This window comes from Natator depressus, chromosome 10, assembly GCF_965152275.1.
Source record: "Natator depressus isolate rNatDep1 chromosome 10, rNatDep2.hap1, whole genome shotgun sequence".
Taxonomy (NCBI): Eukaryota; Metazoa; Chordata; order Testudines; family Cheloniidae; genus Natator; species Natator depressus.
This window is the reverse complement of record NC_134243.1, coordinates 70,147,904-70,219,992: the sequence shown is the minus strand read 5'-3', so window position 1 is coordinate 70,219,992 and position 72,089 is coordinate 70,147,904.

The window sequence follows — 72,089 nt, the reverse complement described above, 5'->3', positions numbered from 1 at the left end:
TCAGCAAATGCAAACAATACCATGTGACTTATGTGACCAATCACAGTTAAGCCACAGCAACTCAACGGTGAGCCAGAAAGTAAGTGGAATCCATTAACAATTTCACAAAATCATTTCTAACAACAAATATAGTCAAGAAAATTGTGATCTGTTCATGGGATTCCACAAAGGGAAAAGAGAAAAATATATTAAATAAATTATTTGTTATGAATTATCGGCTCAGCTCTGGACCCTGCTTACGTGTGTTCAAGGGGCTCTTTTGGTGCTTAAAGTTATGCACATGCTTAAATGCTTTGCTGGGTTGAGGCCTCAGGTCAGACAGGATCAATAAGTTTCATAGTTATGAACCACAATATTGAATTTCGATGTCTTGATTTAAGCAGCTTCCAGTCACCAGGGACACAGCAGTAGGTTGATTACATTACAATGGAACATCATGCTGTTACTCAACAATATCTACCCACTGCACTGCAGTGCACAACGCACAGTGTTGGGATGTTAAATTGGATGGTTGGTTTCTTGCCAGTACATCTGGCAATGCAGCTCCTGATGACTGTCATCAATGTATAGAGTAACAGGACATCATCAGCGTTGGCCAGCTTTGTAATACAATAAATCTAGGAGCAATACATTCTACCAGACACATAATAAATCTATGGAAAATTCATAGTGTATCTGTTGCCCAGAGACCCACTTCACTTCAATTGCTATCTTGGAAATCTGAACAGACTGGTGGGAGAGGGCAAATGCCTTGGGTGAGTGACATGTTACTCAGCCAGTCATGTTGGCCTGTTAGCAAAAAGCCAGACTCCCAATTAACTCCCTCTGTGTGATGTGATGAGCTCAGATAGCGCTCCTATTCGCAGTACTTCAAAAGGCCAGAGAAACAGTTAGCAACACTCAACCTCCTGAAGAACCTTGATGGCTGAACACACTCATCAAATAGTGGTTTGCAAGTTCAAACAACAACTGAGCTTAAATTGGATCTTGATTACAAGACTGTTAGAAGGTTAAAAAATTTCCAATCTTGGCAATAGATATTTTTAAAGATACATCTCTGTGCCTTTAAGACAAATACAAAGGGAAGGGAATTTCATACTGGTGAAAAGGTACCAAGTTTTCATCCTGGAGATGGGAGTTCTCTGTTTATCCATAGCACAGGGATCAGCAACCTTTGGCACACAGCCCATCAGGGAAAGCCGCTGGCAGGCCGGGCCGGATTGTTTACCCGCAGCTTCTGTAGGTTTGGCCGATTGCAGCTCCCACTGGCTGCGGTTCCCTGCTCCAGGCCAATAGAGGCTGCGGGAAGTGGTGTGGGCCGAGGGATGTGCTGGCCGCTGCTTCCCGCAGCTCCCATTGGCCTGGGACAGTGAACCGTGGCCAGTGGGAGCTGCCATTGGCAGAACCTGCGGATGCTGCAGGCAAACAAACCAGCCTGGCCCGCCAGTGGCTTTCCCTGATGGGCCACATGCCAAAGGTTGCCAATCCCTGTTCTAGAGAGAGAGAGCATTGCAGGGTACAGGAGGACAACAAGCTGTACTCCCAGTACCATGGGACAGCTTGAGTGACTGCCAATCCATCTATAACAATCTGACACACCTGTAACTCACCCATGTCCATTCAGCAATCATTCAAACAAAACCCAAAACTGAGATGGATCCTCCAGTCCCTGCTCTTCCGGAGTATATTGCATCAGCATTATAGTGACCATCCAATCTAGGGTCAGATGCTGCCCCCCTTATTTACACTGAGCAGTATCTTACTTACTAGGAGTCTCTTTGCAAGCAAAGGAATAGCTTGTGGATTCAAATACTACTCAACAGGCCATAATTTCATGCCCTTACCCATGTACTTCCTTCGGTGGGACCGGTTGTGGAGTTAGGTAGCCTTCAACATAAGAGAGAATCTGGCGGAATGTGGATAAGCGTGGAAATATCTGTCCCACAGATTGTGAGCTGTGGAGCAGGGACCATGTCCTCCCTTTTATTGTACGTATTTGTACAACACTAAGTGATCACCAAATAACAGCTGCCCACTTACAGGCCAGTTCTTATTTAGACCCCGACCTAAAGTGTGACCCCACTGCTCACAATTACTCCCACCCCACCACACGGATGTGCTCAAACGGGATAAAAACAAGTGTAAAAATGCAAAGGGACACATCTGGGGCCGGGAGGCACCATACCACTGCTTCCTGTCAGCTCAGTAGGCAGCAGGACTCACGAGACACCTTTGAGCCACGCCAGAGCTACATGGAGTTTTCTGCCGCTACAGAAAATCTTGTGAGAAACATGTTGCTATTACAGGGAAAACAGATACCAGATCAAAAAGGTATGCTTGAAGACAGGACATATGCCAGCTACAGGGGATTTCAAATATTTATAGTTTGCTACATTTTTAATCTTTAAGAGTTCCAGGGATTCTGTGCTTGGAATCTGATGCAAACTTGCCCTAAGTTGCACAAGATACAAGTCTTGTAAGACGTTATAGCAACAGCAACAGGAGGAAAATAAAGACTAGAGCAAAAGGTTCACCCTGCTGCCTGTCTGGTGGGGAGCAGTCTTGTCTCTGGAGGGACAGCTCAGTGGTTTGAGCACTGGCCTGCTAAACGCAGGGTTGTGAGTTCAATCCTTGAGGGGGCCATTTAGGGATCTGAGGCAAAAATTGGGGATTGGTCCTGCTTTGAGCAGGGGGTTGGACTAGATGAGCTCCTGAGGTCCCTTCCAACCCTGATATTCTATGATTCCATGACAAGAAGGATCTGAAATACACACCCCCACGCTGACTCAAGCACCTTCCGTTTCTATCCCTAGCTGCTCCCTCTTGGGTTTTCTGTGGGGACATGTGTAGTGCTTCCCAACATAGCCGGATGCAAGGGGGAGACAATATAAAGGGAGGTTCTCAGTTCCTGAGCAACTTCAGTAACAGCTGTATTAGCTCTGCATCACAAGATGAAGAAAGTCTCCACTCCATTGCATGGCCTATATAGGTTTCTGCCTTCCAGGTGATTAATAACCTGAAGCAGCTTAATATTTAAAATTGCACTGGAGAGTAATGCACAAGGCAGTATGAAATTTGGAGTGTTGACTCCAGCAGTACTGAACCCTGGACTGAGGTGCCTTAGCAGAAATTTGGTACATGCACAGAAAACCATACCCACACACCCAATGCTTATGACACAGATGTTTGAATTCACGATTACTTTAGTTTCTGTCAACCTCTATTAGATCAGATTTCAGCCGTCTTTGCTCCTATTTTCCTTCCCCTTCTCCTCAGGCCTCTTTAAAAGTACCACCACCAAAACCTGATACAGTATTTTAAGGCCTAAGCAGCCAATACTTAGTGGCTGACATTTCTCGACTAATTTGGTGCGGAGCTGCATAAATTGTTAGTTTTCTTATTTATCTGTCAAAGCAACTTAGTTCAAGGGGAGTCCTCTAAGCAGTTCTGCCAGCTAATGTGCAGAGGGGGATAGAGAGAGAGAGAGAGTGGAAACAGAGCACATTTTCCTGAACATGGGAATGTTAACACCCACCAAGGGAGTATAGCTCATAGGTAACAAGCAACCTGCCCTCCCGCTGAACTTGTTTTCCTAGAAGGGCAGTAATTACATTAGCACTGCTCAGGCTGTAAAGGCATATCACATCAGCTGTGTTATGAGGGCCCACAGCTCAGGAATGTTCACTGCAATGATCCCCCACAAGTCAAAGGCTCCTGATGAGAACACAAAGTAGCAGGCTCTCCTTGAAAAGCGAGCTGCTGCAATGCTATGCAGCCTCGTTCCCATTCATTCCATGCCAGCGTGCAGCAAAGATATGGCTTTGAGCTCTGTGCCATACCCATTCATTTGTTCTATTTGGGGACTACAGTTGCTGCAGCAGGAGGAAAAGGTATGAATAAGTTGCCATATCCCCTTTTCCAAACAGGCACATAAACACCCTTTTGAGAGACGTGAGCTGGAATCGCCTGTGGGCATTTAAGTAAGAATACATAGCATGCACCTTCCTACAGGATGTTGTGAGGGTTATAATTACCCTGGCCTCTTCCTGCCTGCCATAATATAGACTCATTAGTCAGCTCATTTGAATGGCAATTAAGGGATTGCAGTTGGATTGCATCTCGCTGTGTTTTCTTTCTTTGGACAATGACTGGATCACAGCTAGGGCAGTAATGATCTCGTTCAGAGAACCATTACGCTTTCCAATGCTAGCACTTGTGTTGCCGGGTCCCAAAGTTCACTGGTTTTTAGGGCTGGCTAAACTCTGACGTCCAGGTGGGATACCCACAGCATAGCTGCTGGACAGTTCTAAAGGGCCAGGCTTTACTACATGGTATGAAGGACCCTGGACAATGGTTTTCCATTAGCAGCCTGAAAATTTGGTCTGCTGGATAGTACCACAATCACCTCTGAGCAGCACCATCATAACGCAGAAAGATTTATTGAACATGTATTTGGGGAAAAATATAACGATAACGCTCTTTCCATTCCACTGGTATCTTGGGAAGATGGTGAACAGCAGATACTAAAGTCACATATTTTTATATCATCAGGCAGCAGAGCTGGAACAATTTTTATAGTGGGGGTGCTGAAGGTGGAAACCATGTATTTGGGTTGTTATTACTGCTTCAAGCCAGGGGGTCTGGCAACACCCCCAGCACTCTAGTTCCCGCTCCAATGTCAGCATCGGCTATTCCAGCACCGATATCTGCCGGTCCTGTAACTTGCATCTAACAGTTTTAAAAGAGCTGGCTGATGAGATCAATAATGTTGATTTTCAATAAGTCTTGGCACACTGGAGAAGTTCCAGAAGACTGGATGAAAGCTAATGTTGTACCAAAAATTAAAAAGGGATGACCTCGTTAATTATATGCCTGTCATCTGATATCAGTGGATAATCATCTGAACATGAGCTCCCAGTGTGACGCTTGGCCAAAAGGGCTATTGCCATCCTTGGATGCATAAACTCATATCTCATCCCAAACCCTAATGGGCATTTCTGACTGGACCATTTGTGATCTTTTGAAAACTCACAAGTCGCTCTAAGAAATACATCATGGCTGTCCGGGATGCCATTTACTAATCATGTCACTAGGACACTACTGCTGACACACCCAATTTGTGCAAAAAGAGCCATGGGCTCTTTCGCTGACCCCAAGATTGAGGGGAGAGGATCCCAATACCTCCCGCAGCACAGCACTGTACTGAGATGGGCATTGGATTCTGCACTGCCAGAGCAAGAGGAGTTCAGCCTACTGAATTAATCCCCCAAGGCCAGGCCCTGCAGCATAGTGTCCCTTGGTACCATATAGGGCCATTGGTATAGCGCTGACTCAAGAGACAGAAGGGCCACTGTAACTCAATGAGGGGCCACGCTTTGGTGAAATGGCCCTGTAACATGCAGTGGTTTAGAATGTGATGTCTATAAGGAATTGACTTGGGCATTTTGTTTTGCTTTTATCCAGAATTGCCATTGTTTTTCCAGCGATCCACTTGTTGTCATGTTACTGCTCCACATGTTCGCTTTGGAGCTTTAATTTGAAGCAGTCGCTTTCCTTGGCTCCCATTCCTCTTGGCATAACACCTGCTTTGATGTATTAAGTCATTGCTTTTTGCGTGTATGCTTTTTAATCCTTTTAATTCCTTTGATTGTTGCATGTCGAAAGACAAAGGGAATAGGTAACGGGAACAAAGACGGAAATGTATGCGCAGTGAGCTTTCCTCCTGCAAAAGCTGAGGCTGTTTTTTGTTTGGCTCACAAAACTATTCCAGCTCACTTAAATCGTCTTTCCAAATGGACAGTGTGCAATAGGTGGTGGTGTCTTAAATAAGGTTCAATAGCAAAGGTGTACAGGGAGTTGGTGAGATCCTCGCCTGGTTCTGAGCTTCAAAATGCATTCAGTAAAAAATACTCATAAAAAATAGGGATACATTGCAAATCAAAGGAAGTTCTTGCTTTTATAGCTGGAAAACTGTTGGGTTTTTTTCCATCCATGATTTTAAGCTGTCTGGGCATGTAACTCCCCACAGGTGTTGCTCTGAAACGTGACTAGGGACCCTGACTAATCCAAACGTCAGAGACATTCAAGACCCAATGTTCTTTTAATCAGTCCCCTCCATCCCCCTTTTCCCATTCACCCCTTGCTCCCTTCCCTTTAAGAAGTCTTCACCACCAGGCTCAGCAGTTCTCCATGTCTCAGCTGGGCTCTGGCTGGCTGATCAATTCATATCATATGCATTTGCCATTCCAGATATACAGTTCACTCTGGAGTGTGCTCGAAGGGGAGCCTGTCCCTGGGGTGATGGTTTATTCAACCATCTTAAAGTCAAGGAAGCCAAGCACAGAGGTGGGTGGGGCAGAGAAGTAACTGCTAAAATCCTGGGGTGGAGGAAACTGGGTCAAACTCCAAGCTCCATACTTTGTCTAGAATGCAATCCTTAAAATACAGCCCTAGATGACTGTTTATTAATAGACCTCAAATATTATAAAGTACAACCACATTATGTATGCTCTCCCTTATAGTTTCTGCCAACAGAAACCCTTTCCAACCATGCAGCCTTAAATTGGATAGTTGAATATACTTTAGTCTCTCTGCATTAACCAGCTTGCTTAGAAAATAAATCTAAGGCAATCTGAAGAGTAAATGACCCAACTGCACACAGTAAGGTGACTTCTTTGACCACCTTCTAGTGTATATAATAACAAAGCACTTTTCATCAGTAGCTGCCAAAGTGCTTTACAAAGGAGATTAGTATCGTTCCCATTTTACAGATGGTAAAACTGAGGCAGAGAGCAATGATGTGACTTGTCCAAGCTCACCTAACATACCAGTGACTGAGCAAAGAATAGAAGCCTGGTAATCTGAGTCCCAGTTGAGTGCACTAGCCACTAGGCAACACTGACTCCTATATTGTGAGATTCATGAATGGGATGTGGAGGCATAGTGTGTGCATCTTGGATGCTTTTCAGGCCTCATTTGTATGCTGCACGTTAGTCAGTTGTGCTTTCCTCCTACTCCATGTGTGATTACCTCATAGCTTGGTTCTCTGAGATAACATCTCTAATCTCACCAGTCTGAGTGTAAAAGCAAAATGAGCTGTCATTGTTAGTCACATGCGCCTGCCATGCCCAATGCTTCCACAGCGGAAGCTGTCACTGCTGCACCCTGCCTGTCCTTTTAAGTGGCTCCAGCTGAGAGGGGAGCTGTGTTTCGTGTGCTCATAAACATTAACAGGCTCCTTCTGACTCGCCCGGCACAGAATAACATGACGTAATTGAAAGTGGATTTGTAACATACTGTACGGCCTAAGGACTTGGGAAGGAGTAGGCTTCCCCAGTAGCCCAAATCTGAGTAAGATGCGGGGCAAAAAATTGCTTTCTCATCCAAGAGGCTCTGCTCAGATGCAAGATTTACTGTCTGCTGCTAAGAATCTGAAGTGGAAACTCATTCCAACAATAACAGATTGATAATGAAATATTGATTGCCATAGTGTGACTTGTGTTGATTTTGCCCCTTTCCTCTTGGAGAAGCCAGAGTGTCTGAGGGCTTGTCGATTGGCTGATGGAGCTGCTGCTGTTGCAGCCCGGTGTGTTTCTATGCTTCTGAAAAACAACACTGATTATTTTGGCGCACTTTTGAATGTGTGAATGTTTCTAATTTTCTCCCCTGTCCCTGGGGCCTTGCTTTGTTATTATTTTGAAAATGAGATGGTGCCTCATGAAAAGTCTTTCCACAAAGCGTTTTAATCAATAAATCAGCTCAGCAAGGCCACAGTTCTGTAATTTAGGAGCAACTCTGCCAGCTTGTTCATTTCTTACATTTATCACCATCTCCCCACCAGATACCCTTTCAACCATGGATAGCGGGTGAACCCCCTCTTCGGGGAGGCTAGCCCCCCGGCCCCACCCCTTCTGCCCAAGGCCCCACCCCTGCATGCCAGAGCCCCAATTGCCCCCCCACCCCCAGTGATTGGAGGATCCCCAAGACTCCCCCTCTCCATGGCCAGAGACACTCTGGCCTGCCCACCTCAGTCATGCCCCCTGGCTGAGCCACCGCCCCTGCCCAAACACCAGGCCCAAGTGCTGCCCCTGGCTGCTGGCAGGCCTGAGCTCCTGGCCACCAGCTGGAGCTGAGCCAAGGGGGAGGGAGGGCGAGGCCTCCCAAGGCAACATGGATGGGGCCATGGCCTGGGTCAGGTGAGGCTTAGCCTGCCCTGGACTTTAGTACTCACTGATCATGCTTACGCCAGGGTAGACAATCAAAAGGAAGCTCCAAAATTCCACTAGTGCAATTTATTCTTTGTTCTTTTTTGGAGGGAGCTAGTGAAAGGTGCCAGACTGTGGAATTATAAGCCCATGTTGTTTTGGAATTTAGAGTAGGGGATATATTTGTTACCCTGTTGCCTTGGGCAAATTACTTAATCTCTGTGTTGTTTATCTGCAAAATGGGTATTAATACCTCACAAAGATATGCATGAGGCTTAATTAATATACAGAGTAAGTATAGCCATGATGCTCAGCTAAGGGCAGCATATGGGGAATCTAATTCCTTTTATTATTTGGCTATCCATGCTAGATAGGACAGCTCTGACTATGCCAGGTAACACCCTCCAGCATAACAATGCCAGGTGAAAATGTGCCCAGTGCCTCAACCCATCAGCTTAAAGTTACTTAAAATCCTCTTGGCTATGCCCTGCACAAAAAGAAGCAGTCATGAAATATTGTAACATCTGGATCTTTCCAGGAAGACAACTTCAGATCTTCCATTAGAGAGGCATGCTCAACTCAGAGGGAAGGAATTTACTGACTGAGGAGAATAAGCAAAGAATAACCTGTCTGGAAGATTGTGTTAAGAACAGTAAATAAAAAGACACTGATGGTCTGAGAGGAAAATGTGTGTTCCCCCACAAAGGAACATTTATTTCTTGCCAGTCTAAGCCAGTGGTGCTGATCCCCCTCGTTGTGAATGGAATAGGTGGTCATATCCTTTGTGGTTTACAGTCAGCTCAGCATGCTTTCTGTTGGAAAAAACATTGATTTTATTTATGAGAGAATGGGCAATGGAAAACCTGGCATTACAACCTGGGCCTTTTTTTCCCATTGAGGGAGTGGATGCTCCGTACCTCTTGGGGCTGGAGCTTTAGTAGCCCTGTGTCTGACTGTCACACAGAGCCATGTTGATAACTGTATGAGAGTCACCTAGGCTGATGGGAAAGGCAGCCAAAATGGCTAAAAGGATCAACCAACACCATAGTGGATTAGGCCATGATTGTAGGTTGCACCTTCAATGTATTTCTCATCAACACAATATATACATCCTAACCACTCACTCTTGGATTTTATTCCAACATTGTCTTCTGGCTTCTCACACTGAACACTGGGAGTATCTCAGGCAATTTAGGATGGGTGCTAGCAATCTAATTCAGTTCCCTTTCAGGAGAAGCTCCAATCAATACCTCCCTGTAGCCGCCTGGCATCTCTGGCTCAACATGAAGAAATAGGAAAGCACCATCCAGACTAATACTATGCTTGCAAAGCGTGACTGCAAACTAGGTGCAAATAGACTGAATTGAAATTCATTGTCAAAATTCACCAAAATGTTCACAGGCTATTTTTGCCATTTTCAATCCTGGAAGATGACCTAGGATCTTTCTTACATCCACATGCATTGGAGTATAAAGTGGACCAAAGGGTCAGCACTTGGACTCTTTTTAGTATAATTTAGGAGAATGTTTTTAGCAGGTCGTAAACCAATCTCTGATTTTGTGCCTTCCCCATACCTCATTCTGTCTTCAAAGTGGATGGGTACCTTTCTCCATATGAAAACTCCACATTAATAGTGGAGGTTATCAAGATCTTGGTCCTTTTCTGCAAGGCACTGAATATCCTCAGCCCAGGATATCTAAAATTTTGCCTAAAGCTCATATATCCTTGTACAAAATGGGTGTATCCTGCATGTTTACAGGCCTAATTTGACTCAGAGGGTTATGTATTTTTTTTACTGGTAGTTTAATAAGCAAATAACAAAACCATATAAATAAAAACACCTTTAATATTAATAAGAATCATTAAAGGCATCATTATTAACAAGACATGTTGCCTAAAATGCATTACTTCCTGGAAATAAGAAATGAGGAAATTTTGCATCTAATTTGATGAACAACTTTGAAAATATTTTATTACCAAGCGGACAAATTCTACATTTCTCAGCATCTGTTCCCTTTGGAGAACTTCTGAAACAGAAGTTAGCAGTAGCTGCAGGAATAGTATTATCTCAAATGCACAATAAGAGGAAAGTGGTGAGGTGATGAAGAGGTACAGATTTGTCCAACTTTTGTGTCATTAATTCAGATCCAGCCCTGGTCAGTAGAGCTGGGTAAAATTTATCAAATGAAACTGTTTTTCTCTGAAAAATGCAGATCTGGGTCGAACTAAATATTTAGCAAATTTGTATTGAATTGACTGAATTGTTTAATTAAAAAAATGGAAATGTCATTGTGATATAAAAGCCACCTTTAAATCCCCCTGAGTAGCCAAAATTAACCAGCGAAAGGAAACTGCATTTTGCCTCTCAAAAAACCTCCTGAGTCTTTCCCTTTTCATTTTAACTTTGCTGAGGACTAAGAATAATGTTACATCAAATGTTCATGTGGAAATGGAGAAAATAGGTACTCGTAAAGTCCTGTAAAGCAACTGAGCAGCATCTTGAACGTACCCGGTCCCTCTTCCTTTTTCAGTCAGCAGTCTCCAGGAAATGAGAAACAGTCACTTTTGTGGTCTCCCAAGGGGGCAGCCTTGTCTGTACACAATTTATCATTTAGTGCAGTTAAATGAGAGATCATGTCCTTCTGTTACCCAAGCTATGATCCTGTAGCTGCAGCATGAGTTTCCCTCCCGCTTATCACCCCCGCTATATCTGTCGGGTTGTAAGTATCAGCTGAAATTCTGTTGCAGTTTATACCTGGGGATGGCCAGGGAGTCACCTCACCCCAGGAACAGCTCCACCATCAACTGAGTTGAACAAAGCCACAGGAGGGAGGTAGGCTGGCAGGAGGATGAAACTGGCAGCCCAGGCATTCCTGAGCTCTAACTCTGCTGTGACAAGTCACTTTACCTCTTTGTGCCTCCTGATCTGTAGAAGCAGGAGATGCGCACCACTTGCTCCCAGGGATGGTTGAGAGGATGTTTGTATGGCACTGCTCTGGGGCTTGAGAATGGTTGGGCCAGAGGTTTGAGAGAGCTGCAACCCATCTGAGCATAATTTGACCACAAATTCCCAGCAGCGAATTCCCCTGGCTGTAACTGGGCTGGATCCAAGTCTGCGTCCCTGCCCCATCCCCATGTCAGGTATTGGAGAGAGCATGTCAGAGGGGAGAGGGTATGCCCGAGTGGACCTCTACTAAGGCTTTCCTCCACTGATGTAGGGTGCATTAAAGACCCTGTATCAGTGATGCAATGTAGAGCAACCCAGTCGCAGCTCCCAATAGTGTAGGGTGAAGGCTGGTCCTCAGAACCAAGGAGCTATAACCAGCTTCCTGACATCCTCCCCCTCTGTTCTGTGCTGAGGGACCAGCTTCACTCTGGCTAGCAGCCTACGAGGAAAAACACCTTCACCTGGTGTGTGTGGCAGGTGCCGCTGAATTAGACAAGCCACAAACTACCCCAGTTGCAGGGTCATTCCTCTCTCTCCTGCCTGTGCCAAGAAATTCTGTCTGGAAATGCAAAATAAATGAATAAATTCAGAGGATGGCCCTAAGTCAAAGGGAGGCAGCCCGGAGTTTCTGAACCTCTCTCTCCAGAGTTACTAGTACCTGAAAAATTGAACTGGAGGTGCGGGTGGAGGAAACGTGGGGAAAGCCATGGAAGTGAATGAAGGGGAAAACTACAAAAAGCTGCTGCTTTTCAGTAGACTTTTACCTATCAGCTCTGACATAAGTACCATATTCCAGCGGTAAAATATAATTAGAGCAGTGAGTCAGAAAGGAGCTGTCCATCGAGCAGCAGAGTGTGTTCTCAGCCAAAGAAAGGGATGTGAAATTCATGCAAATAGGGCCCAGCTCCTGAGCTTCCTACTTAGGAAACTTGAGTGTGACACAATCAGCAGAAAGTGTTTGCACCAGGCTGACAGTTTCACATGCTCTTCTGAGTCAGCTTTCACCTCCCAGCTCTGCATCAAGTTGAGCAAGCAGCTTCCCTCCATCAACTTTTGCTCCCAAAACTCTACTTACAAGGCATAAGTGTTCCACTGGCTTGCTTCTCAGCTCTGATGGGGTAAACCTAAGGCCAACTCTGACAGATTTGGATGTGATTCCATCTCAAAGCCTGGCCTGTGTTGCAGGATGTGGGAGAGTAGCTCTCTCAGCTCAGGAGTGTTATTTCTCTGATGTCAGCCAGGCTTTACCCACAAATCCATCATTCCATCATTTATGTCCATGGTCTCAAGGATGGACTCCACACCTGGTTAATTTAAAGGGCTCCTTTGGAAACGAGAACCTTCCTCGTTTCATTTTCTTTGTGGATTTAATGCAGGTGAAAGGTATCAGAGTGATGTGAAATTCTCTCTCTATACCCACAGAACAGGTGCAGCACAGACAGCAGACACCATTTCAGCTAGCAGGGATCCCCACTTCTAGAGTTGAGAATGGAGTTGAGTCTTCATGGCTCCTTCCAATCCTTGCCATCTCTCACTAGATTGCCAGAAAGTAGGGAGAAGTACTGCTAAATGCAAAGGGAGACCTGTTTGCTAGGAACTGGGCTGGGCACCACACAGCTGTCCTGTTGTAAGAACTTAGAATCAAGGGCTCAATTTGAACTGATGACTTAGAGACAAAGGTCACTCTGTTCCTCTGAGCCACCAGCTCTTTTCATATGAAAAGTTTGGGTGACTTAAATACACAGAAGCATTTGGCCCAGCTCTGGGAGAAAGTGCTGACATATTAATGCCATCAGTAACTGATTAACCCACTAACTGATAATTAGGAAGAGCCTTAAAGAGGTGAAGTCCAATGCATGTGCTAAGTACCAGTATTATTTCTGCTCCCATTATCCAAGACCAAACATTCTGACCCCTTCACCTACAACCTCCACCAGCTCAGTTCATCTAAGATCAGGAAATACTGAGTTGCTCTGTCCTCTTGTATATCTTGATCCAGGAATTGAGTCATCCAAGGGCCGTAATGAAAGAAAACGATTGACCCAATGTTAAAACATAAACAAAAGCATATGATGAGCTGTTGTCTGTCAAACCGTTTTCTCTCCGTATTTTAGCCACTGACTGGAAGATACCAGTTTGCTGTGTTGATGGAAATTGCATGTTTACTATCGCCTTGGTCCTGGCTCCCATAGGATCCATTCACCAGGAGGTAACTCACTAAATGCACTAAACACTGCAACTACCGTTGAATGCCCCAGGCATGACATAACACTATATTGATTTCCAAGGAACAGCAGCCGTGCCAGTGGAAACATGAACAATTGGCACTGAATGGGCAGAATTTCACTGCCTATGTATTTCCTACAACAAACATTTTCTCTAGGGAAATTCTTAATTCCAGTGAAAAATGCAGATTTGGTAAATATTTGAAATCCAAGGAATGGCCAGCTTCAAAGAGGAGATAAATCCAGCCTCTGGAGCAAGGAGCATTCCCTGCCCAGTGGACAAACTGGAAGAGCCCCCCCCGCCCCCACCCTGCCAAGGAATCCAATGGTCTTTTTGTTCCTGAAGAAGAAAAGTAATTGTGTACTAAATGATGCAAAAGTCAGCATTACAGAAACACAGTTTGAAGCAGTGTCTCTTTCAAACACATTCAGTTCACTAAAGGCAGGTGATTCAGAACTCTGCACCCTGGACCACCTCCGTACTGTAAGGACCAACAGTCTAGCAGGATATGTGGCTTATTCTGCTATCTGGGTAGTTGTGGAAATGGGGAGGGAGAGAGACAGTGAGAATCCCCTGCCCTGTAAGATTGTTTAGGCTGCATCTATAGAAAGATCAGATAGCTGCAATATATAACAAACAGGCCTCAGATTTCAGCTGTCTCAGAAAGAACCAAATGGAATGGGCACCTACGAATTCCTAGAGGGAGCAGGACCAGATTTTAGCTGAGGTGCATAGGTAGGATGATGTGGCGAGGTTCACTCCTGTTTCGTTAGAGAGAGCTTCTTTCTCCTGGGCTCTGAACCTGTCACCCTGTGAGCTAATTAAAGAAATGTCAGGAAGAGGACAGACCATCAGCCTCAACTCCCCCCTTCCAGAGGGCTGGGCTAAGTAAGAGACTGGGCGAAGAAGGACGATGGGGAAGAAGGTTTGAAGACCTGCCAATAAGCCCACCTGCCCTTCAGACAATGCCAGCTTTAGGAGCGAATGTGCAAAAGCCATCTGGCAGTAGAAAGGCTTTCCAGGAAACACACAAGACCATAAAGCCTTCCCATCTCATCCATATGCTAATCACCTCATAAAGAATAAAACCTGCAATAAGTCCAAGATTCTCTTCTGAACATTCAGATAAAATCCTGCAGACTGTTAAAATGTCCTTCTATGAAAGGAGAGCATGGAGCTAGCAATGAGGGGAGTAGAACCATTCTGGAGACAGCAGGAGTGGCTGGAGTCTACTCTGAGCTCAGGTTAGTTTTTCAATGAGTCTGAGGGTATGTCTACACAGCCAAGAAAGAGCTCTAGGGCCCTACAGGGTTGGAGGGTCCCAGAGTTCAGACTCCAGCCCAGGCCTGGAAGCCTACGCAGCAATGGAACAGCCCCGCAGCTCGAGCCCTGCGAAGCCCGAGTCGGCTGGCATGGGCCAGCCGCAGGTTTGTCTTTGCGGTGTAGGCATACCCTGAGAGAGTCATACGCCATGTGTCTTTAGACTTTGTTTGTGGCTTCCAGTGCTTGTTCCCACAATATTTCACAGGCAAAAGAGGCGCTCTCACAAAGTCTTTCATTATTCACAGACCAGCACCCTTTTGAGAAGGGGCAGTCAGGTGATAAACCAAACCGGAGTCAATAATTTGCCTGTAGGAGGGTCAGCTCGTGGGTGTCTGAGCAGCAAAGTCTTTCTTATTCAGGCTGTGAGCCTATGAGGTGCAGAGCACCCTCAACTTCTAGTGGAGCCAATGGAAGTGGAGGGATGCTCAGCATTTTCAGGAGTTGATCAGTCAACACTTCGCAGGACTGAGCGCTTAGGCAAAGCTCCCATTGAGTTCAGCGGTGCAGGACCAGATCCTTAGCCTCAAAATTCATGGGTCGGGGACCAGGTTTTCCTCCTAGGGGGATTTTTCTTCTTATATAACTGTGATGACTCTGCTAAGCAGGAAGCTACCATTCTCATCAACCCCCTCCCCACCTCCAGGGTGGACAAGTGGGTACAACCGCTTCCCCTAGACAGTAGAAGGAGGGGGGCAGAACTCTAAGGAAACACCCTGACCCAGGGAGGAGGCAGCCACATGGCAAGCGGAACAGCAAGGAAGCTGAATGCAGAGGAGAGCACCAGCCAAAGCGGCAGCGGGGGCCAGTGAACCACATGTGGGACCAGGCGTGACCGTCAGGCACTGCAGCCAGGTTCAGGTCTGGGCAGGGTTTGTGGGGAAGCAGCAGAGATGGAGTAAGGTGTCTGTGCAGAGGTGCTCAATGAGACGCACCAGTATCTGATCAACTTGGAAACCTAGCTGAGACTGGAATGGAGGGGCATCCTAGGCACATGACCTGAGGAGCCCTAACCTCTAGCGGACTGCCTCCCAGGGGCCCCAATTGGACCAAATGTTTAATAGTGAATTACAGCTGTTTGAGCCACTGGACCTGGGGTATCTTCAGCCTTCCCCTTTCTTCCACCCCTAGCAAAATAGCCCCTCATTTAGCTCCATGTCGGTGCCGTTATGAGGACCCACCAGGTCTAGAGCAGAGAGACTAGCCTCTGCAGCAGCTTCAACGCTTGCCTCCAAGCTGCTGTACATCTGGCATGCTATTGGTTCCTTGGATGTTTTGGTGGGCCACAGCCCCAGCAGCCGTCATAATTATAGTGCCACTGCCTCTCCGGCTGAACATACCCCTGGTTCAAAGAAACACGACAGTACTCTCCGGCAATAGACCCAAACCCAGCAGTAATGCTGCTGCAAGTGGTTGTGCTTGGCACGGTTCCTGGAGAATAGTTTCAGACTTATTTGTAAGTGAGTCAGGGTTATTTTGCCCAGGAAAATGTAGGGGTCAGAGGGTGACATTTTTTGCATGAAAAGTATTCCAGTAGGTGCAGAGTACGCAGATTCTGTGGCTCCCCACAGCTGTGCGGTAGGGGCTCCATTGAAATCAGAGGGAGTTTTACCATTGAATTGTATGGGAGCAGGACCACCGAAGATTTAAAATCCCATGCGCTCTCTTGCTTTCTCTGTCATCGCCTGCCAGCTTCCCCAATTTCTAATGTTTCACTGCAGCTCCACATCAGCCAACAAGTAGGTGGGAAGGGACCCAAACTTCTGTTGTGCTTCATATATATTTCTTCTTTGATAATGTGGTTTGTGGTTCCCAGCCATGTTGGCGCAGGGTTCAGCAGCTGCCTCTGCTCCTGCGGGAGAAGGGGGCCTGCTAGTGAACTACTCCTTTAGCTCTCTGCATTTGGCTCAGTGGGGTTGCCAGCCTGGAGGGTGGGATCCTGCCAAGGGAGTGTATTTTACATCTCTTTTATTATTGGTTGTTGCCATGTGCAGCTGTTCACTTTCCTGGCTGGTTACCTATGCAATGATCTGATTTTATGTTAATACCAATAACAATAAAATATGCAACTATGAGAAGTATTTTTTTAATTGATGCCAGCAGCAAAGAACACCAGCCAATCAGGAGCTTAGTCGTAGTCATAGCAACAGGTGATACATACCCTGAATGATGATTACTCCTCTTTCCTCCCTCCCCCCCACACCTTAGGGAGGTGGCTCATGGGATACGGCTTTCTGTGAAAGGAAAGGCGTGGGGAAGGAGGCTGCAGCCAACCCCACCTTGGGCTGTGATCTTATCAGATCTCCTAAGCTAAGCACAGTTGAACTCCACCAGTATTTCAATAGGAGCTCTCCAAGGGAAAGCTAAGGCTTGTTGGTGATTCAGTGACTTCGAAGGAGCTATGATGATCTATGCCCGCTGAGAACCTGACCCTCTCTTGCTGAATGCTTATGAGGCCAAATGCTTCCCCTGTTACAGGGAATACCTATTGCTTTATGCAAACCTATTTCATATAAGTGGGAGCTATGCGAAGAGGGAAGGGAAGGAAAGAAACAAGTGAGATCATCCATGTGTGGAACTCAGGGTGTGATTAAATCTGAGTTGGGTCTGGAAGCTGAGTTCCATCTGTTCCTTAGATAATTGACCCAGCCAGTGTTTTAAAGCTGAGGTCAATGCTTTAAAAAAAATTAAATACTATTTATTAACTGAAACAGATTTATAAAGTGACTGAGAAGAGACTCTTGACTTCATAATCAGGAGCTTATTTCAACTGAGTAGGAACAGAGGGGAAAAAATACAGACAGCAGTTTTCCTAGTAAAAAATATTGTCAGTTCTTCATTAAGGGCCCAAATCTGTGAGTGCCCTCAACTGCTATTAACTTTGGTGGGGACAGAGAGGGTGCTCAGCACCTCTCAGGGGCAGGATAGCACCTTGCAAGATCAGGCCTATAATTACCTGCAGTGATATTCTGACCCCTGTGAAGTCAATGGGAGTTTTGCCATTAACTTCAATACTTTTCATTGGAAAGAGTCGGTTTCAACTTTCATTGGGAAAGTTTCTCAGGTGCAGGATGGAATTTCTAGTCATAACACAAGCAAAAGAAGGCAGCTGAGTAGACTAGGCTACAGCCTGGTAGTTGAGTTCCCTCACCTAGACTATGGTAGGCTCAGGTTCAAATCCCTGCTCTGCCTGATCAAAGCAATGAGTTGAACCTGGGTGTTCCACATCCCAGGTGAGTCCCCAACAACCAGGCCTTCTGGGTTCAGTCTCTTTCTCTTGCATAAGAGCTGCCAGGCTGGGTCAGACTCTGGTCCACAGGTTAGTTGTGTGAAAAAGTGCTTCCTCTTTTTATTACTGGTTTTTGTATCATGGTAAAGGGTAAATAACACTTCATTATTCAGTTTTTCCATGCTATTCATGATTTTATAGTCATCTATGATATCCCTGCTTAATTGTCTCTTTTCTAAGATGAACTGCCCTAATTTTTTTAGTCTCTCCTCATATGGAAGCCATTCCATACCCTTGATCATCTTTGTTGCCCTTCTCTGAACTTTTTCCACTATTCCTTTTTGGAGATGGGGCAACCAGAACTAGACACCATATTGAAAGTGTGGGTGCACCATGGTTTTATAGGTGGCATTATGATATTTTCTGTATTATTTTCTATCCCTTTCCTAATAGTTCCTAACATCCTGGTAGCCTTTTTGACTACTGCTATGCATTGAGGTAAAGTTTTAAGAGAACTATCCAGGATAATTCCAAGATCTCTTTCTTGAGTGGTAACAGCTAATTTAGAAACCATCATTATATGTGTGTAGTTAGGATTATTTTTTCCAGTATGCATTACTTTGCACTTACCAATGTTGAATTTCATTTGCTGTTTTGTTGCCCAGTCACTCAATTTTGTGAGATCCTCCTGTTACTCTTTGCAGTCAGCTTTGGACTGAACTATCTTGAATAATTCTGTATTATCTGTATGCATTGCCACTTCACTGTTCACCCCCTTTTCCAGATCACTAATGAACATGTTGAACAGCACAGGTACCAGTTCAGATCCTTAGGGGACCCTGCTGTTTTGCTCTCTCCAGTGTGAAAACTGACCATTTATTCCTACCCTTTGTTTCTATCTTTTAACCAGTTACTGATCCCTGGGAGGACCTTCCCTCTTATCCAATGACTGTTTTCCTTAACAGCCTTTGGTGAGGGGCTTCATCAAAGGCTTTCTGAAAATCTAAGTACGCTATATCGACTGGATCACCTTTTCCACATACTTGTTGACTCCCTCAAAGAATTCTAATAGATTAGTGAGGCATGACTTCCCGTTACAAAAGCTATGTTGCATCTTCACCAACAAATCACGTTTATCTATGTGTCTGATAATTCTGTTCTTTCCTATTGTTTCTTCCAATTTGTCAGGTACTAAAGCTAGAGTCATCAGCCTGTAATTGCCAGGATCACCTCTGGAGCCCTTTTTAAAAATCAGCATTACATTAGCTACCTTCCAGTCACCGGGTACAGAGGCCTGTTTTAGCAATAGGTTGCATGCTCTCTCTCTCTCTCCTGTTTTATTGCCAACAACATTCAAAAAATCCGAGTTTCATCCTGTTGCAGAAAGGGAAAAAAAATCAGAAATCTTGAAAATGTTCACAGCATGAGAAAACTGTTTCCCACCCAGCTGTAGCCAGGATTTGCCTCCAAAGCCTATATCCTTGGCCATAGCTGAGTTTAGGACCAACAGCTCATCTCCACAATCAGGCTCTGCGCAGTTTTGGTCGGCACGTCCATCTGTTTTGCTTGTGTTGTTGTCGCTCACTCTCTGGAGTTGCAGGGGCCACTGGTTCAGGTCATTTCAGTTTTTCATTTCTTCTGCGGCTCTTATTAGGACACTATTGTATAGCAAGGATGCTGAAGAATGCACCTCAATGATGACTATAGTTCAGTGATTTCCTGTATCTACATTTTAGAGCTATAGCGAATAATAAGATATTTTGGCCTCCTTTAACATTGCATCTACTGGGCACAGGAAGTTAGGTCTGGCCAAATGGAACATGAATGAGCTGCACTCAATGTGCAAACGGCTTTAAACATGTCAGATTTCCATTAAATGGGCAAGAGATGAAGGACCTGCTGAGAATGTTTCCATTTTCATTTTAATCAAGAAATTAGTAAATGGATATTAGCGCTCTGGACGTAGTGCATTTTCTCCCCGTTAATCTTTATTCTAATTTTTAAACAAATTATCTTCACTCCCCTTTTGTATTTTCACATTCCACAAACATTTGAGGGACTAGGTTTTATTGGCAGGAAAGATCATGGAGAGCTAATTTCAGAGTCACCTGAGTGATTATTCGTGGAAACCAGATTTTACATTTGGACTCTGTGTGTGATGAAGTGGGGATTTTCTGTAATATTGCGTCTGAATACTGTGCATGCCTCAGTTTCTCCTATGTGCTGCATGGTTAACTAGGTGGTGGGAAAAGGTTATTTACTCTTCACAGAGACCCAGAGATACAGGTGTGACTGATGCAAAGCTGTCTGGGGTCCATGAAGAGTCCAAGAAGACAGTGGCCACTCCAGTTGCCTGGACATTTGGTACCTAGCAACGAACGACCACAGATGGCCTGCTCCTCTGCGAGAAACCTTCTGTGTTTGCCCAAGAACAAAGGATTGAGGAGGGGCCAGGTGGGGGGTTGTTAAGTGTAGGCTGCTGGAAGCTGGAGACTCTCCTGAACAAAAAAGGGACCAGAGGGCTCTGGGCTGACCAAGATGGATCGTCCTGTAACTTTCTGCTCTCTATGCTAACCAAGTTTCAGAGTAGCAGCCGTGTTAGTCTGTATTCGCAAAAAGAAAAGGAGTACTTGTGGTACCTTAGAGACTAACCAATTTATTTGAGCATAAGCTTTCATGAGCTACAGCTCACTTTATTATTATGGTGGAAATTGATTGCTATGCATCCGATGAAGTGAGCTGTAGCTCACGAAAGCTTATGCTCAGATAAATTGGTTAGTCTCTAAGGTGCCACAAGTACTCCTTTTCTTTATGCTAACCAAGGACTTTCCACACTTTGTTCCAGACAGCGAATAAACCCTGCTGCTTTTACAATGCTGGCTGAAGGTGGGGGTGCACTGCTCCCTTTGGGTGTACAAGTCTCAGGCGTCCAACTCAGGTGGACTCGCCGATGGGAGCTCACAGTGTGAAGCAGGGGTGCTGAATGCTCTGAAGCTCACTTTAAGGAGGCGGTGAAGCTGAGTGGCTTACCCTAGTGAAAGAATGAGACACTAAGGGGGGGTCTGTCACACCTAGGGGGTCCTCCTGGAGACTGTTCCAGAGCACTGGACCTGTGGATCTGTGACACTGTACCAGAAGTGCTTGCAGTCAGGGATCAGAAACAACCTCATTTGCTTTATCAGCCCAATCAGGCAACAGAAATGATACCATGTAACTTATCAGACCATTCATAACTAAAACAATCAGGTTGAAAAGCAAAAACAAACAGAGTATTTTGCAATTTTTTTCTTCCATCTCAGGAACAGAATAGAGGCCCAGTGCATTTTGCCGCTGGACCACCAGCCAGCTGCCTTTCACTGGGAATATGTTCTGTTTGGGGATATTCTGTGAGCAGGAAAAGAGGCTAAATTTATTGAATACATTATTCACTCAGTCTTCATGGATGACAAAACTATCTATGTTCTTGTACCTCACTCATCACCATGGTATCTGCACCCCGATGTAGCTGGTTGGAGACTGACCTTTTCCCAGTGGCCCCCATGCAAATTAGTCTCCCTCAGATAAATCTCCTCGCACTCTGTGAGATCCGGCTGGTTAATAGTTTTGTCTCTGACTCCGGGTCCACCAGTGACTCTTTCTGCATGGGATATGTTCTCTTTCTGTGCCTGCACTTGTGCTGCTAGCTCCCCATAATCTGACTCTTTGTGCTCTCCGAATATCTCCACCACCTGGGACACCTGCCTCTGTCCCGACTTCAGAGATCATTTTCCTTCTTATGTGAGGATTAAACAACAAAATAAATCTCTCCTTAGAACACAAATTTGCTTTGGTTGAAACCTGGGTCATGTGCACTCTGCTCTCCTCCAGATGGGTGAAAAGAAGGGTGAGGATGGAACGGAGAGGATACTGAGTGCCTGTGATTGTATTAATCAGCCCATGTATGTGCTTCACTGCTTCAAATCCAATCACCACTACCTGACTTCCCCCCCGCAGATGCAAGTGGTAAACACTTGGCTGGGATGAAATGGTTTACATAGCAAAGCAGCATCAGCAGCTTTGCTATGTAATGAGACTTCAGCAAGGTAATGAGACTTCCTTGCCATGTTATCACTTCTTTTGTTTTGTTTTTATTATTATGGTGGAAATTGATTGCTATGTGTGAGCAGGTAGCCAAATCCTCCCTCCCATTCCCTCTTGCCCGCCTTGCCACCGCCGCCCCACCTCACTCCTCTGTGGTATATTATTAATGGCCAATCGGAACTCACTGGAAACAGTTTATGAAGTTGTCCCACTGTCCATGGGGTTTTTTTTGGTTGGTCGGTTGAGTCTTTGCAGACTGTCGGCATCAGCTCTAACCTGCAAGAGCACATTGCACTCTTTGAGCTTGTCTTCAACTGGGATATCTTGTCGTATGTGCCCATGATCTTTAAGAACTGAGTTAACTCACATGATGCTGACCTTGGTTTCGCAGCCAGTGTAGAAAGGGACAAGTTGGGTTCAGCATCACTTCCGCTGGTCATGGTTAAACGCTTCTAGGACTGGTATGTGTGTGTGAGAGAGACAGAGAATGAGAGAGAGAGAGAAATCTTGCCATCTGGCTGTATTCTCCCCACTTCCCACCCTCCCAAGGGGTATGAGAAACTCCCACTGATTCCATTTTTAAATGAATGGGGGAAAGTGTGGCTTTTGTAATATAAAACATACCTCACAATGACACTGAAGCTGTTGAATGCCCACTACTTTCCAGAAAGTTGATTCATCCTGTCCTACTTTACACTATCCGATGGATCCATGCTGGGAAGGACCATTACAATGCTAGTGCTCATGGAGAGGTTCATGAGCCTCAGTTACTGAATGGAGATATGGAATTGTATTTATTAATACATTTAGTGCTCCAGCAGTGACTAGGAGTCCTAGTCACAGGCCAGCACCCATTGCTCTAGGTAGTTTACAAACACAGAACAAAAAGACAGTCCCTGTCGCAAAGAGCTTACAATCAAACTATAAGGCTCATGTCTGCACTATGAGCTAGGGGTGTGAGTCCCCTGCTTGTGTATATATACTCACACTAGCTCTCATCGAGTGAGCACAAGTATATATAAGTGTCACCATGGTAGTGGAGGAACGGCTGAGCTGTGCCAAGGCCAAACCCGCCTGGAACCGGGGGATATAAATTTGGCATGGCTCAACTGTGCCTCCGTTGCCAGTACCTGGGTTACCGTGGCTACCCTGCTCCCTGGCTTGTAGTGTAGATGTAGCCCAAGCAAAGAATCAACAGGTGGATACAGACAGACAGAGGAGTATGAGGAACCAAAGAGGCAATACTGGGCAGCATGATAGGCAGTGGTCACAGCACGGGGGACCAGCAATTAGGGACAGCAAAACCTGTTTTGAATATACTGCGTCCATGTGTGAGGTGATAAACAGACAGAGCTGATTTGGGGGCACTTGGACGTGCTTTATAATGAATGCAGTGAAGAGTTTCTTCCCACCCCACCCCCAAGGAAGCTGTGGTAGAATCTGAGTGGAAATCTTTTTTTTATTTTCCTTGTGCAATCAGAGGCTGAGAATGTGTAGTTTAGATTATTCAGAGCCTGGACTAGAGGGGATTTAGGATGGTGTCAATGTGTCAGGTCAGCAAAGAGGTTGGGGGCATTAGAATATAACTGAAACACTGGAGAGGCAATGTGAAAGCAGCATCCAGTCAAAAAACGGGGCCTAAAATGAGGCACCTTGGCAGAAATTCCTGGTCCTTGTCAGGAACAGCTCACACCCAAGGAGGACCTGTTGACGTAATGTCCCTACTCATCTCCAGGGCACTGTCCAGGTAAAAGATATGACCTATGACAGTGATTGGCATCCCAGAAGTAGCCAGGACAGAGAGAAAGAGAAGACAAATATCCATGGCACTTCTGAAATGAGTGGAAGGTGCTTTTGGTTTTCTGGGCAAAATAGCCTCCTTCAGCAAAACAGATTTTAAAATCTCAGCCTGTATGTGCACCTACACAGCTACTTTTGAGACAGTCCCAGTCCCAAAGATCTTACAATCTAAAGATGGACACACAGAATACTGGATGTATAGATGTGGTGTTGAGAACAGAGAGGCTGCTGCATTTGCCTATGGCCAGATTCAGATCTCCCTTAGGCCCAGTATATACTGAGGATTTTTGACTCCGTGTAGCTTTTTGACACAAACCACAGCGTGGAGGCACTGCCTGATGTAAGATGGAGCTTGCACCAGTAGGACTTACCCCATAAGTTATCTGGTAAACTGCACCAATGCAGTGTGTCTACATTAGGAGTTTGCTCTGGTATCACAACTGTCATTTACTGTGTTTGCTAAATACAAAGGGCCTAGGGGCCTAACCTGATTGGCTGCTAAGCTACCACAATATAAATGCTAAATAATAATAATACAATGATGCAGTTATACCAGTGCTGATTTCCTACTCTGGAGAAGCCTTTACACTGGTTTAAAGTGGGAATAGCTTCCACTTTTCCCTGGAGTCACTGGAGTTAGACCCAGGTAAAACTGATGTAAGTGAGCAAATATTCAGGCCTGAAATCACTAACCAAGCTGCTCCTTCCAGAGGACAAACAGGGATCCCAAATAACAGCGAGAGGTAAGAACCAGGCTTATCATATGTGTTGAACGGGTATTGGATGGTCATTCCACAGTGAAGTGTGGAGCAAGAGAGAAACCGTACTATGGGAAACATTTTGAAAAAATAGGGAAAGGAAGGATCAGATTTTACAATTTGAGAATTAAAAATGGGGCCCAGGGAATTGAATCCTCCATTCTACATGCATTTCACTGATTGTCGACACTCTCTCGCTCTGCTGAGATATGAAAATATGGATGGTGAATGAATGTTGATAATTCCCAACTCACCTAATCGTATTATCTCATCATCTGGATGAGAATTGATAAGTGAAAGGTAGAATAGTAACTGACACATGTTCTGCAGATCTGTGCTTCCTTCGCTATGGCTTGTCCTCATTTGCAGCTCTGTGGAGTTGGTGATGGGAATATCACTGAACAGCTGCTACGACTGGGAGGAAATGCAATCTAGTGAAAAGAACACTCGACTGGGAGCCAGGAGACCTGGGTTTTATTCCAAGCTTTTGTAATGACCAGCTGTTTGAGCCTGAATAAGTCATTTCACAGGAGCATTGGATGTAGGACTGGAAGAGACATCCCGGGTCATTGAGTCCAACCCTCTGCTATCACAGGCAACCCCATCATATAATCCCATTTGTGACATTATCAAATTCCATTTGAAAACTTCCTCTCTCTGTGCCTCAGTTACCCACCTGTAAACGAGAAATAATAACCCCACCTTTCTCTCACACAGTGTGTCTCTTGCCTGTTTATATTGCAAGCTCCTTAGAGAAGGCTCTTTCTCTCACTATGTGTTTGCACAGTGCAAGGGGTGGGGTTTTCATTCTCAGCTGGCACCTCTAGGAACTATTGTGATATAGTTAATAATAACTGTCCAGAACTTTGCTGTTCTGGGCTGTCAGTCTGGTGTCTTTCACCAGCACTAAAATTCATATCTAAAGGGTAAAATCTGAGGCCTAAATACTTTGTCTGACAGGCAGATAGACTGGATGACTTAAGTCTTTCCCATCTCTAGTTTCTATGACACTGTCTTCCCTTTGAACTAACAGGTTGAGGCAGGTGTTTTGTACTCACTTGGGGTGAGAAGTTGTGAGGATTTAGTACACCATATGACTAGAGCCTGCAGCAGAGAGACGTATACATTTGCTATGGCAACCAGAAGTAGCAAATTTGCAATGATGTATGTTGCACCTACTGTGTGATTCTGACACTACACAGGTGTCCTGTGGCACTGAGGTACTGCAAGGACTGGTGCCTGATTAAAAAATAAAAATAAAACCTACGCTAGCTAGGGAGAACACATGGTCCAGTCCTGTACAGGGCTCTTTAATGAACTGATCAACAGGAAAACACAGGAAGCAAATCTGGGCCTTAGCTCCAAAACATCACTCCTAGCTGCAGTAAACTTAGCTGAGCACATAACAGACTCTAAATGTCGGACTTTCAGAAACAGACTTAGCTGCAAAATCTATACGTCAATTCAGAGTGAATTTTTCATCGAAGTGTGACATATCGGGGTAAATCTTATGTGTTCTTTTTAACAGAATCGTAGGCTGGATTATTTTGTTGTTGTTGCTGTTGTTTTTCCCCCCTCCTTCAAATGGTTAATGTTATTCATTGATTAGCTTTTCTGCTGATTGGCTTGGTAGGTCCAACACGAAGCCAATCCCTGGTGGCAGCATCTGAAGCCCTTTGGTGAGGCACTTCAAAGTGGGTCCGTTTTGTGCTGTTCATTCGAGGAAATTCCTGAAACGTGGCTTACGCAGAAGGAACTTTAAAGATGTCAGCATTCATGACTAGTTGCCAATAAACAGTCCTACTGAATGCTCCCTTCTCCCAGGAGTTCACTCATTGCTAGGCTCGGGAGAAGTAGATTTTAATTGGTAAATGTCGATTAACATTGATTTCACCATACACACACACACAAACCAACCAAAAATATTTCCATCGATAATTATCAAAATTTACAGACAGGCAAAGTAAAAAAAAAAATGCTGCTTTAGAACTTCTTAAAGTTTGCTTTAAGGATATTTACTTTGTATATTGTGACATCTGATGGTGACAGGTTTTGATTTAACAGGTATAAAGCTTTAACTTCATGACTCTCAGAGTCTATTGGCATTAAATAATCGTTCCCCCTTTTGTCTCACTCCACCATAATTTCCTGCAATTGTGAAAATGTAAATTGATCAAAACAGACCAAAAAATATCTTACAACCCATAATTTTGCACAGCTGTGAAACTGTAAATTGAAAAAAAAGCTTAAAAATAAAAGTTGATATTATCCACCCAAATTATCAGAAAATAAAAGCCAAATGCTGCCAGAGGTGGAGAGGCCTAAAACAATTTAGGGTTTATTTTTGTGCCTGTAAGAACACACCAGTAAGCCATAAGTATGGTACGGTATCCTGTCTCGGGCCTGCTTCAGAGCAGCCCACTGGTCCATTTCAGCCAGTATCTCACGTCCTCCCCTACCAGAATGGGCAATTTTTCAGTGGGTTGGGATTAAGATAATGTTTGTTAATTAGGAAGATGAACAAGGACTCCAGCCTAGCTGCTTCACTGCCCAGCAACTAACCGCTCTGTTCAGCTCTTTCAGGCAGAGGACAGCCTGTCACAACAGAAGAAAATAGAGACAGTCATTGAGGTGCAGTTACCCAAACCAGAAGATCCTTCACTACACAGCTAGTCACTCTCCAGGACTGCAAACACCAATAGTACATCTAGCATCTTAGCCAGCCTCCTGCTGCACCAGAATGGACCAATGAACCAGCTAGCCCAGTTTCCAGCCTTCAGTGGGGTGCAAGTCTGAATCAGGAGCAGCAGAAGCTATATAAAAAATGGGGGGCCACCAGCATCTGAACCGTGGCCCTGCCCCCCACACTGCCGCTTCCCCCCAAAGCCCCATCCCCCACGCTGCCCCCCCCCCCCCCCGAGCCCCTGCCCTTGCACTGCCTATTCCACCGAGGCCCTGCCCTCATGCCACTCTTTCTTCCCGAGCCTCTGCTTTCACACTGCCCGTCCCCCAACCTCCCTATGTCACCTCTTCCCCCAAGGCCCCGCTCCCATGACACCTCTTCCCTTCAAGACCCTGCCCCCACTCGCTCATCTCCACCTTCTCTCCCCCATTGCTCACCCTTACAGCCAGTAAAGAGTGATGGGGGCATGAAACCCTGTTCTGGTGCCCATAAAGCACCATAGTATTAGGGGAAACAATTATTTCCTCTTGTGTCAGAGACTGACAAGAACCTGATCTCTGAAGAGCATAGGCATCAGCAGGAGTCCTGTACATTGCTTATATTACAGATATATGTTATCATTAAGCACCTAGGGAACCCCAGCTGCAGACCAGGACCCCACTGTGCTAGGTGCTGTATAAACACAGATTATAGGGAGAGTCTCTGCCCCACAAAGCCGATACTCTAAGCATAAGATGAGAGGCAACAGGTGGATACAATGAAGAGCCTGGGTGGGACCACAAGAAAACACTAATGGAACAAGCATACAACAAAGGCTTGCAGCAGGGTAAGGTGCAGACAGAAGGTAAGCTCTGTGCATACATCCCATGATCCCACAAGTACTATTATTTACTATTTATACTACAGCGGCATCCAGCAGCTCCAATCAGCATCTGGATCCCATAGTGTCATTAACTGGCTGATCCAAAACGGGGCAATGATAGGTGAATTGCCCCGGCTTGGTGAATTCCTCTTGCTCCTCCAGGATCCCCTCCCTCTCTTCCTGCAGTTGAGTGTGATCCTGTTTCTAAATGGAGAGTCCTTATTTCCAACCATCACTCGCAAAAGCTCCCTCTTACCGATGAGGTGGGGAGTGACCTACTTGGATCCCATCAGCACCACTATGGGCATCAAATGGAGAAGAGTCACTGAAAAGCAACGTAGGTCTCCCTGTGCATCTTCAACAGTGCAGCCGTTTCCTTTTGATTTAACGTACACCCCTAAAACAATGCACCCTCTCCCAGTCCTCAAGTCCTGTTGTCTGCGCTAGGCATCTACTTACTTCCCATGTGGTTCTGTTGTAGTTTATCCCAAAGGGACCCAGCTTCATGAAGGGACAGTTAAAAATGTTACCAGATTTAAAATGTTTTGTTGTCGCTGCTGCTCTCATCTCAATGAAAAGAAAAAACACTTCCAGGAGCTGTTTTGTAGTGCTAATGAAGATGTGAGACAAAGGGACCTGGAGGAAGGGGGAGTTGTGGGGGAAGAACGGGAGAGAAAGAGATGGTGGCATATCGAGTGATTAGAGCCAAAGGAACTTCACATAAGAGCACGGTTATGCGTACCCCTGGTGGTACTCAGGGGTCTTCCAGGGAGTACATCGGCTCATCTAGATATTTGCCTAGTTTTCCAACAGGCTACAGAAAAAGAACTAGCGAAATCATTACAAAGTAAAATTTCATATAGACAAATGAGAAAGTTGGCAATTTGTCAGTAACAGCGGCTCACGCTTTTGTATTTTTATGTCTGGTCTTGTAAACAAGTAGTTTTTAAGTGAGGTGAAACTTGGGGTACGCAAGACAAATCAGACTCCTGAAAGGGGGACAGTAGTCGGGGGACAGTAGTCTGGAAAGGTTGGGAACCACTGCTCTACGTTGACCAGACGTCCCTATTTTATAGGGACAGTCCAGATATCGGGGGATTTTTCTTATGTAGGTGCTTTTTACCCCTGACCCCCAGGTCCCAATTTTTCACACTTGCTAGCTGGGCACCCGAGCTGCCTCTCGTCTCCCATAGGCAAGCCTATGGCAGAGTTGAAATGGAATTAGACTAGAAATGCACATGTGGTTTATACAAGGCGTTTCTCCAGCCAGCTGTTGCTGGATCCTTACCAGGTTCCTGGATTTAGTGGTTTACTAAGGTGCAGCAGGTACTTCTGGGTTTCACAGGCATGGAGCTGGGAAGCGGGGGAGGGCTTTGATGAGTTTGCGGGCAGTGATGGAGTTGACTTGGAGAAGAAACATGTGTCTGATCCTGCAGGGTGCTAAGTGCTTTCAACTCCCAGGGATGTCAGTGGCCCTCAGTGATGCGTGGCAACCCACAGGAGGTGCTTTGTGCCTCCCCGGAGCATGCTGAAGTTGGCTAAAGCCTTGCCATCTTTCTATTCACCTGCTCTTTGCCTTTTGATGGGACAGATTGTAACAGAAGCTAAGCCTCCAAAGAGCTTGCTAGAAAGGCTTGGCTCATCTCGTTGATGCCGCTACCTTACTCTTGGCTAAACTTCTTCCTCCTGTGCCAATCTCAATAGTAACAGTTCACAAGAACTGTGAATAGCCTAGATGCACCCCACCACCTCAGATCTGCAGACCGATGTGCTCCCCTTCCGTCTGTGCAGCCTCTTCTAAGGCAACATCTCCCTCTTCTCTAGATGCCACAGAGCCATCCATATGGGGAGGGGGGAAAGAGAGAGGGGGCAGGAATAGGACTGGTGGGTCCTCAGGGCCTCTGAAAATTGGGCTGCTTTTAGATTAGGTGCCTAAACACAGATTGATGAGCCGAATTTTAGTCACCCAGGTTTGGGAACATTGGAATCGAGGCTTTGGCCTAGTGCTTCTCTTCTTAATGACTAAAGAGGGATATTGGCTTCGCTTGTGATGGGTGCTGTCAAAAACCAGATATCAAAATTAAAGATCAGCAGCCTCTGGATTTCAACTTTCATTTAATTTCCTGGCATTTGATGTGCATGCTCATAAGCAGCAGATTTAATGATACACATATTCATTGTACATTTGACCCTGGAGCTGGAATCCATGGGCTTGAGCCGAAGCAGACAAAGGAAAAACTCCACTTAACTTCAATGGGCTTTGGAAAAGGCCCTGAGTAGGCACTGTCGATTTACCAAGGCTCCTTTGTTGGATATGTTTGGGCCATGTCTCTGATTGATTATTTTGTGCCAGTTATTACCCATCAACCAGGATTAGAGGAAAAAAAAGTACGTACTCTGTCAACTTTGTTCTTCCTTGCAGTTTTAAGACAACAATACAAACCACCCTCTCTTCCCCCATCCTGCTTTTGCTCCATCTATTTGGTATGTTTCCCTCCTAAATTATCAGTGACGAATTCTTTTTATCTTTTATTCCTTTTCATAAAATGAAACAAAACACACAATGATCTGGAGGCAGCCAAAGGTCCCTGCTAATTGTGGCTGTGAGCAGTTACTACCCAGGCCAGAGGACAGGAAAGTTTTCTTTTAATGGTTTGTGCATAGATTGGAGGCAGCTTTCATGTATACAGCCTTGCAATTCTGAAGCTAACATGGATAAAATACAAACCCCCCAAAACCAAACATTGTTATAAAACTTTGGGAGGTTGGTTTGTTTTTTTCCCCCTTAAGTAAAAAGGATCCATATGGACTCTACTGAGAGTTAGCAATTAGCATGTGCTGGGGGAAGCAGAAGGGAGATGCAAGCAACATCTTCATGACTACCCTTGATGTGTTACCGCCGCGGGGAGTGAAGACTAAGGTCTCACCCCATGGCAGCTAATAAAAACAGGAAGCGTTTACTGGGAAATGTTGTGCTTCATTGTTCAAGGCTCTACAAAGCAGAACTAGCGCAGCTCACCGCTTCCAGTGATCATGGCCCCTGTGGATGCAACTGCCAGACGAACTGCATTTCACTTCTCCTTTCATGCCATAATTACACTCATTAGGAGTCAGATCCTGAAGTCCTTCACACGGGTAACTTGAGCGGAGGGGGTCCTGAGCTCATGCAGCCAGGCTTGGCAAGAGGGGCATGGAAGAAGGGGGTACACCTTTGTTGCATACTCCTCGGTTGCTGAATCCCTCTCTGTGTCGGACAAATGAGTTTCTGGTTCTGCAGCATTGGAAGAGGGGGAGAAGAAAGGCAGAGGGAGTTGGCTGTTTCTTTCAGATTCTTCCACCACCCTCAGTCCTATTATAAATCTAGCAGATGATGATACAGAGAGAGTGACTATTTATCTGACTTGCCCTCTGAGTTGTGTAACTCTCCTTTGCAGGTGGGGTTTCTGGGAAGAGTCCAGTAGGGGAAAACCTAGAAGTAAGGCTCCTGCAGAAACTGTTCTGTCCAGGAGCCTTTGGGGCCTGGCATTTGACCACTCCCTCTGCTGGTCTCCCCAAGATCCATGGTTTAAGGGAATAATAATAGTAATAATGAATGACCGTAATAATACTTAGCTCCGCAACTCCAGGGAGTGGGTGGAAGGCAGCAAAGCATTCTGTGCTCATGGATGAATTCTAAGGAAATTATGCACATGAAAACTCAGGAAGTGGCCTTTCTTCTCTGCGGTTTATTATTTACATCATTATTTTCTCTGGCAACTCCCCCTCACCACCACCACTGTAATTAATGGAAGTTTCGTTTGAGCGAGGACTCCAGTATTTAGCCTACTGTATGTTTTATCCTTTACCTTGCAGCAAGACTGCACTTTAGTAGTTCCTCCGCTGAAACAGGAATGTATTTATCTCACTTTCCACACAAGGTTTCCATAGTTTTCTCTGGCCGCTTTCCCTAACTGCTCCTTTGTATGGTTGCTCCTCCGTTTCAGTCCTTTATTAGTTTATCGTTTGATCCAGCCATGTGGTGGTTCATAAGAACATAAGAACGGCCATACTGGGTCAGACCAAAGGTCCATCAAGCCCAGTATCCTGTCTTCCGACAGTGGCCAATGCCAGGTGCCCCAGAGGGAATGAACAGACAGGTTCATCAAGTGATCCATGCCCTGTCACCCAATCCCAGCTTCTGGCAAACAGAGGCTAGGGACACCATTCCTTGCCCATCCTGGCTAATAGCCATTGATGGACCTATCTTCCAAGAATCTATCTAGCTCCCTTTTGAACCCTGTTATAGTATTGGCCTTCACAACACCCTCTGGCAAGGAGTTCCAGAGGTTGACAGTGCGTTGCGTGAAAAAATACTTTCGTTTGTTTTAAACCTGTTACCTATTAATTTCATTTGGTGGCCCCTTGTTCTTGTATTATGAGAAGGAGTAAAAAAACACTTCCTTATTTACTTTCTCTATACCATTCATGATTTTATAGACCTCTATCATATCCCCCCTTAGTCGCCTCTTTTCCAAGCTGAAAAGTCCCAGTTTTATTAATCTCTCCTCATACGGAAGCCGTTCTATACCCCTAATAATTTTTGTTGCTCTTTTTTGAACCTTTTCCAATTCCAATATATCTTTTTTGAGATGGGGCGACCACATCTGCACACAGTATTCAAGGTGTGGGCGTACCATGGATTTATATAGAGGCAATATGATATTTTCTGTTCACATAACAACGGGCCTGTAATAACCAATTGATGACTGGCTACTAACATCATACTCCCTTGCAAAGCTGTATACATGATTGTGAGGAACCAGAAGTTATGTCTGAAACTACAGGCCCCAGTGCCTTGAACTAACTGGGAATCTCTGTTACCTGTAGCAGTAAAAATACGTGTAGCTCTGTGGGATTCCAGAGACCAGAAGGTCGCCCACATAGAGTTGAGAGGGTCGGACATTACCCGCCCAGTAGAGGGCACTGGTGATACATAACACTGCTCAGGGTGTTACACCGCTACAGTTCAATCATTGCCATGATGACAAACTTTGATCGACTTTGTTGTAATAAGAAGAAAAGGAGGACTTGTGGCACCTTAGAGACTAACAAATTTATTGGAGCATAAGCTTTCGTGAGCTACAGCTCACTTCATCGGGTGCTGTAGCTCATGAAAGCTTATGCTCCAATAAATGTGTTAGTCTCTAAGGTGCCACAAGTCCTCCTTTTCTTTTTGTGGATACAGACTAACACGGCTGCTACTCTGAAATTTGTTGTAGTAGTAAGCTGAAGGAGAAGTTGACTTTGGCAAGGCAAGGGAAAGCTGCTGTTATGAATATTGTGTGAGTGTGTGTTGTGCATTTATGTGTGTGTGTGCATCGGCACATAGGGGCAATAAAACAGAAACTGACTGGAACCTTTCCCCAGACTGGAGATTGAAACAGAATCAAGCTTTCTTGTGGGGCAGAAATGTCCTGATGACTTTTGTTTCTTCTGTGCCTGCTGCCTCTGCACTGCTTGGTTCCAACCATCCAGAGACATAAATGATTTAACATCACAAGACAAGCTGTTCTCAAGGGTTTCTAATCTGGCTGGGATCAGGGCCGGAGCTGAAAATCCCATGGAAAAGTCTGTCCTTTTGAATTACCGGGCCAATTTTGCAGGCTCAAGAAATTTGGAGAGTTCAGATCAGAGGTGCAGCCAGTATTTTAACGAGTGGCTCCCACAAAAATGTCCTTCATGAGCCTGCGATAAACCTCATGTACTAGGTTGTATATGCGTACAGAGAGGAGCAGGGGCTTGTATGCCTTTGCTTTCCCATCAGAACCACATTTAGGAGAGGGAGGCAACAGTATTTAGCAAACCAGTGTAGATGAAATGTGCTCCTCTGGCAGCGTTTCTATTTTGTTCCTGAGTACTATGCTGATAGTGTAACTCCGGGTTCGGCTTGAGTATTTTGCAATGGGGGAGGTAGGGGGAAGAGCTTGTACCTGGGTAGCCTTTCCCAGGGCAACGTTTCTGAAAATGATTGACTCATCCCATTCATTCCAGCGGCCAAAAATGACTCTTTGGAAGGATTTTTAGGAGCCTGGGGGGTAAATCATCTCTGGTCAGGATGGTTTAGCAGTAATTGGAGATGGGATGGGGGGAATTCCATCAGTCAGTGAGATAATTCCAGCCAGTTCTGATTGGGACAGAATGCCTGAGAGCCCACTCTGGTCATCACTGCTCTAAGCTTTTAGATGCTTCTCCAAACACAATTATGTCCGCCCAGTGGTGGTTATTTTAGGCTGTAAACATCAGAGAGGAAAATCAAATGGGAACACTCTAACTGGTACCTACTGCCTTTTCTGAAATGGGGGGCGCAAATTCCTCTCAACTTGTCAGAGACAGGCTTTAAAGCAGTGATACTCAGACTGAGGCTCATGAGCCGCAAGTGGCTCTTTAATGTGTCTCCTGTGGCTCTTTGCAGCACATGATATTAAAATACTGTATGATTTAATTATTAACCAGTCTAAGTTATTAGCCAGTCAGGATGCTTTTACTATGTTATCAACCAATTGTAGCTGATAAAATAATAATACTTGGTGAGTCATTTTGCTTTGAGAATAATATATAAACTAAATATTTCCCGTCACACTGTTTAAATATGACTATATAGTACTCTAGTAAATGAAACAATGAATTCACGCTACTGTGGCTCTGCTGGGGCATGTTGATCGCTAATTTGGCTCTTGAACCACTGAGGTCTCTAGTATCACTGCTTTAAAGGCTCATCTATCTGGGAACCTTCCCTGGAGACTGCACTTTCATGTGTGGCAAGGACCCAGAGAGCTATGCCATGGTATTTTTAACTCCTGGTACAGCTGACCAAGCCAGACTGGTCAAAGAGTGGGGACCAGACCAAAGGCAGCCCACGTATCCTCCAAGTTGGGGGTTAAGGGATAGGCCAACAACTGATCCTTGTGAAAAATGTACATTATAGAAACACAACCAGGTACCTATTCCAGCAAGCAGCATAATAAACAGAGATGGCAGAGCCTGGTTCATGCTCTAAATGACATTGGATAGCTCAGGAAGGATTCAGATGCAGATCTTCAGGATAGGGCAGCTCCCAGAAAATGACCTCCCTCAGTTGAGGAGAGATCAGCCTGAAGCCAAAACCTCAGATCCAAACACCTTGAACTCTGGTGACCATCAGCTCTGGATCCTAACTTTGAGGCTCAGTGATGTCCTTTATTTGGAGGAAGTGACACACCCCTCCTTGGAGTTGTTCTTTGAGCACAAACTGCTGATGTAGGAATGAGTGAGCCAGAGACACTGGGACTCTGTGAACTCCTGCAGCCTCTTGGAACACATGTTTTTTGTCAGCTGGGACCGAGGCAGCCGATCTGTGCCTACAGGAGGCTCTTTCTGTCTCTGCTCATTAGTACCACTAAATCACAGCCACAGCTCAGTTGCTGTAGTGCTCCTGTGACTAGTGTTGCTTAAAAATTTATCGTCCCCACCCACCATTTGGCACTTTGGGGTTATTTATTTATATCGGGAGAGACAATTGCAATGTTTCATGGACATCATAGAGGAATGCTAAATAGGGAACCTTGGGTCCCATAGATACAGCAGAATGTTGAGTTGATTTGGCCAACTCTACGTGACTGATATTAAATATCACCGTATGGAGCTGGAGTCTTCCCCAGGAATGTCGCTAATTCATCTAAGGGTGACTTTTGTTGTCAGTGTTAAAGTAGCACGGGGCCTTTTTTCTTTTCTGTGTTTGCAGTCATAATCCATGTCTGAGGCCCACAATCTCGTATCTTTTAATTCCTATAAGCTGCTCAACACAGGCAGAAATATTAATTAATCCTATTAAAAAAGGAGACATCTGCAGAGAAGTTACTCATTTCCACCTAGTCGTGTGAACGGAGAACATAATGCATACATAATGCAAGAGAAAAGGGCACTGCACCTCCCGTCCTTCTCTTGTGAAATCAAACACAAAGTCTAGGGCTCAAACTCGGCTCTGAACTCTTGGGCTCTTAGCGGAGCTGGTGGAATTATTCTATGTGAACAATGGCACCTATGAATTTGGCCCTTTTCCTGTTCATGAATACTTCCTGGGTAGCTTTTGAATTTCTTTAACTTCGTTACCATGGGTAATTAATAAGAATACAGTTTATGGGAATAAATCCCAGCCTTTTGGTTGGTTTTGCACTATTCACTTTGACTGCTCATTCTTCAGAGTTTATTATTTGTGATGTGTGATGGGTCATCAAAGTCACAGGGTCATATTTCTGCTCCCTGGCTGGGAGTCTGAAACACCTGAAGGATAAATAACAAATAACCTACCCTCCAGTTCGCACGTGAATCCTCTAGTTCCTAGGTGAATATGGATGCTCTGAAACACCCATGTGAACAAAACCCATTCACAAAATGTTCATGTGAATATGCTCTGTGCAGCCTCTCTCTCAGCCACCCCTTCTACCTCACTCACCAAGGGTCAACCATTATTATTATTCATTATTTGTATTGTGGTCGCAGCTAGGAGCCCTAGTCATGGACCCGGACCCCATCATGCTAGGGGCTATACAGACAGTCCCTGTCCCAAAGAGCTTTCAGGTGAAATATAATTTGTCTCATTGACCTTTTTGATGAAGATCTGCTTAATCTAGTGTTAAATGCAGAGGCCTATACATTTCTGGGTCCATCTGTTTCCCTTACTGCTCCCCAGAGAAAGCTGTTTACCAGCTGAATCCCCAGGCCCTTACGCTTCCCTAGTTACCATTGTTATTCTCCACCATTGTTAATATTCTTGCTGTTTGCAAACAATGCAGAAGGTCCTTCCTCTCTGGTATAATGGCCTAATCTAATATTCAACAGAGCGTGGGCACAAGGTTGAGAATTACAGGCCTGCCAGCCAGATCCAGGAAATGCTTGTTTCCCTTGATTGGTACACAGAGTAAATTTGATGAGGGGACGATTGATGCCAATAGTGAACACAGTTCAGGTGCCATGCTGCTTGTTCTCTTGGAGCCTATTAGAGGGAAAGTTTAGGTGCAAGTGTGGTTATTGTTGTGACTGGAGAGTTAATTCCACGTGGGGGACAAGTAACATAAGAACATAAGAATGGCCATATTGGCTCAGACCAATGGTCGATCTAGCCCAGTATCTTGTCTTCTGACAGGGGTTGGTGCCGGATGCTTCAGACGGAATGAACAGAACAGGAAAATTTGTTTAGTGATTCAGCCACTGTCATCCTGTCCCAGCTTCTAGTGGTCAGAGGTTTAGGGCCACCCGAGCATGTGGTTGCATCCCTGACCACCTTAGCTAATAGATATTGATCGACCAATCCTCCATGAACTTGTCTATTTCTCTTTTGAACCCAGTTATACTTTTGGCCTTCACAAGATCCCCGGCAACGAGTTCCACAGGGTTACTATGTTGTGCAAAGGAGTACTTCCTTTTGTTTGTTTTAAACCTGCTGCCTATTAATTTCATTGGGTGACCCCCTGGTTCTTGTGTTATGTGAAGGAGTAAATAACATTTCCTTATTTACTTTATCTACACTATTCATGATTTTATAGACTTTTATCCTATCCCCTCTTAGTCATCTCTTTTCCAAGCCGAACAGTTCCAGTCTTTTAAAATCTCACCTCATATGGAAACCGTTCCATACTCTAGTAATCTTTGTTGCCCTTCGCTGTACTTTTTCCAGTTCTAACATATCTTTCTTGAGATGGGGCAACCAGAAATGCATGCAGCATTCAAGGTGTGGGTGTACCATGGATTTATATGGCAGCATTATGATATTTTCTCTCTTATCTATCCCAGTCCTAAGAGTCTAACATTCTGTTAGCTTTTTTAACTGTTGCTGCACATTGAGTAGTTCTTTTCGGGGAACTAAACACGATGACTCCAAAATCTCTTTCTTGAGTGCTAACAGCTAATTTAGGCCCCATCGTTTTGTATGTGAGGTTGAGATTGTTTTTCCAGTGTGCATTACTTTGCGTTTATCAACACTGAATTTCATCTGCCATTTTCTTGCCCAGTCACCCAGCCCCCAGGGAACCAGTGCTTGTTACATGATGAATCCTATCATGCCCATAACATGTGCTTTGGACAGGATGGTTTCTTTCCCTGCCCCACACAGACTTTTACTTCACCCATCTGCGTGCCAGTCATCTTCCTGATTCTGTCTAATGCATCTGATCCTAGCTCCCACTCTGGCCATGTAGCTGGCAGCTCTGACAGTGGTGATGTTTGCATTGACAGAGGAAGAGGTGCAGGCCAACTCTTTGAAGATATGCAACATCTTCCCATCATTGTCAGTATCAAGGAAGTTGAAGTACAACAGGAGATGAGTAGGTTCACTGGGGCCAAGGGAACAAAAAAGGGAAGGGGAAAAATCGGAGCAGAATAAACAAAACCCAAATCCCATTCTAATCCTGTCTCCCACCAGCACTGGGCAAATATCTCTAGTCCCAGGGCTGGAACTCCAAATGTGTTAAGGTAAGAAATACGCAGTCAAGGCATCCAAAGAGCCTTAGTGCTGCCCTCTAGCAACGTCATTCAATAACCATTAGGTTACAATCAAAGCATTTTAGTATTTGTGGTTCCCCATTACATTAAACTGCTTTGTAAAAACACATTAGATTTTTTCACATTTTTCCCCTCATGCCATCACTATAGGGCAGAGTTAAGGTTATTTGGGTTTCTTAACTGTGTATTTCTTATCCTAGCATGTTAGGATTTCTTTTAAGTATAAATAACTCTGAATTTCCTGGGTTTGTAATGCTTGGTTTGCATGATCCTTCTGATTTTTTTTTTTTGGCCTTAAATTACTGATACATACTCTCAACCTTACTTCCATTTTAACACAATTTTTTTGCTTAGGAATTTCACTAGGGTGGTGGGTTTTTTGGTTTGTTTCCTTTTTGTGTGTTTTGTTTTTAATTATAAAAATGTCATAACATGATCACTAGAGAAGAAAACCAAAGAAAGCGCTTTCATGCAATATTTCTAAGGATTGCAAGATAGGTGGTATCAGCCTTAAACAATTTTTTGAAAGATTAACTTTTAAGGGCAGATTCGCCGGCACACAAAAACAGCCAGAGAACACTGACCATTCAAGCTGTATTTGCAGGTGCTTTCCATCACAAGAGTAGCCAGTGTGTGGTGATGAATCAGTTCCATTATTTGCAGTTGATTTGTTTGTTGTGAGGGCTGTGTTAGTGAGATCGACGCAATGTGGAGGAGGTCCAGGCCATGAGTCCTAATGCCTCTATGCTTTAACAGCTCCCCCTGAGTTCCTGACTGCCAGTGGATCGCAAACAGCAGTGCCACATAGAGCCTTTCAGGCACTGGTGCCCAAGTGATCCAAGAAGAGAAAAGTGCTCATTTCACTTATCCCAATCATGACCAGTACCTCTATAATTTCTATATCTCATCTATAGCTATAGCTATACCTTTGGAATCATTGAGACCCATCAAGTTATGCACTAGAGAGCTAAATAACCTCACAATCCTTTTTATTGTTACTCTCAACCTCCCTAATAATCTCAGCATCTTACCCTTCTGTTTTCCCTGTAGGTTTGCTGTGCTCACAAACTGTATCTTAATTGACACTGTGAGCTCTCCAGGGGCAGGGACTGTATGCCCCTGTGAATGTGTGCAGTGTTCAGCGCAATAGGACCCGGGTCATTTTCTTGCAAGGACCCTGCTCTTGTCAGAAGCTGTATTACACATATCCCTAATAATTAATTGTAGTAGTAATAAAATAGAGAGTGCTCACTCCAAAACGATTGGAGATCAGACAATCAACAAAAAAATCTCCCTTAACTTTATCCAAAGTATCTCATGCTTGAGACGTTGTCAAAAGCAGCTCTATCCAGAAGGGGTATAGTGTTAGTTCACTGGCATTTAGGTTGTTCTTGAGACTGTTTGTTTTTTTTTCCTCCTTGCAACGAGTGTTAACACTCAGCCAAAATGTTCCGTTGCTTGGAAACCTGTTACTAATGCTGAATTCATTAATGCTTTTCCAATTTGCTCCTACGAACCTTGTTAGATGGTTTTATCCTAATTAACAGGTATCTAAGAAAAATGAAAGAAAATTGAGTTAAGGGCAGAGTGCAGTCTGTGCCTTTTTTTTTTTTTTTTTTTAGGTCTTCTTTTTCAGCCTTTGGACAATCTGCTGCTTATAGGACCCCATGCTCCTGATTCTGCTTCAGTAGTCAGGGCATCAGGATATCATCCTTCAACCACAACAAAGAGACATTTTTCACATTGGGACTGATTTTGCCAGGTGCCGAGAAAACTCCTTCAAGGTGCTGATTGACTAGAGAACTCAGCGGGCGAAATCCTGGCCTCACTGAAACCACTGGGAGTTTTGCTGTTGACTTCAGTGGGCTTGGGATTCAACCCAATATGGGCTTGAGCCTACCCATGACATAGAGGGTTGGGATCTGCAACAGCGCTGAGCACTGCACAGCATCTCTGCCAGTGCAAGTTCCCAGGTGTGCCCCGTATTTTTTGCTATACATACATAGCCACCACATAGCAGAAGTGGTCCATACACACTGAGCTCTGCCAGAGTGTGTGGGGAGCAGAAGGGACATGGTAATGGATGGGACTGAGGCATGATGTCATTCCTTTGTGAACACATGATCCAGGAGGCAATGAGTGCATGTGAAAACCTCCTCTCCAAAAAAATTCATTAATGCCTACTGCAAGCATGGGGGCTTTCCACACGATCAGGGTCCTGCAGAGACTCAGCAGTGCACTATGAACACTATTGCCCCAAACAGAGGCAGTCTTGCTGGAGAAGGGGCACGCCTGAGAGCTGACCAGCCCATGGAGTCCTCACCTCAGCCCTCTGGAGAGGAGAACCAAGACAGAATTCCCCTCCCTGCACTGCTGTGGAGCCAGGTGCTCCTCTGTGAAGTGTGCACCCTCTCTCCACAAGGCATGTCGCTCGCTGCATGGACAAGCATTTGATCACATATTGTTCCACAGGGTGCTCAGCGCACACCTACAGGGCTCTACAAGTTCATCGGTGCCCCAAGAGCTGCGCAGCGCTGATGGTGATCAAGCCCTATGTATCCATTCAGAAATAGTTACAGGTCTTGGGCCTGACTGGACTCTCACTTGCACTCAGGTGTGAATCAGGAGTAACTCCACGGAAGTCATGAAACTGCAGCAATGCAAAACCATTGTGAGCTAAGAAGAAGGGGCCTGGTGCTTTTGACATCAGGTTGATACTTTGAAGATGCAATGCAGATAGTTTAGAGTTGCTTTGCTTCTGTTAGTTAGTTTTTTTGTTTCCATACTATATTCCCAACTCAGACTCCGTTTCACTCTTTGCCATTCTGAGAGGTAACAGTTAAGGATGGGATAAAATATGAAACCTTCTCAAGTTTTTCTCCAAACTTTTAACTCAACTTGGAAGCAAATCTCATTCTGGTTCAGAAAAGTTTGGATCACTATTTTATCGAACTATTATTCGTTTTTGCTGCTGCCTCTGTGCTTCCTGGACCAGGAGCCTAATTGACAAAATACAAAACAAAAGGCTATTTCCATGATATTAAGAACATAAGAATGGCCATACTGGGTCAGACCAAACATCCATCCAGCCCAGTATCCTGTCCTTTGACAGTGGCCAATGCCAGGTGCCCCAGAGGGAGGGAACCTAACAGGTAATGATCAAGTGATCTCTCCCCTGCCATCCATCTCCACACTCTGACAAACAGAGGCTAGGGACACCATTCCTTACCCATCCTGGCTAATAGCCATTAATGGTCTTAACCTCCATGAATTTATCCAGTTCTCTTTTAAACCCTGTTATAGTCCTAGCTTTCACAACCTCCTCAGGCAAGGAGTTCCACAGGTTGACTGTGCACTGAGTGAAGAAGAACTTACTTTTATTTGTTTTAAACCTGCTACCCATTAATTTCATTTGGTGGCCCCTAGTTCTTATATTATGGGAACAAGTAAATAACTTTTCCTTATTCACTTTCTCCACACCACTCATGATTTTATAGACCTCTATCATATCCCCCATTAGTCTCCTCTTTTCCAAGCTGAAAAGTCCTAGCCTCTTTAATCTCTCCTCATATGGGACTCGTTCCAAACCCCTAATCATTTAGTTGCCCTTTTCTAAACCTTTTCGAATACCAGTATATCTTTTTTGAGATGAGGGGACCACATCTGTACTCAGTATTCAAGATGTGGGCATACCATAGATTTATATAAGGAAATAAGATATTCTCCATCTTATTCCCTTTTTTAATGATTCCTGACATCCCATTTGCTTTTTTGATTGCCACTGCACACTGCATGGACATCTTTAGAGAACTATCCATGATGACTCCAAAATCTTTCTTCTGATTAGTTGTAGCTAAATTAGCCCCCATCATATTGTATGTATAACTGGGGTTATTTTTTCCAATGTGCATTACTTTATATTTATCCACATTAAATTTCATTTGCCATTTTGTTGCCCAGTCACTTAGTTTTGTGAGATCTTTTTGAAGTTCTTCACTGTCTGCTTTGGTCTTAACTATTTTGAGCAGTTTAGTACCATCTGCAAACTTTGCCACCTCACTGTTTACCCCTTTCTCCAGATCATTTATGAATAAGTTGAATAGGATTGGTCCAAGGACTGACCCTTGGGGAACACCACTAGTTACCCCTCTATATTCTGAAAATTTACCATTTATTCCTACCCTATGTTCCCTGTCTTTTAACCAGTTCTCAATCCATGAAAGGATCTTCCCTCTTATCCCATGACAACTTAATTTACATAAGAGCCTTTGGTGAGGGACCTTGTCAAAGGCTTTCTGGAAATCGAAGTACACTATGTCCACTGGATCATAGAATCATAGAATATCAGGGTTGGAATGGACCTCAGGAGGTCATCTAATCCAACCCCCTGCTCAAAGCAGGACCAATCCCCAATTTTTGCCCCAGATCCCTAAATGGCCCCCTCAAGGATTGAACTCACAACCCTTAGCAGGGTTTAGCAGGCCAACGCTCAAACCACTGAGCTATCCCTCCCCCGTGAGCTATCCCTCCCTCTTGTCCACATGTTTGTTGACCCCCTCAAAGAACTCTAATAGATTAGTAAGACATGATCTCCCTTTACAGAAACCAGGTTGACTTTTGCGCAACAATTTATGTTCTTCTGTGTGTCTGACAATTTTATTCTTTACTATTGTTTCAACTAATTTGCCCAGTACTGATGTTAGACTTACCAGTCTGTAATTGCCAGGATCACCTCTAGAGCCCTTTTTAAGTATTGGCATTACATTAGCTATCTTCCAGTCATTGGGTACAGTAGCTGATTTAAAGTACAGGTTACAAACCATAGTTAATAGTTCTGCAGTTTCACATTTGAGTTCTTTCAGAAATCTTGGGTGAATGACATCTGGTCCCGGTGACTTGTTACTGTTAAGTTTCTCAATTAATTCCAAAACCACCTCTAGTGACACTTCAATCTGTGACAATTCCTCAGATTTGTCACCTACAAAAGATGGCTCACGTTTGGGAATCTCCCTAACATCCTCAGCAGTGAAGACTGAAGCAAAGAATTCATTTAGTTTCTCTGTGATGACTAGCCTAGACCTTTAGACTCGGTCTCCTGACTTTATAACAAGAGACTGTCTGTTTCCATGTGATTTTCAGCCCAATTGTGCAAACTTAAAGGGATGAAACAATCAAAATTTTGGATAAAGATCTGAACTTCTGGATGATTAACTGGGCCCACCCAAGATCCTGAAACAAGTGTGGTCTCCACGTTGCTAAAATAAGGACCTTCCTCTTTCCACACCAAGAAAGTACAGCCAGAGCTGCTGCTATCAGTCGTGTTTCATTTATAGCCTTTCCTGCTTATCTCTACCAATATGTGGCATCCAAACACAGTATTAAGAGCTTTTAAGTGGTTGAGTCCTAAAAAACAGTTTGTCTTTTGAAGTTGCTTTGTTAATTGCTTTGATTTTCAATTGAAGGTGCCAATTCATCCATCTGTTAACTATAGATCATTTCCTCATTAATGAAAGAGAGTAAACTGCCTATTTTATAAGGACTGGAAGTCAGGTTCAGATAGAATAAGAGCCAGCCCAAATGGGTCACTCGCTCCTAAAACTGAACTAGAACCAAGGATGCAAAACCAGCGAGTTAGCATTGTTGTCTGAGTGCATCTCTGGCTGGGATGGCAGTGCTAAAATATCATCCAAAATGCCTCCTTCCATGTACTGTATTGTCAGACCAGCCAGCAGCAGATTCTGAAATCTCATGAAAGAGTCTGGTTTTGAAGGATTTCCAACTCAGTCCCAACCTCTCCCAGTTTGGTGTCATCTGAAAGTTTTATAAGCATACTCTCTGCTCCATTTGCCAAGTCATTAATGAAAATATTAAATAGTACTGGACCCACAAGTGAGCTCTGCAGGACTCCACTAGATATGCCCTCCCAGTTTGACAGTGAACTATTGATAACTACCCTTTGAATATGGGCTTTCAACCAGTTGTGCACCCACCTTATAGTAATTTCATCTAGAGCACATGTCGCTGGTTTGCTTAGTCATGTAGGAACTGTGTCAAAAGCCTTTACTAAAATCAAAATATATCACATCTACTGCTTTCCCCCTACCCACTAAACCAGTACCCCTGTCAAAGAAGGAAATTAGGTTGGTTTGGCATGATTTGTTCTTGACAAATCCATGCTGGATATTCCTTATGAACCTATTATCCATATGGTATTAACAAATTGATTGTTAAATATGTTCCAGTTTCTTTCAAGGCATTGAAGTTAGGCTGACTGGTCTATAATTCCCTGAGTCCTCTTTGTTCCCCTTTTTAAAGATAGGCACTATACTTGCCCTTCTCCAGTTTTCTGGGTCCTCACCTGTACTCCAGGAGTTCTCAGAGATAATTACTAACAGTTCTGAAATTTCTTCAGCTAGTTCCTTAAATTCTCTAAGATGAATTTCACCAGCCCCTGCCAATTGGAATACATTTAATTTATCTAAATATTCTTTAACCTGTTCTTCCCCTATTTTGGCTTGTGTTCCTTCCCCCTGGTTGTTAATATTACTTGCTTTGAGTATCTGGTCACCATTAACCTTTTTAGTGAAGACTGAAGCAAAATAGGCATTAAATACCTTCTTGATGTTATTAGCTCTCCTTCCCCGCTAAGCAGAGTACCTATACTTTCCTTCATCTTTGTCTTGCTCCTAATGTATTTAAAGAATCGGTGTGCAAAGATGTTCTTTCCCTTCTTGGTCAGGTGGACCCCATTTCTCCCCAGGTCTGCTGGCAAAACACAAAATTTCCAGTAAGTTCTTGGAATGTATTGGGGACAACTTTTTGGTTTCAGAAGTGGAAGAAGTAATCAGGGGACAGTCATTTCAGACTTGACTCTGATCAAAAAGAAGGAGATGGTGAATCTGAAAGTGGAAGGCAATTTGGGTGAAATTGGTCATGAAATGATAGATTTTATGATTCTAAGGAAAGGAAGGAGCTAGAGCAGCAGAATAAGGACAATGCACTTTTAAAAAAGCAGATTTTAACATTCTGAGAGAACTGGTAGGTATAGTCCCATGGAAAGAAAATCTAAGGGAAAATGGAGTTCAGGACAGCTGGTAGTTTCCCAAGAAGACAGTATTAAATGCACATCTGCAAACTATTCTGATGTGAAAGAAAAATAGGAAGAACAGTCAGACACCAGTAAGGCTCCACCAGGGGCTATTTAATGCCCTGAAAATCAAAAAGAAATCTACAAAAAGTAGAGACATGGACAAATTGCTAAGGAGGAGTACAAAAGAATAGCATAAGCATGTAGGGACAAAATCAGAAAGGCTAAGGCACAAGATGAGTTAACCTAGTGTAACGATGCTGGTTCTGGCGGGACCCAACTGAGAATGCCAATTCAGGACAAATTGCTTAAAAGTTAACAGATGGATGCTTCCGTTCCCCTCAGAAGGAAGTCCTCAACCACCAGCACTCTACATCTCCTCCTCTCAGGTGCAGTGGCCATGAGCGTCCCTCTTTGGGGTTCTGAGTGTATTCAATGGGTGTCTGAGTGCAGGAACACCTTTAAAAATCTGGGTCTTAATCTCTCTCTGCCCCAGTTCCCCATCTATAAAACTGAGATAATAGTACTTTTTCCTACCCACTTTCTGTCTGTCCTATTTAGACTCTGATCTCTTTGGGGGAAGGTCTGTTTCTCACTAGGTGAGCCATGCACAATCCAATCTCAGTTATTGATAGCACACTTATCCAAACCAAAATCCAGTTCTGGACTTTTTCTAAAACTTTCTCCTATGCCAGTGCCCAGGTGGTCCCTGGTACAGGGGGCAAGACTAGAAGAATCAAGAGATGGTCTACCTGAAGTCCATCTATCCTGAAATCTGTCTTTCCAATATAGTTGATGATCAGAGGTGCTCTTCACCTGCAGATTCCTATGGAAGCACCTCTGAAAATCAGACCCTTAGGTCATTGTGACTTTTCCTGTGGTGTAGTGTGTGATACTATGTATGTTAGATGCCAGGTAAAAATGAATGCTATTGTATTTCCACCTCCGTTATATCTCTGATTCTCTCTCAGAGTTTGTAATAAACACATCTGAATTATTCACCGTTCACTACCAAGGTATTTTAACAGAATATATGACAGAGGGAGGAAAATGAGGGATGTCTTTGTTTCACGCAGATGAGATCAATGTACCATGACTCAAATGATTATCTGGGACAATTCATAATTATTCATGGTACCAATCTTCATTCAATGGCAGAAATGTTCCCGAGAGTATGGGCTCCACCACGTAAGGTTCTGAGCCCTAGTCTCAAATTATCTATTGTGCTGCTTAAACCAGGGTTTGTGGCTTAAAGACTTTACATAATTCTCTTGTCACTGTGGGTCTGAAACAGCTAGCCCAAAGCTTTTATTGGTTTTGAACAGAGAGACTATATTTAAGCTAATATTCTTGGAGTGTTTTATGGACGAAAGACTTTTACAATGGTTTATAATGGCCTGAAGTTGTTACTAAAGAAAAAATAGCTGTCGGTGGCCCTGAAAAATGAACTGGAGTGGTCAGTCCTCAACTCGTGTGCAAGCCGTTTCTAGACCGATGACTAAAGGTGCAGGGAATGGAGAGCAGGGCAATGTGCACTGTGCTCAGCCGAGCGAGCTAACCCCTCTGCACCCACGCCAGACTGAGAATCAGGATGTTCTAGTCATAAATAACAAACAGGTTCTTCCTGACTTTTATTTCAGGAGAACAACAAGCCAATATAAAGTCCCCATGAGAGAGCACAGGGTGTCCCATTTTGGATTGCTAGCAGCTGTTTGAAATGCCTCGGAGGGGCGGCTTCTGCAGACAGACTGTTCTCTGTCTGCCTCTGTTTTATACCAGGCCCATCACTGTGGCATCTCTGGGCTCACTTCACATTTAAAGTGAGTTACACAGAGAGCAGGCTTGTGCTGACATAGCTGCACCCACCCCTTGGGGAGCAGTGGGGAAGGGGCAAGAGGGGAGGGGAGCTGTGAGGTACCCAGGGAAAAGGGCTTCATTGGAATCAAGTGAATTCAAGTGATGTGTGTAATAGCCATTTCAAGGACTTGGTTATTCCTAGTGCCAGCCCAGAGTAGTGGCTACTCCGATGTCTTTAAAAGCTACACTTTGAAGAAAGATAGCGTATAGAGTAGAAATGACCCAGAAACGTGTCCAAGGGGTATAAGAAAACAATATCCCTCCCACCCAGCTGCTCAGTGCCCCCTGACATTACACTGGGTGCAAGTTCTCCCAGCCCACAGCAACCACACCCCCCTCCAAGTCAGTTCACCCTATTGGTACTCCTTTTCTTTTTTGCGAACACAGACTAACACAGCGGCTACTCTGAAACCAGCCATTGGATCTCTCAGCCGCTCTAACCCCCATACACCTCTCCACTTAGATGGGACCTCCTGCAGGCAGGAAAGTTAGCACAGTTTAATGGAGCCTTTCATCTAATCAAAGGTAGGTGCAAGGTAATGGCTCCCTGCAACCCAAATTAGAATAATACAATCAGCTGATGTTTTGCTGAGGCTGGTACAGAAAGAAGTGACTGACTACTTATTGCACACACAAGATTGCCTGGTTAACTGTGAGCTATTGTGTAATCCTAACCAGACATGTGCAGATACCGTAACCATGAGAGCAAAACTACGGTGGTTTGCATTGTTTTCAGAACTCTGGAACGTGAGACACATGCAGAGCCTAGGTAACAGATTTGCTGTATCATGTGGATTTTATACATTTGAAGGCTAGCAACAGATTTGACGAGAAAACCACTTTTCCCCATATAATTCAGACACAGTGTATTGCTTTTATAGAAAAGAGACATGTATTCTTTGTTCGCCACAGCTCCCTTGACTCTCCCATTTGATTCCATGCAATAATGGAGCAGTTCAGGGAATGGCCGTGTGATTATAACATCAGAGATTACTGAGCCAATCAGAATGACACAGGTAACTTTAGTTTTGTACAGGTGGATACTAACCCAAATCCTGGGCTGGAGCTGTTTAGACATAAGCTTTGGAGCTGTTTAGACATAAGCTTTAGCACTAGCCCATCTCAACATTGGCCAATCAAAACCCTAGATCTGAACTTGCCCATACTTTGAGGAAGTTGAGATCTGGATCTACATTGGACTGCTTCAGTTCCTCTGTAATTATTATTAATACTTAGGTGTCTATCTAGTAATGTAGAAGTGTGTGGTACTTTAGTACACATGCTGTGCCTTATAGCCAAGGATCTCAGGTACTGCCCAAGCATGAGTCAATTAATTTGAATATTCAAAACAGAAAACAATATCCCTGTTCCCAAGTGAGAGATGAGACACAGAAACTGGATCTGGATTTCAAATACCCCAAATATGGAAATGTTTGGACCCACATCCATGAAAATAGATACATTCATACATCATTTTGTTTTTTGCTAGCTGATGACAGTTTGGGGATTTTTGCTGGTTTTGTTGTTCTATTCAACACAGACTCTCACAGATGTGTCTGTCTGCCCCCCCCCCCTCTCACACAGACATACACCTTTTTCTTCAAGAGTTTAAGATCTGCGATAGCTAGTCCTTTCCTATGACTGTCCTAAGCATCTCCATTTGTATAGAACACCACTTCACTTTTAGACACATAGGAGAAGTCCTTGTGATTAAATACTTCCCCTAGCTTTCCATTCATCCCTTGTGCTATAGACCTGCTGGGTACTAATGTGTGTGTATATAGATACATATATTCAATGTTATGCGAACTACAATAACCTTCATCAAGATAATCGCACCTGTGTCTGGAGTGTTAATCTTCATTTCCAACAACCACTTTCTCTTAAATCTGACCAAAGGCGGTTGGGGCTGGCAGCAGAACAATAGCGGCCTTCTTGTGGTCTGAAATAACAGGAGTGGAGCCAAAAATGGAGAATGATGCTGACAAGCTTAAGAATCCTGTTTAAATTATACAGCCACCATTGAGATTTCATGGAAGCTGATCATTTTAGTGTTTTTGCTGTGTGTTTCCTAATAATCGGACCCCTGCTATTATTACACCTGTATTATTCTCTTGTTTTTAATAAGCATTTTCAAGTGCAGGGGCTGAGGCCCTGGGACTGGGCATCAAGGTAACTGGGCAGTGGACTGAGAATTGAAGTGCAAAATCCTCTTGATTTCCATACAAACCCCATGGAATTGTTATTTTTTAAAGTATTTATGCCATTGAATAATAATAGCCTCAAATGAGACAACTGTTTGTTTCTGTAGGGCACACTGGAAAAGATTAAAGGCGCAGCTGAGATCAGGGATACAATTTTCAAAAGCATGTAAGCGATTTAGAAGCCAAAAATCCTATTTTTAAAAATGGCACTTTCAGGCACTTAGGCACCACATTCAAAGTCAATGGGATATAGGTACCTAAGTCACTTAGACGCTTTTGAAAATTTCACCCCAGTCTAATTAATACAGTGTTCAAAATGGCTGCAGCAGCTGTTGGGCTGTCTACACTAGGATTCACAACACTGTTGTGCCTTGTGCGAGCGTTCTACATAGGAATGAATTCAGTGGGTCAGAGCGGGAGGAACTGAGCAACCATACACTGTAGCAACCGAAAGGGCTAAGCCAGTGAATTCTCAGTAGGAGCTTTCACTCCCTCCCTCAGTGTCCCTTCCTCAAGATAAAAGTAATAAAAGACTTAAAACACACCGGAGAGCAGAGGACCCAGCACAAGGCTTTAAGATGCACTGGCCATTGTTGTCACAGAAGTGAAAATGCTATGATAGCAGTTTACACAACATGGGGGGGGGAAGCTTATTTGGGTACAAACCAATGGTTAAAACATGATTATTATTATTTATTATTATTTTATTTATTTACTATAGTTACATATCTCCCTTTTCATCATGGCTGCTACGTGAGTTATCTCACAGCAGCCCTACAGGGAATGAACTGAAACCTGCTTTGCAGGATTTATGAGGCTGGATGGCTAGATGGCTCCCTCAGGAACTGCATTCTGATGTGTCAAGGGTTCTGAGAAGGGTCTTGTCCTTCTCGTGTCGAGAAAGTCACATGTCGGCTCCAGCTCGATGTCAGACCCAAAGGAGTCAGTTATTGTTTCAACTTTTAGGTAACATAATACAATATCCTTAATATAGTATCAAAGAAATGTAAGGCTGTAAGGGACCTCAAAGGTCATCAAGTCCAGCCCCCTGTGCTGAGGTAGGACCAAGTAATCCCCCTAGTCCAGGGATTGGCAACCTTTGGCACACGGCCAGTCAGGGAAAGCCGCTGGCAGGCCGGGCCAGTTTGTTTACCTGCAGTGTCTGCAGGTTCGGCCGATCGCAGCTCCCACTGGCCGCGGTTTGCCATCCCAAGCCAATGGGGGCTGCAGGAAGCAGTGGCCAGCACAACCCTCAGCCCGTGCCACTTCCTGCAGCCCCCATTGGCCTGGGACGGTGAACCGCGGCCAGAAGGACCTGCAATCGGCCGAACCTGCGGACGCTGCAGGTAAACAGGCTTTCCCTGGTGGGCCACGTGCCAAACGTTGCTGATCCCTGCTCTTATGTCTCACACATCCCACTCCTATTAATACACCCCAGAATACTATTAGCCTTTTTCACAACTACATCCCATTTTTGGCTCACCTTCAATGTGTGATCCACTATAACCCCCAGATACTTTTGAGCAGTACTACTGCTTAGCCAGTTATTCCCCATTTTGTAGTGCATTTAATTTTTCCTTCCTAGGTATAGTCCTTTGTACTTGTCTCTATTGAATTTCATTTTGTTGACTTCAGACCAATTCTCTAATTTGTGAAGTTTTAATTTCTCCTCCCGCCCTCCGAAGTGTTTGCAACCACTCACAGGTTTGTGTCTTCCACTAGTTTCATAAGCCTACTCTCTCTACTATGTTATCCAAGGCATTAACAAAAATATTGACCAGTACTGGACCCAGGAATGACCCCTGCAGCGCTCCATTAGATATGGCCTCCCAGTTTCAAAATGAACCATTGATAACTACTGTATAAGTACGGTCTTTCAACATGTTGTGTATCCACTTTATAGTAATTTCACCAAGACCACATGTCCCTAGTCTGCATATGAGAGTGTCATGTGGGGACTGCATCACAAACCTTTACTAAAAACAAGATATATTACATCTACTGCTTCCTCTCTGTCCACTAAGCCATTGTTCCTGTCAAAGAAGGAATTCATTCCAAACAAACATAATTTTTCTTGACAAATCCATTCCTTCTAATCCTATTATTCTCTAGGTGCTTACAAGCTGATTGTTTAAAAATTTGTTCCAGTATCTTTCCAGGTATCAAAGTTATACTGATTGGTCTATAATTCCCTATGAGTCCTCTTTGTTTCCTCTTTTAAAGATAGGTATTATGTTTACCTTTTCCCAGTGTTCTGGGACTTCATATGTCCTCTGTGAGTTCTCAAAGATAAATGCTAAAGGTCCTGAGATTGCTTCAGCTGTTTCTTTATCTTCCCTAGAATGCATTTTATCAGGTCCCAATGACTTGAATACACTTAACTTATCTAAATATTCTATAACCAGGTCTTCCACTGTTTTGGCTTGTGTTCCTTCCCCCTTGTTGTTAATATTATTTGTGTTGAGTATCTGGTCACCATAAACCTTTTTAGTGAAGATTGAAGCAAAATAGGCATTAAACACCTCGGACTTCCTGATGTCATCAGTTATTAGCTCTCTTTCCCTGCTAAGTAGAGTACCTACACTTTCCTTCACCTTTCTCTTGCTCCTAATGTATTTAAAGAACCTCTTCTTATTTTCTGTTATGTCCCTTGCTGGCTGTAACTCATTTTGTGCCTTAGCCTTTCTGAATTTGTGCCTACATATTTGTGTTAGTCTTTTATACTCCTCCTTAGCAATTTGTCCACGTGCCACTTTTTGTAGATTTTTTTTTATTGTCAGGGCATTAAAGAGCTCCTGATGGAGCCCTGTTGGTCTCTTACTGTTCTTCCTATCTTTTTTTTTCACATCAGAGTAGTTTGCAGTTGAACCTTTAATACAGTGGAGTAGCATCTTACGCAGGGGTTAGGTTCTAAAGTCAGCACGTAAGGTGAAAGTCGCATATAGTCAAAATTACCATTGAAAATCCCTTAAATTGCCCATAAAGTACAAGTATATGGTACATGGTTTTGTGTATACAACCCAGTACAGTAATATGTATAAATGTATAGTGTATACAGTAATATACACTGTACAGTCTATAATAAAGAGTACATATGCAAAATATAATTTTACAGTACTGTATTTTTAATTACAGGGGGTAATTACAGGTGGGTAATTACAGGGGGTAATTATAGGGGGTCGTCAGGGCTTGATGTTGATCCAGGAGATGGAGATAACGGAGAGCTTGGGTGATGGAGAGTGAGTCGTAGATGAAGTGTTTGGCTCTGGTTCAGCTCGAGAAGTTGATTGCATAGGCTCATCTGCTGCTGGTTGTTTCTCCTTGAAAAACATGGTGTTCAGCAATGGTCGCTGTTGTCTCTTGAGCTGCTCAAACATTTCTTGATACAGTCTCAAATCATCCATAATACTACGTGTGATTTTGAGGCTTCGTTCCATAGAGGGATCGTATTCAGAAATTAAATCATTCAAGTGTTTCACTGCTTGGAACACTTCAACAAATTTATGAAGATTCCAACTTGCTGGCTCTTCCTGTTCATCGTCATCATCTTCGTCTTCTGCAGACGATTTTATCCGTTCCTCTAACTCTTCGTTAGTCAATGTTTCTCTATGGCTCTCAATTTATTCTTCAATTTCTTCCTCAAGGATAGGTTTCAGAGTAACAGCCATGTTAGTCTATATTCGCAAAAAGAAAAGGAGTACTTGTGGCACCTTAGAGACTAACCAATTTATTTGAGCATGAGATTTCGTGAGCTACAGCTCACTTCATCGGATGCACCCGATGAAGTGAGCTGTAGCTCACGAAATCTCATGCTCAAATAAATTGGTTAGTCTCTAAGGTGCCACAAGTACTCCTTTTCTTTTTCCTCAAGGATGTCGACGAAGCCATCACCACCCACTTGCCTGGCCACCTGAACAATGAGTTTCACTTCTTTGTCAATGGTCAGGAAGCCCTTAAAATCATTCACACGTTATTTCCATAGGTTTTGCCAACATGCATTGACTGTTTCAGGCTTGATTGCTTCCATTGCCTGTTTAATATAATAGGCAATGTTGAAGGACTTCCAACACTCCATCACATTAAGATTAGGATCAGCATCCATAGCGCTACATATCCATGAGAATGTAAGCCCCGTGTACATGGCCTTGAAACAGCGAATCACGCCTTGGTTGAGAGGTTGGAGGATGGAGGTGGTATTGGTGTGGAGAAAGATGACTTTAATGTCGTTATGCGCAAACTGGAGTGCCACAGGGTGGCCAGGAGCATTGTCTACGATCAGCAACACTTTAAAGTCAAGTCCTTTCTCTTCAAGGTACCGCTTGACCTCTTGTGGAATGAAACACTTGTGGAACCAATCCAGAAATAATGCTGCCGTCACCCAAGCCTTTTTATTTGAATGCCAGAACACAGGCAGGAGATTTTTGTTCTTGCCTTTTAGGGCACGGGGATTTGCAACCCTGTAGAGCAAGCCCGGCTTTATTAAATGCCCAGCCGCATAGCCACAAAACAACACAGTCACAAGGTCTTTAGCTGCTTTGAAGCCGGGGGCTTGCCTTTCTGATTTCAAAGTGTAAGTGCGGCTTGGGCATTTTTTTCCAGAAGAGCCCAGTCTTGTCAGCATTAAAAACTTGTTCCGGAAGATAGCCCTTTTCTTCTATGATTTTTCTTTAATTGTTCAGGGTAGGCTTTTGATGCCTCTTCATTCGCAGAAGCAGCTTCACCAGTAGTCTGCATGTTTTTGAGGCCGAAGTGGTTCCTAAAACTGTTAAGCCAACCTTGGCTGGCTTTGAATTCCTTCTCATCAGAAGGCTCTCCTTCTTCGGCAGGAGGTTTGAACAGCACATAGAGGCTAAGAGCCTTTTCTTGCAACGTGTTGCCATCAATAGGCACTCGTTTACGGTTCATGTCTTCCAGCCATAAGTTTAATGCCTTTTCAGTCTTCACTAAAGTCTTATCATGCACCTGGCTCGTCACCTTAGCAGTTATTGGAGCACTTGATGCCACAGCTTGACGAATTTCTCTCTCTTGAATCTTGATGGCATGGATGCTAGATTCATTGTGGCCATATTTACGCGTCACATTGGAGACCAACATACCGTCTCTCAATAAGTCCAACACAGCCAGTTTTTCCTCCAGCGTTGTAACAGATCACTGTTTCTTCAGTTGAGCACCAGATAAAGTAGTTGGCTTGCGTTTAGGGGCCATGTTGTATGAAAAATATGTACAGTATCTTTAAACACTAGAATCACACTCAGCGTGGCGAGATGCTCACACTACGAGAGGCACGCAGGAACTGAGACCGACTGAGGGAACAGCAGATTCATGTCTCCCATCTCACGCTCACTCTGGAGCATATGCTCATTGAGTGGAATGGTGGGCGGAATCGCCCGCACTATTTACAGGTATCTTGTTGTTTTTCTTTTTTTTTTGCCGAGCGCGTATAGTTGAATTCGCAAAAGTTAAATGCACGTATGATGCGACTCACCTGTAGTCTTCTTAAGAAACTGCTAAGTCTCTGGAACTCCTTTTCCCTTAAATTTTCTTCCCATGGGACCTTACCTACCAGTTCTCTGATATTAGTAAAGTCTGAATTTTTGAGTCCCTTGTCCTCATTCTGCTTCTTTAACTCTTTCCTTTTCTTAAAATCTAGAAATCTATCATTTTATGATCATTTTCACCCAAATTGCCTGCCCCCTTCAGATTCACAACCAATTCCTCCCTGTTGGTCAGAATAAAGTCAAAAATGGCTGTTCCCCTGGTTACTTTGTCTACTTTCTGAAACAAAATATTGTCCCCCATACATTCCAAGAACTTACTGGAAATTGTGTGCTTTGCTGCATTACTTTTCCAAGACATATCTGGGTCATTACCAGCTCTTATGTTTTGTATACATTTTGGATAATATAATACAATCAAAATGTTTCAATAAAGTCAAAATGGATTTTTTTTTCATTTAAGGTTCTGCAATTTTGACTTTTCATCCTGATTTGGGATGAAACCAGATTTTGAGATCTTGGAATTTCCCATGGGACAGAAGTTCCATATTTTGATCAGCTGTAATTAAATACAATTTGTTTCTGCTTGGTACATGGGCTTGGTGGACGAGGCAGGCAGTCTAAGTACAATGGGGTTCTGTGTCCCTTTTCCAGATATAAAGTATGCTCCAGTAGTTAGAACACATGACTGGGAGCCAGGATTCCTGTGTTTCATTCCCAGCTCCAATCCTTACTCTCTAAATCTTTCTGTGACTCAACCTCACCAGCAATACGATGGGTTGTCTTGAGGTAATAAGGATCTTGAGAGACTTATGTAATAATGCTCTAAAAGAACTTTGGGATCCTGGCATAAAAGGTGTTATATCAACATTTAGTATATAAACACACTAAACACTAGCCCAGCCAAACAATGCTCGCATCTTATTGACCCCACAAATAATTCATAAACTTAGGAACCAGGGAGTTACATGCTCCAGGAGTTGTTGGCTTATACAAAAAGCACCGTTATTATAAAGTGAACATTGCTGTTCTCTGAACTCAGTAGATAAATAGTCTACTCCATTGTAAACTCCCCAAACATCCAGCTATTCCTCAGTGTAAACTTTTTACCTCTGCAGATCACCACAAAAAGATCTTTTGTGTTGCATATAAAGTTGCCAACATCTGAAGAAGGGACCTGCATCCAGCTCAAAGACTGTGTATTATGTAACTCATTTGCTGATTCTATAACAAACAATGCACACAATCTTGTCTACATATTTACAAGTTGGAGTCAGTTTCTAGTTGTAATCTGGAAATCTGGGCTGGCCCCACAAACCTGGTGAGACACTATCTCTTCATCAGATCATGCTCAGACAACACTGAAACTAAATGAGATATCTCTTAACTGGAAGAGAATTCTAGGTAATATGCAACCAGCCAACACCAAGCATTCCATTTTCTTCCAGAATGTCTAAATACAGTCAGTGTTACCGCAAGGAGCTTCTGAACTGGAGAAGGGCGTACAGCTGTGGACACATTTAACCCTGTTCAGGATCTCCTCCTTGGTGTAAAGCAATACACATGGGAACAGTAGGCATAAAACACCATCACAGTCCATAGTGGATGCAGGATGAAAGACCTGAAAGATGAAAGAAAGAAAGAAAGATGAATACGGTCCCTGGACTTCAGAAAAGCAGACTTTGACTCTCTCAGGGAACTGATGGGCGTATTTTAAAGAATCTTTATCGAGGTTACAGGGACAAACCATCCCGATGTGTAGAAAGAATAGTAAATACGGCAAGCGACCAGCTTCACTTAACAGTGAAATCCTTGCTGATCTTGAACACAAAAAAGAAGCTTACAAGAAGTGGAGGATTGGACAAATGACCAGGGAAGAGTATAAAAATATTGCTCGGGGATGCAGGAGTGAAATCAGGAAGGCCAAATCATACCTGGAGTTGCAGCTAGCAAGAGATATTAAGAGTAACAAGAAGGGTTTCTTCAGGTATGTTAGCAACAAGAAGAAAGTCAAGGAAAGTGTGGGCCCCTTACTGAATGAGGGAGGCAACCTAGTGACAGAGGATGTGGAAAAAGCTAATGTACTCAGTGCTTTTTTTGCCCCTGTCTTCACGAACAAGGTCAGCTCCCAGACTACTGCACTGGGCAGCACAGCATGGGGAGGAAGTGACCAGCCCTCTGTGGAGAAAGAAGTGGTTCGGGACTATTTAGAAAAGCTGGACGAGCACAAGTCCATGGGGCCGGATGCGTTGCATCCGAGAGTGCTAAAGGAGTTGGCAGATGCGATTGCAGAGCCGTTGGCCATTATCTTTGAAAACTCATGGCAATCCGGGGAAGTCCCGGATGACTGGAAAAAGGCTAATGTAGTGCCCATCTTTAAAAAAGGGAAGGAGGAGGATCCTGGGAACCACAGGCCAGTCAGCCTCACCTCAGTCCCTGGAAAAATCATGGAGCAGGTCCTCAAGGAATCAATTCTGAAGCACTTAGAGGAGAGGAAAGTGATCAGGAACAGTCAGCATGGATTCACCAAGGGCAAGTCATGTCTGACTAATCTAATTGCCTTTTATGACGAGACAACTGGCTCTGTGGATGAGGGGAAAGCGGTGGACGTGTTGTTCCTTGACTTTAGCAAAGCTTTTGACACGGTCTCCCACAGTATTCTTGCCAGCAAGTTAAAGAAGTATGGGCTGGATGAATGGACTATAAGGTGGATAGAAAGTTGGCTAGATTGTCGGGCTCAACGGGTAGTGATCAATGGCTCCATGTCTAGCTGGCAGCCGGTATCAAGTGGAGTGCCCCAAGGGTCGGTCCTGGGGCCGGTTTTGTTCAATATCTTAATAAATGATCTGGAGGATGGTGTGGATTTCACCCTCAGCAAGTTTGCAGATGATACTAAACTGGGAGGAGAGGTAGATACACTGGAGGGTAGGGATAGGATACAGAGGGACCGAGACAAATTAGAGAATTGGGCCAAAAGAAATCTGATGAGGTTCAACAAGGACAAGTGCAGAGTCCTGCACTTAGGACGGAAGAATCCCATGCACTGTTACAGACTAGGGACCGAATGGCTCGGCAGCAGTTCTGCAGAAAAGGACCTAGGGGTTACAGTGGGTAAGAAGCTGGATATGAGGCAACAGTGTGCCCTTGTTGCCAAGAAGGCCAATGGCATTTTGGGATGTATACATAGGAGCATTGCCAGCAGATCGAGGGACGTGATCGTTCCCCTCTATTCAACATTGGTGAGGCCTCATCTGGAGTACTGTGTCCAGTTTTGGGCCCCGCACTACAAGAAGGATGTGGAAAAATTGGAAAACGTCCAGCGGAGGGCAACAAAAATGATTAGGGGACTGGAACACATGACTTATGAGGAGAGGCTGAGGGAACTGGGATTATTTAGTCTGAGGAAGAGAAGAATGAGGGGGGATTTGATAGCTGCTTTCAACTACCTGAGAGGTGGTTCCAGAGAGGATGGTTCTAGACTGTTCTCAGTGGTAGAAGAGGACAGGACAAGGAGTAATGGTCTCAAGTTGCAGTGGGGGAGGTTTAGGTTGGATATTAGGAAAAACTTTTTCACTAGAAGGGTGGTGAAACACTGGAATGCGTTACCTAGGGAGGTGGTGGAATCTCCTTCCTTAGAGGTTTTTAAGGTCAAGCTTGACAAAGCCCTGGCTGGGATGATTTAATTGGGGATTGGTCCTGCTTTGAGCAGGGGGTTGGACTAGATGACCTCCTGAGGTCCCTTCCAACCCTGATATTCTATGATTCTATGACCTAGGGAGGATAAGAAGCTTAACTCAGGCCTAGGCTCTAGGTTACCCTACGGATGAGTGTTAACACCCTTAGGGGACTGAGGAAAGAGGCGGAGAAGGAGGGCAGCTGTTGTACAGTGGTTTCAAAGTGCAAAAAACGATGAGGCTGGCCCTTTCTCAAGAGCTTAGATGCAAAATTGGTTTCTTGGAAAGAAAACATAAGAAACCTGGCAACCTAAATATATTTAAAGGGCTTACAGCTCTCTAGGGAAAATTCTGAGGCTACTGAAGTGGAAAAAGCATTTGTTAAGATTAAACAGGCATTTTTCCATGGGGGAAAAAAATTGACACAGCAGACAAATATTTGGCAGGAGACTGGAAAAGGGGGTAGGGGGGAGTGGTAGTAACACCACCACCACCAAGGCCTGGGAAATCCAGTCAGAGGAAGGATCCAGGCTGCATCTCCTTTGTCTTTTACAAAACTCCCTAAGGGCAAAGTGAGATAATGGTACATGTAATGTTTCTAAAAGAGCTGACTTTGCAAACAAAGGTTCCAAAAGACAAGCTTCCCAGGTAGACATTTCAGCATGAAAAGCAAACGAGAGCATTTACAGAGTTAAATTGAGCAAGCATCTATATCGGAGGCTTGGGGAAGCACATGGAACCAAGTGGCTCTTGTTACCCAAGACTGTATGTAATGCTGACATTTCCTGTTTCCATGGGTGCTGCAAGAAGGGGTTCTGGAGGTGCGGCCGCACCTCCTGGCTTGAAGTGGTTTCCATCCTATAAAGTATTTAGTTTGGTTCAATGGCTCTCAGCACCCCCACTATACAAATTATTCCAGCACCCCTGTGGGGGAGTGCATGTGCAAATTGGGTGATTGTGTGGGGAAACGGCTACCTCGCCATCCAGCTGGCCAGATTTGTGTGCAATCGGCTGATTTGTCCTGTAGCTGCAGAAGCTGCATGTACAAATGTAGGTGCAAAATTGCATGTGTGGACTTTGGGCCTCTCCTTCAACAGGTATGTCCCTTGAAATATATGAGCTCCTAGTATAAATCCACTCATCTCCTGTGTGTTTGTCACCTCTCACCCTCGGTGACCACCTAAGAGCCCTTTTGGTTTAGTGCACAAAAGCTCACTAGAAGCTGCAGTGCATAAACTATGACATCACATTTGTTTCCATGGCAGCAGGTTGTGACAGATGATTAGAACTTCTCTGCAGGGTCAAGCAGAAGCTGGGAGAGAGAAAATCTTTTACTAAAAACACAGACATAGCACTGCAATGATCATAAAGGGAATACTGGAAGAATAGCAGCCATGTATATTTAGTGGGCTGAATCTCCTCTCACAATGATGTAAACCGGGAATCAATGCAGTTACGCCAATATTATGAGAGGGGAGTCACACCTGAAGTGATAAACCTCTTATTTTCATACCTGATTCAGTGCAAAAGCCCCTCTTGGAAAGCCGGGTTAGTATTAAGCTTACTTGATTCTACTGGGAGCTGAAGAGAGAGGAGATACGAAGCTAAAGGCTCTCCCTTCTGGAAATGTACAAGATGGATGTAAGTACTTGGAGTGTGTATTCCCCCAAGGTCAATGACCTGGTTAAGGCTAATTACTACACACACTCACTCTAAATTAAAAAGGCCCTTAATAACTGGAAGGACTGTATGATTAACTGGCTCAGAAGATTAACTGTGATAAGAATGGTGTGATACTTCAAGGTTTCCTCAACGTTACCTATTTGTCACTCTCTGAATATACTGTACAGGCCTGGAAGCTCTGTTTCCAAAGGTCTGGGAAATTAATTAGTAACAATTTATTGATAGGGAATGGGCAGAATGAGGAACATTTTCAACCACTAACCAACCTGTGCTTCAGAGGAAGTCAGTCGCTCATGTTACGTTTGATCTCAGGGACTCTGTGCAGCAGGTCAGACCAGTCAATGCTGCTCTGTTGCCCCTTTCATCACCTATCTCACACCTACTGCCATGCATATGACACAGGGGGCAAACATCGGACCCCTGTGGGGAGCCTACAGGTGGAGAAGGCCTCCTAGCACATTTGCCTATGAATTCAGTGGAGTGGAAAGGTGTTGGATTGATGGCTCTGGAGACTGATGCCCTGATGTGCCCACAGAACAGATGCAGCACATAATGTCAGTGCTAGCCTCCCCATACTGCTGTCTGCCAGTGTTCCTAGGTCTTGTCCTGAGGGGACCGTCTCTAGCAGTGACAGGTGCATTCCCTCCTCATGGGTTGTCTACTGAGATTACCAACTAGGGGAACAATCGGGGCTGTGTTTCTAGAAAAATAGACTATACAATACCCCAAAATACACAAAGCTTGTGCCATCTGTGACAGCAATTGTTAAAAGTTAACTCCACAATCACTAGAAATAAATATTTCTCTTGGACATCTCAACCCCCAAATCACTAGGACACTATTCTGATTTAACTGCAAATCTGAAAATATAATAGGTACTTATATATTTTATCTGATATTAAAGGTTTCAAATGCTTAACGCATGGGGCTCTGCATGGCAGCTCAGCTGGAAAGCAAAACCTTTCTTTGAAAGCCTGTAATAAATCAATTCCTTTATGTCTCAGTGCAATCAGAACAGCTAACAATTAGCTACCATGTGCTAACCTACCCACATTATCTAAGCTATCTATCTCATACTGTTCACTGTAGCATCTGAGCAGCTCCCAATTAAATAATATAGTACCATCATGTTTTATTACTGGATTTTGGTGAGTGTGAGAGTCTGCATGCACTGCCTAGAACCAGGGATGGTAAAGGCAGAGGCTGTTCAAGATACCTCACGCACAGCTCTGCCAATGCAACTCCATCCTGAACTGTTGCTCCTTCTGGCTATTCCAGTCCTGGGCTTCACACCACTCTGCTCCTTCAGCCCTGATCTGCAGTGCCACCTGCTATTTGGTTGATGAGCCCTCACCCATGCACCTCAATCCCGAGCAATAGCACTCCCTTCCATTGCACTGCTGACATCTCCTATGCAGAGAGTAAAAAGAAAAGGAGGACTTGTGGCACCTTAGAAACTAACAAATTTATTTGAGCATAAGCTTTCATGAGCTACAGCATCCAATGAAGTGAGCTGTAGCTCACGAAAGCTTATGCTCAAATAAATTTGTTAGTCTCTAAGGTGCCACAAATCCTCCTTTTCTTTTTGCAGATACAGACTAACACGGCTGCTACTCTGAAACCTGTCATTATGCAGAGTGTGTCAATCCAGACAAATTGTGTGATGTTGACAAATGGGGACTAGAGTGAGACCATTAAACTCATGTCCACTTTTGCCCTGAGCAGGATTCAAACTTACATCTCTAGTGGCAAGAGCCTAACACATTCTCAGTTGTCCTTCATAGAATCATAGAATATCAGGGTTGGAAGGGACCTCAAGAGGTCATCTAGTCCAACCCCCTGCTCAAAGTAGGACCAATCCCTAATTTTTGCCCCAGATCCCAAATGGCCCCCTCAAGGATTGAATTCTCAACCCTAGGTTTAGCAGGCCAATGCTCAAACCACTGAGCTATCCCTCCGCCGAGGTCAGACCCGTCTGAAGCAACGATTTGAGTTTAGTCTCACTGGAGAAGAGGAGACTTCGAGGCAACCAAAATGTTTTTCAAAACTTAAAGGGACACAGTCTTCTAGAGAATGTTTAGGCCCCGCAATTAATTTTTTTAGGAGGAGTATTCTGTCTGACAGTGGCCAATACCAATTGCTTCAGAAAACAATGCAAGAAACCCTGCTGTAAGTATTAATGGGATAACCTGCTTCTAAGGAAAGTCTCTTCTTGGTAACTGATTGGTTTATACTGTGAAACATCAGGGTTATATCTGTTCCAAAACGCTTGGGTTTTTTAGAAAGATGAGATGATTATTACTCTGAATGTTCTCATTATTCATACAGATGTGCAGTCCTTCCTAAATGTGCTTGGTTTGTGTTTGCCAATGTTAAAGATGCCCCGCCAGTGCTGGGAACCCAAGTATTCGCACCATTGGGTGACTGTGGAAGAATCAGAAAGTGAAACTGACTAGAAATACAAAGTTAAACTAACTCGATTAGTTTCACCGAGGGTCTGTGGTTCCGTACCCTTGATGCTATAGAGATTCCACACATAGCAAACAGACAGAGCCAAAATTAATGAACAACATAAAGAGTGGAAAGTAAATACTGTGTTTAAAATTCTTTCTGTTTTAATCAGGTATGGTGTGGGGCTAATAACACGGGTAAGGATTATTTCGCTATAGGTAATGTATGATTATTTCTCTTGGTAAGTGTCTCTTTTGGAATGAGATCGATAACATTGATAGAGATAAATAGTTCACCCTGGTGAAGGGTTCAGAAACTGCCAAACGTGATCTTAAATGTAGGAACGTAAGAATAAATTGCCATCAGCTCTAGTAGTGAATTTTAATTTGCCAGCATCTAAATTATGGCAGTATTGAGTGAGCTGGGCAGGAGGAGGAGGGGGGCACTGCACAGAGGAGAAAGCTTCTGTTTATGCACAAAGACATTAGTAATCAGCAATGATGGAAAATGAAATACAGAAAACACACATGACAGTTTAATAGGATTTTTCTAGCGTCTGATATTCTTTCAAAGTTTACATGAATCCGACAAGGCTCTTTAACAAATTCCTGTTCGCTTTTAATAGAGGTTAAATAGATTTCAGCAAATCCTAGGCCAGATTTATTAAATATTATGTAGATTTTTACAAACCCACTGGAGATACAATAACCGTTATTTTTGAGTTAGCAAACCTTCCTTCTCACTTGTTAGAGATCTTTGTAGATTAAACAAGGAGCCAGGTCTAGCAAATGTTGAAATTTAATATTCAGAGTCAGACTGAATAAACGACAGGCAGATTTATGCAATGACGTGTTCGAGATATAACAAATATTGTCTCATCTCAAGAAAATAAATGTTAAATAAGGATGAAGCTAGTATGGTTCAGAAAGACAAGAGCTCCATTTACAAATCTTTTGTGTATTTAATAAATACATTTATTAAATGAAGTGAAGTGCTCATTGGAGATTGTATCAGTGTAAGGAATTCATCTCTGGCATGACTTAGCCAGACTAATTCTCCATTTATTAAATGTTCCTGAGATTTAGAAAGTATGCATCAGGCTTAATATGCATCTGGTAAGCTCAGTAAAACATTCATAACAAATGGCAGCCAGCAATAGGCTTGGAAAGAAGAAGTGTCTTCATCCTTGTTGATGAAGCGTTGTCATGAGAAAGTCGCATCTGAGAAGAAATGAATAAAAAGTCTCTTTGAAATGAGTGGTTGTATTATTCATACTGTGTGGGTGGGAAACCAGTAGGAAGGCAAAGGTGCAGATAGGAGAAAGGGGAGCTGACATACAGAAGTAGAGGGAAAGGTGAATCAGAGTGGGGGTCTGGTGGGGTTATGTTTGCATAAGTCTTGTAACTTATTACACTGAGAGCTTAAATAATTGGATTCAGTGCTGGTGAAAGATGCCAGCTGGCCAAACCTGGAGGCTGATGCAGACTGACAGCATAGAGACATTGGGCAAATAGAATCTTGGTATAAACATCCATCTGATAATTTGCATCTCCCTTGCTCTGCAAGGTCCACCTATGGATACAAGAGGTTCAGTCTTCCATAGTCTACTCAGTTCTTGGCCTCCATGCAGGGACTGCGGGAAAGGGGGCTGGTTGTTTTGGTGGTTTTACAACATGGACACCTGTATGCTAGGAACTACAGTGAGACTATCGGACCATTCACATGGGCCACCTATCAGCTGTCAGATGGTCACAGCTCTCAGTCACTACTGGTCTGGAGTGTATCATGCTAAGTAACATGCCCAGCAGAGTACATATAAATTATGGCTGTAATTCCAGTTGGAGGTGTAGGGGTGATTCTGGTGACTCTAGGTTTGTGCTTTATAATATCACCAGACCCTCTGGCTGAAATCCCAGCTGCTCACTCTACTGTTTGGAGTGCATTATCACTTGCATGAACTCCCACAGCAACTTGTCATTATCCTCAGATTTGCTATGTGCTCAGATTTGGGGTGTGATTTGATTTAGTCACATATTTCCATGTTTAACAAATGTGCTTTATAGTCAGAATTTTACAGATTATATTTACTAACCCCAAACTTTTAATACTGTCCCCATGGCTACTTTAAAAGATACAGGAAATTATATGTGAAAGAGAACTAAACCTACATTTGCCAGATATATCATTCATAGTTGGTTCCCTGCACATGGATGACTTTGGTATCTCCAAGACTTGCAAGGATAGGAAAGTCTGACCTCAGGCTTTGACCTCATAGCTTGAGGTCCCATTATTTGGAATGGCATAATTTTATCCAATTGGTGTCTTCAAATGGAGCAATTTCATGAGTCCTTGTTTGGGGATCAGTTTATTCCAGGTAGGCTAGGAACCCATACAACTGTTTCCAGTAAATGTGGGTGTGAAAAGATCTGATCTGACCCCTAACTGTGAAGGTCTGGTGGACCTGCCCATCTCCAACGCTACATAGACCAATGGAGCAGTGAGGTGCATGACAGTGAGCATTGACCATGCCTTTCTCTGGATGGGTAGCCAGCCAAACACACAGGGTCTTTGTGCAGCATGTGCTAGGTTCAGTGTAAAACACGGGATAGATTCTTGGTGGGATGGGCGCAGCCTCTTCTCTGGTTGTGACAAAGGCTTGGGCAGGAATCTAGCAAGAATCTTCCCCTGCGTGTTACACCTGGTCCGCTGAAAGAGCAACTTTCAGGTTAACTCAGGTTAACTTAACTTTCAGGTTAACTCAGCTCCGGCTCCATGGCCAGGTGTCTCTATTTCACTGCTGGATAGAGCTGTACCCTGGTTTGAGTCTCGTCTCTGGTGAATGGAAGGATTTGCACACGTGCAGCAAGGCTGACCACTGAGGGGTAGATTCCACTGATCGGCCATGTCTGCGCTGACTGTCCAGTCCCTGTCAGAGATTCTGTTTCCTATGTAGTTCAGGAGAGGGGGCTTTTTACAGGGCTCTTCTAATCACAGTTGTCCGCTTCCTGCACCAGGTTTAAGCGGTTGCTAGCCCTCTCAGGTCCAGAAGGACAAAGCAACTAGATAGTGAGGGGGGTCCAACAGGGAATGCAGCCATAATACAAATAGGCCTATTTACCACTGGCTGATGTCATTTCAGAACAGATCAGCTACAGAGATTTCCCAAAACCCATCTCTCAGAGGAGATAATAATCTTAATTGAAATCAGAAAACCTTCAAGTATCTTTGTGCGTACAGTAATAGCACGACGTTTAGAATCACAGTGGGATTAATAATTGGGAGCAACGTTCTGTTGTTTTTGTTCTGTTTTCTTTGCGGGGAGCTTGGCTGTAATTCCAATGCACCACCCTGTTCCTTCTGAGATCGCTGGTGACGGGTGGGGTAGAGATGGGATGATACTTGATTTGGTATTCTAACTAGAGGAGTCATTGGAGACCACATCGCCACCCTTAGCCTGATGGAAATGAAGCTATTTAACATTCTGCCACTCTACACGGGAAGAAAAGAGAGAGCACAAGGGCTGTGCTGTGATTCAGCTCACACCATCCTTTGCAGAAACAATTATAAAATGCAAATACTATGGATACCTCCTTAACAGAGCAAATCTATCCATTGCCAGCCTCTGTTCCTTTATCAAGCATCTATTTAAGGGGAGCTTTTTTTCCTGAGGCAATGCAAGCTGTCGATCAGATTTCTCGCTTGCAGTGCCATGCGGGTGTAATCTGATCCCCAATACTTACTGTGCCATGTCCGATACTGATCATGTTGTGCACTTACCGATGTTGTGCAGCCTTTCATTAAAGGATCTCAAAGTGCTTAATTTATTAACACTTACGGGGTGGTAGAGAGGTACTATTATCCCCATTTTACAGATGGGAGGACAGAGTGGTATAGCAACATGTGCCAGCCACAGATTGCTGCCAGTCATTATAGGGCCTGGTTCATTCTTTGCAAAGCTCATTTAGTGGCTTGGGTAAAAGGGGCTGAAGAAATGCAAAGCATTGCTAGTGATTAACGCATCTCTTCTGAAAACCAGCTTGGCACGTGTTCCATTTCACCACATGCAGGGTCTTTCCCTGTTGGAGATTTCTTACCTCGTGAGCAGGTTTCACAATGAGCACTGCCACACTCCGTTCCGGGACAAGATGGTAAAAATGCTCAGGGTACAAAGATGCCAAATGTCAGTCTGAATGCAGACAGCAACCCTGCACATACTGAAATGAACCCAAGACCACCTGGAACATCATTGTGCTGCACATTGGGGCCATTCAGAACTTCACAGCAAGAACAGGTCTAGAACTCAGATCTTCCTCTTCCAATAGCACAGGCCTCACCACTTGAACTGAAGCAGAACCTTCTCTAGTTATTAGCAAGAGAGGGGCTATGACACACAATTAGGCAATTCTGATTCTACCCAGTAGGTGTCAGCCATGACACACACACACTGGCCAGCATATTACAATATTTTCATGCTCACAACGGCTCTCATATACTACAAGAAGCTGCATTTAATGTGTACTTTACCAATACATTTTTCTCTCTTCAGCAGAATTTTCAAAACAGATCATTCAGAATTAAGGTCATTTTTCTCCCCCTCCTATATGCAATGGACTCACTCCACATCTCATGTGTGTGGGAAATAAAATTTAAATGAGATTCAACAATTATTAGGAAATTTTGTTGTAAAATGCTGTGTTACGTTCTTGCTTCTATCTCCTTGCAGCAATCAGTTTAAGAGTCTCCAGTTAATTCAGGTGACAGGTCCAATGATGTGAGACATGGATAAATCGGAGGCTTAAAGTTAAAATAAAAGAGAAATCAAATGCAACTGGGTTTTATATTGTGCCTTTCACATTGCGAGTGTTGTTATTCATGTTTATAACTATCTATAAAAATGCAAAGAGGAGTGGGGACTTGCAGGAAATGAAATGCCAAAAAATAACTATATTTAAATGATGAGCAGCTGAAGAAAGCCAAAGAATTCAAAGTTAAAAGGACACCATCAGGTTCAGTTAGGCCCAGAACATTGGTTTTGTTGAGAAGAGGGGAGGTGGACTATGTAGAGTAGGAGGCAGGAATTTATAAAACTTTACACAATAAGAAACTTGATAATTCTCACTTTGCTTTACCTGCGGGCTCTATTATCTCCATACAAAAACACACCCTGGTTTCCCTCCCCATTTCTCAACAAAGCTTTAATAACAGAGTGTGGTACTTAGATCTCACATTACTCAAACTCCATTACTTTTAACACAATATGCTACAGTACTTCCGTGAAGCTACTAAACGGTGCCATGAGCAATTGAAAATGAACGACACCTGCTCGACGAAATGAACAAAGTGCTTTTCTGTAATGCTGTATCTTTAATTTTTTTTAAATTGTGTTTGATTGCTCCCTTGCTAATTCAGAAAATTCAGCACTCCACAACGCATCTCTTAGCTGTTAGTGTAACTTAGTTTGGATCTGTTTTGGAAATAGAAATGACTGCCTGGTTTTGAAGTGAGTCGGTAAAACAGGTTTTGTTCTTTTCTTTCTATCCATCTTAGGGTTTTTTTTCTCTTGCCCATCATTGCAGTATGTGGGCACTTACCACGTAAAATCAAAGGAAGCAGTATAGTTTCAAGTGGTCTTCACAAGGTCTGTGGTGCGTCTCCCTTTTGGGGTCAAAAATCTGCGTGATTGATTGATTGTTGGGTTTGCTTGGTAGGGTTTAGCTGTAGAAGGAATTGCCGGTGCTATGAGAGTCATTCTTACGTAGAAAAGGCTTTTTCAAAGGTTTTCTATCTTTTTGGAGGGTGTGGTGGATTTAAACATTCTCTTTAATGCTGGGAACTCAAACACTATTTCATGAGATCCCAAACCAATCTGGTTTCACCATCCATGCTGATTAAAATGCAAAGACTAAACAAACAGCATCAATTGTGTCGAATCCATTAGACTTTGTGACACTGGGAGCTGCGCTGGCCACCCTCCTGGAGCCTGAAGGCTGAGCCATTGCTTTGATCCCGCTGGTGACTGTGCAGTCAGACCCTTACCTTGACATGGAGCCCCAGTGAAGTCAGCGATTCCCTGCCTGGGTAAAATGGAGTGCAAGTGTGGAGTCATTTGCAAAATTTAGGCCCACGTTTGCATTTATGTTTGCAAAGCAAACTTGAACTCACAGAGCCATGATCATTGCATGTGCTAAAATGGAACCATTTTGAAAACTGCTTGTTGTTTTAGAGGGACAAGGTTGGTGAGGTGATATAGTTTATTGAACCAACTCCTACTGGTGGGAGAGACAACCTTGGGAGTGCCGCAAAGCACTTCTCAGGTCTGGGAAAGATAAGGTAACCTGAGTGTCCATGCTAAATATGAGGTGGGACAGATTAAGCATAAGGTTTCACACATGATGCAGGAGAGCATTTGAAGTGGTACCACCTCTGCAGTCGTAGGACAGCCGTAGGGTGTGTTACAAATCATTGTAATGAGCCATAAAATCAGTGTTATTTTAGAGTTCAGTCCAATACCCACTGACATCAACAGGAGCATCTCCACCAACATGAATGGGGGCTGGGTTGGGCCCATATTCTGCTACCAGTGAAAGCCTGCAGTAGATCAGTACTTGTTGCCATTTACTAGAAGAGAGGAGCTATAACTCATAGTTTGGGACTTGTCTTCTTGGGCTCCCCACATCTTAGCCAAGCAAATGCAGTGAAATAATCTCCACAACGTTCTTTGTCTGGCCAGAGTCAGCTGCCTCCTCTTTAGTTGGGGTCAAATCTGGCTGTCCCTTCTCACGCAAAACTCCCATTTAGCTTGAATGGAAGATGAGACTGAGTAAGGACTTCAGAATTAGATCTTGGATCCAGGGTCACTAAATGACCTTTGTTGGTTGCTCACCAGGTAGCTGGGTATCTCTTAGTTACCCTATCTTCTCAATGTTGTTTTTTCAGAGATACTTGTTGCAAAATGAAAGGAGGTCTAACAGGGATCCAAAATTTTTCCTCCGTGGTAAATTTCCTGAGCCGTTTGGAAAGGGAGGAAAGAAAACTACACCCACAGCTCCTCACAAAATCTCTTCCACACATTACAAAGGGAACTGACATTTCATTTCCAGCCAGCAACTCCCCCAGCCTTCGAGAGGTTAAACACGCCAATGGAGCTACCCCTGTCTTTCTCTCGGCATCCCCCCCAAAACAGCTTGTTTTTCAACAAAGCCAATTATCTTGAAATGATGGAAAATGATTAGTCATGTTAATTAAAAATAATTTTTCCCCACTCCGAAAAAGGTCAGATTGTCAGCTGTATGGAAAATTGAGCCTTCATGCACTTTCATTTGATTTCCCATTCAAAGTCTAATTAGTTACAATTCGTTCTTAAAAGACATAATTTTTTTGATAATGCTGACATTTTTGATCATTTCCCCTTTCATTATCATGGTGATATTATTATTATTATCATATATATTCACCATTGCTAGGTCATGAAATAATGAGCTAAATCTCATCTGACAGGTGCATTTGAAATCTGTAGACGTGAGACGCACTGATCCTTTTGCTTATTAACTGTGCTATAGGTTGCTTCTGTGCAGCCAGCTGTAGCTACTGCATTCAGACAGCAAGAAGATGAACAGAGGTCAGTTATTATGCACACCAGTAGTTACCATAGGTTTCATCCTGTGGCCAGAGAGACTTGTTGTTAGAACTGACCACCTGCAGGGCCAAGACAAGTTTTGGGTATTATAGAACCATAGAATATCAGGGTTGGAAGGGACCTCAGGAGGTTATCTAGTCCAATCCCCTGCTCAAAGTAGGACCAATCCCCAACTAAATCATCCCAGCTAGGGCTTTGTCAAGCCTGACCTTAAAAACTTCTAAGGAAGGAGATTCCACCACCTCCCTAGGTAATGCATTCCAGTGTTTCACCACCCTTCTAGTGAAAAAGTTTTTCCTAATATCCAACCTAAACCTCCCCCGCTGCAACTTGAGACCACTACTCCTTGTTCTGTCATCTGCTACCACTGAGAACAGTCTAGATCCATCCTCTTTGGAACCCCCTTTCAGGTAGTTGAAAGCAGCTATCAAATCCCCCCTCATTCTTCTCTTCCGCAGACTAAACAATCCCAGTTCCCTCAGCCTCTCCTCATAAGTCATGTGTTCCAGTCCCCTAATCATTTTTGTTGTCCTCCATTGGACTCTTTCCAATTGTTCCACATCCTTCTTGTAGTGTGGGGCCCAAAACTGGACACAGTACTCCCCATGAGGCCTCACCAATGTCGAATAGAGGGGAACGATCACGTCCCTTGATCTTATACATCCCAAAATGTCATTGGCCTTCTTGGCAACAAGGGCACACTGTTGACTCATGTCCAGCTTCTCGTCCACTGTAACCCCTAGGTCCTTTTCTGCAGAACTGCTGCCGAGACATTCGGTCCCTCGTCTGTAGCGGTGCATGGGATTCTTCCTTCCTAAGTGCAGGACTCTGCACTTGTCCTTGTTGAACCTCATCAGATTTCTTTTGGCCCAATCCTCTAGTTTGTCTAGGTCCCTCTGTATCCTATCCCTACCCTCCAGCGTATCTACCTCTCCTCCCAGTTTAGTGTCATCTGCAAACTTGCTGAGGGTGCAATCCATCCCATTCTCCAGATCATTTATGAAGATATTGAACAAAACCAGCCCCAGAACCGACCCTTGGGGCACTCCACTTGATACCGGCTGCCAACTAGACATGGAGCCACTGACCACTACCCATTGAGCCCGATGATCTAGCCCACTCTCTATCCACCTTATAGTCCATTCATCCAGCCCATACTTCTTTAACTTGCTGGCAAGAATACTGTGGGAGACCATGTCAAAAGCTTTGCTAAAGTCAAGGATTTCAGAGGCTGGGGAAGTTAAAGGGAATAGCTGGAGCTGCAAAATTTAAGGGCACACTCCAGAAAATGGGAAGGGGGTCCCATTGGCTCACCAAGGTCTAAGTCAGCCTCACAAGTGGATCCTACTCTCGTGCTTTCTGGATCACTCAACCTGTG